At 31.1% G+C, this 70799-nt stretch overlaps 8 protein-coding genes across 16 annotated transcripts in view; 4 read left to right on the forward strand and 4 right to left on the reverse strand.

Moving 5' to 3' along the window:
• The first annotated feature begins 1927 nt into the window (after nt 1-1927).
• Nucleotides 1928-9169, forward strand: LOC137834814 (beclin-1-like protein). The gene is given in 11 exon segments (XM_068643016.1): nt 1928-2237; nt 2427-2764; nt 2857-3027; nt 4987-5111; nt 5288-5336; nt 5727-5885; nt 6781-6866; nt 7432-7503; nt 7945-8094; nt 8790-8955; nt 8957-9169. Coding segments are annotated over 11 exon segments (1557 nt in total). The 5' UTR covers nt 1928-2086; the 3' UTR covers nt 9047-9169.
• A 1961-nt stretch (nt 9170-11130) lies between these two features.
• Nucleotides 11131-19675, forward strand: LOC137834823 (uncharacterized). 4 transcript variants are annotated; one of them, XM_068643028.1, is made up of 9 exons: nt 11155-11335; nt 12126-12216; nt 12321-12439; nt 14596-14773; nt 15063-15140; nt 17268-17517; nt 17605-17701; nt 19097-19162; nt 19268-19675. In XM_068643028.1, the coding sequence occupies exons 4-9, from the start codon at nt 14626-14628 to the stop codon at nt 19460-19462; spliced, it is 834 nt and encodes a 277-aa protein (XP_068499129.1). In that variant the 5' UTR covers nt 11155-11335; nt 12126-12216; nt 12321-12439; nt 14596-14625; the 3' UTR covers nt 19463-19675. The 4 variants fall into 4 exon arrangements, with proteins under 4 accessions (XP_068499126.1, XP_068499129.1, XP_068499128.1 ...); XM_068643025.1 differs by lacking the exon at nt 12321-12439 and having other exon boundaries at nt 11131-11335; XM_068643027.1 differs by lacking the exon at nt 12321-12439 and having other exon boundaries at nt 14584-14773.
• A 2062-nt stretch (nt 19676-21737) lies between these two features.
• Nucleotides 21738-25144, forward strand: LOC137834815 (annexin-like protein RJ4). The gene is made up of 6 exons (XM_068643017.1): nt 21738-21989; nt 23009-23154; nt 23379-23597; nt 23685-23897; nt 24008-24097; nt 24689-25144. The coding sequence occupies exons 1-6, from the start codon at nt 21917-21919 to the stop codon at nt 24890-24892; spliced, it is 945 nt and encodes a 314-aa protein (XP_068499118.1). The 5' UTR covers nt 21738-21916; the 3' UTR covers nt 24893-25144.
• Nucleotides 25145-32234: 7090 nt separating this feature from the next.
• Nucleotides 32235-34642, forward strand: LOC137834816 (annexin-like protein RJ4). The gene is made up of 6 exons (XM_068643018.1): nt 32235-32370; nt 32571-32716; nt 32842-33060; nt 33360-33572; nt 33734-33823; nt 34234-34642. Exons 1-6 carry the CDS (start codon nt 32298-32300, stop codon nt 34435-34437), a joined length of 945 nt encoding a protein of 314 aa, XP_068499119.1. The 5' UTR covers nt 32235-32297; the 3' UTR covers nt 34438-34642.
• A 6148-nt stretch (nt 34643-40790) lies between these two features.
• Nucleotides 40791-47281, reverse strand: LOC137834817 (uncharacterized). Of its 2 annotated transcripts, none has more exons than XM_068643020.1 (8): nt 46828-47281; nt 45955-46014; nt 45548-45673; nt 45352-45428; nt 44539-44615; nt 41680-41812; nt 41381-41588; nt 40791-41274 (listed from the first exon to the last, which is right to left on the reverse strand). In XM_068643020.1, exons 1-7 carry the CDS (start codon nt 47240-47242, stop codon nt 41433-41435), a joined length of 1044 nt encoding a protein of 347 aa, XP_068499121.1. In that variant the 5' UTR covers nt 47243-47281; the 3' UTR covers nt 40791-41274; nt 41381-41432. The 2 variants fall into 2 exon arrangements, with proteins under 2 accessions (XP_068499121.1, XP_068499120.1); XM_068643019.1 differs by having other exon boundaries at nt 45548-45796; nt 46828-47280.
• A 1753-nt stretch (nt 47282-49034) lies between these two features.
• LOC137834824 (flavin-containing monooxygenase FMO GS-OX-like 2) lies at nt 49035-53343 on the reverse strand. Its single transcript, XM_068643030.1, has 7 exons — nt 52727-53343; nt 52152-52222; nt 51258-51407; nt 50956-51038; nt 50459-50594; nt 49917-50090; nt 49035-49372 (listed from the first exon to the last, which is right to left on the reverse strand). Exons 1-7 carry the CDS (start codon nt 53250-53252, stop codon nt 49199-49201), a joined length of 1314 nt encoding a protein of 437 aa, XP_068499131.1. The 5' UTR covers nt 53253-53343; the 3' UTR covers nt 49035-49198.
• Nucleotides 53344-56428: 3085 nt separating this feature from the next.
• On the reverse strand, nt 56429-60736 carry LOC137834818 (disease resistance protein RPV1-like). The gene is made up of 5 exons (XM_068643021.1): nt 60219-60736; nt 58991-60110; nt 58239-58493; nt 57348-58151; nt 56429-57057 (listed from the first exon to the last, which is right to left on the reverse strand). Exons 1-5 carry the CDS (start codon nt 60692-60694, stop codon nt 56536-56538), a joined length of 3177 nt encoding a protein of 1058 aa, XP_068499122.1. The 5' UTR covers nt 60695-60736; the 3' UTR covers nt 56429-56535.
• Nucleotides 60737-66504: 5768 nt separating this feature from the next.
• Nucleotides 66505-70799, reverse strand: part of LOC137834825 (CSC1-like protein At3g54510) — an 11787-nt gene continuing 7492 nt past the window's right edge. For 2 of the 5 annotated variants that reach the window (XM_068643031.1, XM_068643033.1), the window contains 6 exons: nt 70575-70769; nt 69453-69751; nt 68487-68766; nt 67860-68138; nt 67205-67438; nt 66505-66837 (listed from right to left, as the gene is read on the reverse strand). In XM_068643031.1, coding sequence (XP_068499132.1) covers nt 66688-66837; nt 67205-67438; nt 67860-68138; nt 68487-68766; nt 69453-69751; nt 70575-70769 — 1437 coding nt within the window. In that variant the 3' untranslated portion in view covers nt 66505-66687. Of the gene's footprint in view, nt 66838-67204; nt 67447-67859; nt 68139-68486; nt 68767-69452; nt 69752-70574; nt 70770-70799 lie in introns of all 5 variants that reach the window. The other 3 variants (XR_011084972.1, XM_068643032.1, XM_068643034.1) reach the window with 3 other exon arrangements.

Consider the following 70799-nt stretch of genomic DNA (forward strand, 5'->3'; position numbering starts at 1 on the left):
GAGGTTATGTATGTTGAGTGGAAGGTCGGGATATGGTGTGGGTAGATGCTTAAGCTATGATAGGAAGTCAAGCTAGTGTATACGATAGAATGAGAGGCATGAGTTTTATCTCAGAAAGAGGTGGTGGCTGCACAAGAGGGCATCTATGAAACCATAGAGATGAGAAAACAATGCCATCTTCACCTAAGGTTTCATCATCTACATGGATGACTTGTAGCATTTGTTCCTCCTCCAATGGTGTTTGTTGAACAATAGAAACTCAAGCAGAGTTAACAATTATTAATAAAACTTGTATCTTTTGACTCTGTTGCTATTTCCATACCAAATCCTGTATCAAAATCTTCACAATAAATGGTTAAGAATTTATTTATTTAAACACAAGTATTGCACACAAATTAATCACAACAAAAATAACAAGTGTAATAAATACTAAAATAAGTTAATTTAGGGATAAAAGTGGTTCCAACTCAATCAATGGTGGTTGGACAGTAATGGAAGCTTCACATGTGTACCCATTACACATCCTCAAATTTTTGAATAACGGTAAGTATGACACGCTAATAAATGTCACACTTTTATCAGCATATATTGTGCACCTAGTTAGATACAACAAATAAGCTCAAGTTGCATACTCCCATTTGTGGTGGACGATGCACTCCTCGTATACCTCACATAGTTAACTTAATCTGATGTGAACGCCATGATACTGTCTCAACTTTGTCACAACGTCATTGAACTCCACCCTAAGGAGCTCAATTAACAATAATGACGTTGATGTGAAATATAACATCACATACGAATAAAACCGCCTCATATGGGGAGATGCAACAATGTTGACACATTTTCAAAATGATGGTCGTCTCACAACAAGGAGATGGAAATTGTTGGTGTCACGGTGTCGCCTCTCAAGAAAGATTGATATGAGATCTTTATTAGCTGTCTCATAACTAATGTTGCATAGTGTCAACAACTCAATGTTAAGCACCACAACCTTAATTTGGGGATGATGGATTCCAAACTTACTTAGCTTGCGTCTGTGGGAGACCAACTTCAATTCCTTACATTCTCACCCTCTCACGGTCTACAAACCACGTGGTCAACCTAATTCAGTAGCAACGACGCATCAACAAGTCCCCTAACAAATCCTACTTGCTCATGATGTCCCATAGGAGCTAATGGCAACACATTAGCATAACAACAACCTATTTCCTATCGCTTCTAAAGACTTCAATCTTTGTCTAACTTTTGATTGCGATGATGATCACCTCTGGTCCTGATCATATGTCTATCAACAAAAAATATACAATCACTAATATTTTTTAAGTAATAAATACATTCCAAATTATGTATTATAGAATGTATTTTCAGATTTGTAAACACATTACTTAATGTACAAATACAAAATGTATTTATATTTTGTAGACTATTCATTTTGAAATGTGTTTTAGAATATGAAAATAGAGTTGCCATTAAACCACCATGGAATAAAAAGTCTAATAAATACTTACCTCTTCAATGGAAGTAGCGGTGCAAGATACTCATTCACATCAGTAGTCATTATAATTTGAAATATATTTTCAAATTACATAATTGTATAAATAATTGTATAATTTATAATACATTTTGAATTGTGTAATTCATTTATATTTTTATTGATTGAAATGTATTATAAATTATAATATGTTTTCGGATTTGGAAACTTAAAATACATTTTTGAATTTTGAATTATAAAATCAAATAAATTTATAGATTATACAATTTGAAATAACTACAACTCATGCATAATTGGATTTTTTTCTGGATCTATGGAGGTGTTGGAAGAAGATAGAGAGGTGCTAAAAGAAATACCCACCCGAGGTTTGGGGTTCTTGAACCCGTACTAAATTGTGGTGCGTGTAGGGATCAGCGTTCAGTTACCTGCTTCAACGGAATATTTTCTCTTTTTTCAGTTACCATGATTACTCTCTGTCACCTAAATCACCTCACCCAAGCACCATAATATCATTCCCCTTTTGTGTTTTCTTTTTTATCATATAACAATTCAAAAATCGTGGAATTGGGTTTCAGTGAAGGAACGAAAGTAACGATGAAGAAGGTCGATAACAAGGGTCGGGCTCGGACCTTCCCGGTGGATCCGAACGTCCCCCGATGGGTTTGCCAGAACTGCCGCAATCCTCTCTGCATCGTCGGCGTCGACTCTTACGCTGACAAATTCTTCAACGATCCTTCTCGCTCCGGTTCGTTAGGGTTTTATTAGCCTTTTGTTAATTTAATTGATTGCCACTTGTTCTTGATTTGGCTGATTTATTCGGTTGCTTATGTTAGTGATTTTGAAATAATTTGGTATCGGTATTGGTTTTGATTATTCGTAAGTGAATAGTTGTGCTGTGGTAATTTGGATTTTGATGAAGAGAGAATGAGTGTAGGGATGCAAGGGTCGTCCGTTCATGGTGCCAGCAGTGTGCTCAGTGCCACAAAAATGGACAATTCGTATGTTTTGCTTCCCAAGCAGAGACCTCAGGCTCAGGGAAGTGCTCATCGCCCACGTGGCGATGCTGCTGCTGCTGCTGCACAGCCTGGAAAGGCTATGGAGGAGTCGTTTGTGGTTGTGTACAAGTCTGAATCGGGGACGGATGGAGGCGGGGCACATTCGCCGGGCACGGGCGCTGATTCTGGTGGCCATTTGCCTACTCATAACTCTGGGTTTAATTCCACTATTACTGTCCTGACTCGAGCGTTTGAGATTGCCACGACGCAGGCGCAGGTTTGTTGACTGAAGCATGTAGATATGTAATGTATTTGATGGGTTTTTTGGTTATTGGGTCACAATTGGTGTGTTTTTGGGTATGGTTACAGGTTGAACAGCCTTTATGCCTTGATTGCATGAGGATTTTGTCAGATAAACTTGATAAAGAGGTTGAAGATGTGAACCGGGACATTGAAGCATACGAAGCCTGTCTTAAACGCTTGGAGTGTGAGCCTGCAGATGTCATCAGCGAGGCTGATTTTCTTAAGGAGAAACTGAAGGTGCTCATCTGGTTTACCATTTCTAATCTGTGTATTACGTAACTATTTATTTAACATTTAAACCATTAGTGTTACTATGGGGAAACATACGAGTATTCATAATATCTTTTGACTATTATCTGAATCTAGGGCCGGTTTGCATTTATTGCTATGTTAGTTTGTTCTGAGATAGAGGTATATGGGTAAGGAATAATAAACATAATATTAATGCATAGTAATTACATAGGCTATTGCAATATCCTATGCTGTTTTCCTTTTTTCCATACCTTCCAACTCCTGGTATGATTTTTTGTCTGCATCAGAGAAGTTGCCATTTTTTCTCTTTTCCACTTCTTGTGTCTGCTCCTTTTTCGCAGCAGTGCAGCATGAATTGGGGTTTTGGGACATATATAAAAATATGTTTATCAGAGAAATAGAAATATATTTATGAATATATTTCTAAAGCTATATGCACCAGTACAGTATTTTGTGCAAAAAACTTGACTATTACAAATTCTTTTGATGATCTAAAAGTTGTGAACTTGTGACCATAATGATGAATATGATGACATTTTAAATATTTTAAGAACTAATTTAATATAAATTAATTATTGAGAAACTGTTTTTCTGATAAAACTTTGGAAAGACTAATGTAATGAAATTTTAATCAAAACTATTTTAGTATCAAGATTTTTGAATGATTAATGCAATGATTTGTAACTTTTAAAGATTAACTTGAAAGTTTACTACAAAACTGTGTTGTATTTTCTTTTAAATAATTGAATTTTTTTAATAAATATATCAAAAAGTGGATTTAAGTCTAACTCAATTCTACAAAATCGGTTTGTAAGGTAAGAGTTGCATCTACTTATATACTATAATTTGACTATATTTCAAGTCGATATGAGATTTCTAACATACCTTCTGACATTGAGGACTATTTATCTTGAGCGTGAGACTGGACATTTCTGAGTGGTTCGATAGTAGGTAACATGATAGGCTTAACAAACTTTGCTAGGATAGACAACATTACACATTGCCTCTAACCTTGTCTTTCATGAGAGTTTGCCATAACATATTGATGTAAATTGTCATTTCATAAGAGAAAAAACTAGAGTTTGGAAATGTCATCACTAGATGTCAACTCTAGTGCACATACACACCAAGTCTCTGAGAGGACCAAAGATTAATCATAGTTGCAGTAAGCTGGACTCATACAACTTGTATGTTCTAGCTTGAGGAGGGGAGTGTTATAATTATAGAATAATGAGCAGATCCTATATAATCAAGAATGTCTAGATTATACATGTATTGTTAGGAATGTTTTTTATTTATTCCCATTCATATCTTTATTATTAGAAAACACCAAACCTCCTCTTTTTATTTTATTGATTCCTTTTTCTCAATATAAGTAAAGCATCCATGCTGTCTTTGAAAAAACAAAATGTTGAAGATCCCATATTGATTAGAGATATCATATGACTAAATTATAGTATATTAGTAGATGCAAACTTTTCCTTGCAAACCAGTTTTGTGAGGTTGAGATAAGATTAAAGTTCACTTTTTGAGAATTTTAAATATTTTGTTTTAAGAATTTGAAAATGTTTCTTGACTTTTAGAGACTTTAAGCACTTTTTTCCTTTACTTTTATTGCTGTCTACTTTATGTTTTGTTTAGATACTGAGTTTTTATTATTAATGATGACTAGTGCATGGCGTTTAAGATAATTTTCTCCTTTTGGCAATTAATATATTTATATATATATAGACACACACACATGTATGTATGTATGGTCACCCCTATCTGGTATCCAATTCTTGGAGGCAGCCACGCCGCTCAATTCGTGGGAGTATGGAGTTTTGATTGGAAATGTCTTTATCCTTAAAAATAGTTATTCGATTAAGATGATTTTCTTGATTGTACAATTAAACTTTCTTCCAAAGCCTAATCAGTGATTTTGTACTTGGTATACCATTCAAGATTGAGGAAGAAGAACGAAGACTTCAAGAAGCAATTGAAGAAACTAAGAGACAAAATGCTGAAGTAAATGCTGAACTGAAGGAACTAGAGTTAAAATCAAGCCGCTTTAAAGAATTGGAGGACAGGTTAATTTTTTTCTGTACCTTGACCGCTTGATATTTCCTGATAAAAAAAGCACCATAATCCCAAAATAAAATTTCAAAAAATGTGGATAAAATTTTGCTTTTCCTTATTTGGTTTATGTGGATGCTTGTGATGCTTGATGTCAATAATTGATTTTACTTGTTTAAATGTATAATAGGTATTGGCATGAGTTCAACAATTTTCAGTTTCAATTAATTTCTTATCAGGTTTGTCATTGTCTCACCCCTTTACATACTATCTTGTTGGGTAGAATTGTGCTTGCAAGTTTTTTGTTGTTCATGTCTTAAGCCAGTCTGGGCAAGTTCTAAAGGATCATTGTCAAATGACAAAAGTGGCTTAATCATTTTCAATTTGTAGCTCTACTTCTACTCTTATCTTATTGGTGAAATATGTCACTGATAGCATAGAGGAAATAATTTTAATAAAGGATCATCCTTTATGTATAAAATTTCCTTTTCGACCCTATATTTTGCTGCATGTCTTATATTATGTTCAATGTTAGTATAGGTTTCACTTATTTTGGTGAGTAAGAATTCTAACCATGTTTCAGAAAACTTTGCCTCCTTTTCTGAAAAAATATAACTTCCAATTATCAGGAGGAGAGAGATGCGATCTTGGCAAAGATTGAAGTTTCACAAGCTCATTTAGAGTTGTTGAAGCGAACAAATGTGCTCAATGATGCCTTCCCCATTTCTCATGATGGAGAGTTTGGAACAATTAACAACTTTCGACTTGGAAGACTCCCTAAAATTCCAGTAAGATGCTTAGCATGTTTTATTCCTGTCTTTTTAATGTTGTCTCCATCTGTTATTTAGCATAATATGCATGTTTGTTTCTCTATTGTAGCTGTTGCCTTTATTAAAGTTTAAAATAATTGATAAGCTACCATGAGATTTAAGCAAGATGGTGTATAAGTTACCATCTGAGTCTTTATTATTATTTCTAGTTTTTCTTTATTTTATGCCATGGTTTGCTGAGGTCCCTTCTTTTGCCAGTGGAATTATTATTTTATGTAGTTTTATTTGGAATAAGATTAAGCTTTAGGGGCAATTTGGTTATTGAACAATTTATATTTTTGCTTCAATACTCATATATTCACATTTATATGTATAATCTTAGGTGAAAACTTGTGATCTGAAGTCCTGCTGTTAGCATTCCATTCAAACTTGGGAATTGTAGTGCTAAAAGGAAACACTATAGCATGTGTTGACCATAAAATGAATGTAAAAACTCTCATGGCTCCTAGTAGTAGAAAATCTAGAGATGACTGCAAGTACATTATTGCTTTTTGAATCAAGAAATTTTAGGTCTAAGAAGTTGTAATGGATGTTGATAACTAGCTGCTTTTATTTAAAATTATTCTTTTGCTACAAAAAGGTTATATTTCTTTTGCCAATTGTGTCTTGAAGTGCTTTTGAACCAAACAACTAATATATGGTGTTAATTCTTTTAATTTTGGGGTGCATACAGTCATATTTTGCTTTGGAATGTTCCTTCATAAAATAATTGCAAGTGTGTCCTTTCCTCATTTGGTGATTTCAAGATGTTATAATTTTTTTATCCTAGAGGATTTATTAATTTTAAATCCTTTTTTCTTTCTACTTTGAAGTATTGGTTATGGTGTTTACTTTGCTATTATTGATTATGTAGGTTGAATGGGATGAGATAAATGCTGCCTGGGGCCAAGCTTGCCTTCTTCTACATACAATGTGCCAGTATTTCCGACCGAAGTTTCAGTATCCTTTGTCTTTAAGCATATTGGACAAGTGTAGTTACTATTGTAAATTTAGTATAATTCTCTTTTATGGCTCCATGTGTATTTGTGTGCATGTAGGGATGAATCTAGTTCAGAACTGGAATTTACATTACAGCTACTGAGGTCATCTGCTAATTACTGTTTTTTTTTTTCTTAAGTTCTTCTCAGTGATAATTGCCTGGGCAAAAACATCACAAGGGATGATTTTAATTTTAAGCAGACAAAGGCTGTTGTCTTCGTAGGCATATATGGTTAATATCTTGTATGGAATTCAAACCAAAATTTCTTAAGTGTTGTCTCTTCTTCTGAATTGAAACTACCATGCCATTATATTCTTGTTTGATTTTTGATTTATGATTACGCCTTTTCTTTATTGCCTCTTGTTATTGTCAGTTTTCATATAATTTAATGGAATGACTAGGAATATACCCTCTGTCCAATGACATCATATGTAATGTAACTATGATACACGTGGCAAACCTCCCAGTGGGAATAATATTTTTGTTGTTTTGCTGACTTTTAACTCCTAAACTTTTTACTTTTAGATATCGAATAAAGATAATTCCTATGGGTAGCTACCCTCGTATCACAGACACCAATAATAGTACCTATGAGCTGTAAGTATGTTTCATGGTTCTACATTTATTTTTATTTGTGTCTGGTTTTCTATTCTAATTGTAATATAGAATTTGATGCTGTCTGAAGTTGAGCCAAAATCATTAGTGTAATGTGTGATGTAAATCAGATCTATCAGCTGATTGATTGTTAGCGATTTCTAATTGTCTGTGGTTTAAGGTTTATTATTCTTTCTTCTGTTTATATGCATAAACATTAGGATAAACCTTGGAGCTACATTGGTGGTTGTACACTATTTAAGGTGTTGTCATTGCCTTGGCAGTTGACTTGGGTTCTGTATGCGTGCTGAGATTGTGGTTGGTGTTATGACTAATACTTGTATAAAAGTTGTAAACAAAACAATTTAGTAAACTTTCTGTGTTTAGATTTGTTCTTAAATTTCGCTACTGAATCAATATTAGTAGATGGTATGGTCTTTTCAGGTTTGGTCCTGTCAACTTGTTTTGGAGTACACGTTATGACAAAGCAATGACATTGTTTTTAGCTTGCCTCAAGGATTTTGCAGACTTTGCCAAGTCTAAGGATCAAGAGAATAACATACCACCTGAAAAATGTTTCAAACTGCCTTATAAGTAAGTAGTACAATATATTGTTTATGGCAGTGTGTTTTATCATTGGATGCTATATGAGAATTTGATACAGTGGAATTTTGCTTTGATGCCATCAAACTAAACAATTTTTTAGTTAAGCATATTATGTCATTTGGCTAATTGATGGAGGAGGGAGAGAGTAGAGAATAGGATGACCAGTATGTGTGGTTTTACCACCCCTGAGCTTGTCTAATAGAGTACTCTGACTTCAGGCTTGATTTAAGATCTTGATGAACATGTTGAGTCCTTAGTCATGGCTTAATGGAATTTATAATGCCTTTGAACTTAATACATGAGATTCACAGCTCTCCCATACCCTCATAGTGCAAACAAAGAAATAAAATTGAAGCCTGCCAAGTGTCCATTATTTGTTCTGAAGCACATGCAGGACTTTCTCACTCTCTCAAAACATCTAAATTAAAATGACTGTAGAATAGTGGGTGATGACGAGCCAAGCCTTACTATGCTCAGTTTGGAATCTGAGTTAGTGTTAACAGAGCAACAATTATGTCTTCATAAATTTTTTAGTGCAGTATGATGGATTTTGCTGACTTTATGTATATTTTTTTGTAATACAAATGCTAACAAACATATCAGTTGAAGATCATATACTTAACTTTACATGTGTTCCTGCATTAGTTTGATGATTGAGGATGACATTTTTGGGTAATTTGTAGGATTGAGAATGACAAAGTGGAAAACTACTCCATCACTCAAAGCTTCAATAAGCAGGAAAATTGGACAAAATCTCTCAAATACACGCTCTGCAATTTGAAATGGGCACTCTATTGGTTCGTAGGAAATACTAACTTCCAACCTCTTTCAGCAATGGTATCTTCGCATTAATGCTGAACTACAGGCTGTAGGGTCTGTTTACACCAAGAGTGCTATTCATCCTAAACTTGTACATAAACTTACATATCACATCATTTAGGCTACATTCAACTGTGTACATATACATGCATGATCCAATTTTGAAGTTTTTTTTTAGAAGTCATACATAAGAAAGTTTGTATCACAATCTTTCATTCAATACTATAAATCCCCATTTATTCAAGATTGTTGTGTGATCTTATATTTGCTCAATTATTAAGCTAATGTGTGTAGAATTCAAATTCAATCAATTAATTTATTTTTCAGATCAAACTGGGACAGTAAAATTTTAAATAAAATATTTATTTCAATTTATTTAGTTTTGACAAAGAAAGATTGAATAAAATATCTTAAAATGTAATTAACTTATTAAAATATTATAATTTTAAAAATATATACAATTTTATAATTTTATTATTTTTATGAAGAATTAATTAAAAAAATATGAATATAATATAATTTAAAAAATACACATAATTCTGTAAGAATAATAAAAAACATGTGAAACCATTTTTTTTAAAGGAAGTTATTTAATTATTTTTTTTATATAAAACTTTCATGTTCCACAGTTGACGTCTCTCTTTTATTTTATTTTAATTCTAATTTGATGGCTTATTTGTTTTTAGTTTGTTATCAAACTGAAATTGTTTTACTTTCTTTTGAAGCAAATAATTGAAACTGTGATGTGAATAAACGAAGAAGAATGTTTTTTTTAGTCAGAATATGTGGAATTTCCTCAAATAAAAAAGTTTTTTAATTACATATTTTATTAAACCAATAAATAATTATTTTTTATATTTGTTAGAAAGTAAATTTATGTAATTAAAAAATAAGATAAAAAACTAAATAGTGTTATTTAATTAAAATATGACGTTAAAATAAGTTACTAAATAGTAAATTTATTATATATAAATAAAATATATGTTTTATTATTTTAAATTTGATTTAAATACGGTTTTGATCCGTACAATATTCAATTTACTATAATAATTTTAAAAAAATCAATTTGATTCTAATTTTTTTTACAAATATATAATTTGATAATTTATGTTAAATTAATATATTTTTAAAAATATTTAAAATATTTTATAAATGTAATACTTAGGACTTTCAACAAACAAATCTAAAGAAACTCTACCTATAGACGCAGTGCAAATAGCAAATATAAATCTGATTAAAATGTATTATTTTTAAATGAAAAAAACAGGAGATAAGATAATACACAATCTTTTAAAAAGTATAATACATTCCCAAAACATTAATATTAGGAAAAAAAAAAGAGTCCTTGTTATAAAGTACAAGTGTGGAAAATGTAAAGCGATGACAATGTGACTTTTTGTTTATTGTACATATAATTAGATTATATGTGGGAGTGAAGACTCAAGTTATATTTTGTAAATGCTTTCTGTGTTCATTTTTTTATTCTTTTTTGAATATAACCAATTTTATTGGTTTGTATAATATTATAAGGGTTAATTATCATATTAATTGTTTCTGGTTTGAATTTTAAATATTGTGAGAATATTGTTCTTAATTGAGAACTAAAATGATATATTCCTTTTTAAATTACTTTTTTATTTTCACATACTGTACCGTGTATTGATTGTATTGATTACATATTTTTATTTTTGGTTTGTAAAAAAATACCCACAATAACCAATTTTATTATAACTAATCTTATTATATAAATATAGTATTATAAAACTAATAAAAAATAAAAAATAATTTAATATAACAAGAATTTACATATTTAATTTTGTAGTGTAATAAAAAAATACACTCTTAAATAAACATTAATTGTGTTAATTTTATTTAATATACAATTACCTTTTTGTTAACATGCAATCAAAATTTAGATTTAGGTTTATGTAAGTAGAGTTGGAAAATTGTATATTAATATTATTCTTTTTAATTACCACACCATTACTAGACTAAACCTATTTAATTAACTCAAGTTATGAATTCAAACAAAAATATTAATATTAATTTTTTATATTACAGTATAATTAAAATGTGATATTAATCCTAGTAAAACAACTATTTACTATAAAATATAATTTTTTATATATACTTGTAATTTTAATATAAATTTATAAACTATTTTTTATTTAATAACTATTAAAATAATTAAAATTTTAATTATACATAATACAGAGGTGCGTAAGTTCTAGACTTCGTAGTTTGTTCAGAGTCACGAGACTCTGCTCACACTAAATTGTTCCCCTAAACCACCTATGAAATTGTTCCGAATCCGAATCACATTCTGTTGGGATCGTTGTGCGTTAAGCTCTCGCTGTGATCATCAAGCTCGTCATGAACATATGTACCGATGTAAATGCATTTTGATATGGTAATCTTCTTCTAAGTGCTTGTTCACTTGATGCTGACTTTGAAATTTTTTGTTTATTTGAACTTGTTCTGTGAGGATACTCCAATTTTGTGAGTTTATATTGGTTTAGGGAATTAGGAACTTGAAGTTAGGCAGTAATATTTCAAATATTTGAATTTTTTAATGTGTGTTTGTTTCTCATTTTACAGCATTAGATGCCTCTGCTTGAATCCCTCCCAATGAATTGAAAGAAATATTGGACTTGTACTATTTGTTTATAGTAGGAAAATGTGGAAGAGGACAGAGTTCACTCACAATTGGTACAAGTGATTGATGAGGGTGTCCAGAACTAGGAACATCTGGTCATGCCTTAGCCTCTTCAGATTTTGATATTCATGGCTCAGTTTTGATTGTTGAATAATGTAGAGATATTAGTGGATTTGAAAATCGGAGGACCTGTTACGGCTTCAATTAGTTCATGCCATTAACCTATATGTTGTGTTTTTCTTTACTTTTATCATTCTTATTTTATGCTATTGTTATTAATTTATTTTTTCTACATTTTTCTGCAATCTGATGTCTATGATTGTTTTGGTTGAATTTTTTAGTCTTATCTCAGTTCTGCATTTATTTACTTGATTTGGTTGTGTTCTTTGTTTTCTTTTATAATTCTGTCTAACCAAGTATTGGCTTATGTCTTTTTTGTTGGCCTAAGATTTGGACTTTGGCATGATACCTTGTGTGTTCTTATTATACAATTCTCTTAAGCTGAGATATAAATATTTATGTAAATATCTGGTGTTTTGTGCAGAAGCTTAACAAGCAAGATGCTGATGACCTAATACATTGATTTAATCTCACCAATCCACAGTTTTTAATTTCAAATCCTGTGTTGTAAAATGGTAAGTTTCTTTCTTACAATTCTTTAATTGTTTGTCCAATAAGTAGAATGTATACTCAGCTTCAATGAGACAATGGAGGTGATTTGATTGAAATATCATGATAGGTATTGGGTCAACTAAAGCATATCAGTAGCAAATATAAAATAGGACTTGAGTCCATGTGTGCTGAGTTCGGAATCAACAAGTTTGGATAACATTCAGCTGCATTAAAGGGTTCAAGTTTGTATGTATTGACTCTATGTAAATTTGTATCTGAGTTTTGGTTATGGTTTGGGTAGAAGATACATGCATCTAGAGTAATGCAGAAAAAGCTGTGAGACAACAAATACAAATAAGAAAGAACAGCCGTATACGATAAATTTACAACATTTGTGACGTGTCTATGACAGATCAATTTATATAGGCAATACAATTTAGGGTTATTAGTCATATGTTTCTCAGTCATATTTATATAGGAAATCTGATTTGAGCCCTCTATTTCACTAGTCACCAGCTTCTTAATCTTCGAGTAAGTCACTGGTTTCCTGGTGGGGGTAGATATAGCTTGGGGATTGTTTGGAATTTGTATCCGAGGAGGCCATTGGAAGGCGTGCTCAATGACGGCTGTAGCTTGGCAGCTGATAGCATGGCCTTTGGTTATGCTTTTGACACATGGAATGGAAATCTTCCCAACTGCAATGTTTGTAGCATGCTCTGCAGTATTAGCCTTCACAGATTTACTGTTAAGTTTAACAACTGAGGATGGCTTTTCATCAACAAAATCAGATTGAAAATTCTTGGTTCTGGATGTTTTTTGGTGGTGGCTTGTAAAGTAAATGGTTATCTACAGGCAATATATGGGACGAGCCTGCAAATAATTCTTGCACCTGCCTCCAAGAAGTGTTTAGTTACTTCTCATATTGTGATGAGTGAAAACCGAGTTGCATATATTTAATAAAACAACCAGTGAAGAATCGAGTTTGGCAATTACCTTTATCAGTCCATGCAACTCAAACACTTGCATGACAAAAAAAATCTGTTGGCTGAATATAGCAATTGTATAAGGTCAAAGTAGGGATCAAAATATAAAAGACCATGCTTAAAAAAATAAATGGATGAAAAATGAACACATGAAGAATTAGTTCACTATATTCAATCTGCAGTGAAATTTGAGAATTGCAAGGCTGTATGTTTGGAAGATGAATCTTGTCCAAGTTTAAAAAGAATAGGAGAAGAAAGGCTGATGGGGAATTGAGTTTTGGAACTTTTTCTTCAAATATATGAGATAATGTGAATAATATTCGAAAAAGGGTAGTTGATGAAAGAAGTATGAAAATCCACAGGTGTTGTGCCCAAAAAATAAAATAAATTCATGTTAAAAGAAGAAGCACAGATCTCACCAACTTGTAGAAAGTTTGATGTCTGGCCTGATTGTTATAGTTGAACTTGTTACTAGATCATACATAATGGTTTAAGGAATAGTAAGCGGCAAATGCACTCAATATTTCTATTTTCAGTCCCAGGGATAGGGCTTACTCTGACGAATTCGTGATTAGGTCTTTAGTTTTGTCTATGTATGAGCTATTGTTTTTCAGGCTTTCCCTTCATGAAGAACTTTTAAGTTGTGTCCAGTTTGAATAGTTCAGTTCAGAATAAGTGGTGTACTTAGCCAAACAAACTCGGTGAATGAAGAGATTATTTTCAGAAAATCCTTAGCCAACAGAAGTGTTTCTTTCTTTGTCTTGGACATTATGTCTTCTTTCTCTTTCAGTCTCATCTACTATGATTCAAGTTTATTTTCGAATAACAAATCTGTCTGCCGGACAAGATAAATTTCCTAACATCTCAAAAGCCTTTGTTGTACAAAATTTTCCAGCTCTCATCCATTCCGAACTACCATTATGCTATGATTTGTCTCATTATAATTGTCGTAAAAGTTCTACCATTACTAACAGTTTTGAAATCTCCTTCTAGAGCTTAATCAAACTTTGATACTGTTCTTTTATGACCATATGGAAATGGGTTATGGGTGAAACTTGCTTAGTGTTTTGTTCCATTATAAACAGTGTGCCTTGCCTAATGGTTTTCACTTGAGCATTACCAGTAGATAGAAAGTAATGAAATCCCATGCCAAGTCCTGAATCTGCAATCCTTTAAAAAATTATTTTGCAATCTCATTTAGCATCCAACTACTGTGTAGCATTGAAAATTTCAAAGAATAAGTACATAAAGGATTAAGTTACAAATTAAATGGGGGACCAATCTATTTTTGCATCTTAAAATTGAGCCTATACAATTGCATAGAAACACACAGGGATTGCTTTTGAGGATTTTATTATTCTTTGATTATTATATTTGTTTTATATGAGGTACCATAAATGTTGTCAGTTTCATGTGCAGATCTTCGTATGTTATAAAATTTAGACTGAAATGGAGGCACTGAAATCATGTTATGGGGATGGATCTTCTGATTCAGATTCAGAATCTGCACCTTCAGCTCCAACCTCTTCTCCCTCAGCAGTATTCACACCCTTGCCACCACCTCCTATCTCTCTCCTTGACCCGTCAACATTTCTTGGTATTCTAGGTTTTAAGCTGATTTTATTTACTCGTTACTAGAAGGAAAAAAGAGAATGAAGCTTTTATCTAGTTGGATGGGTTTAGTATCCATTAGGAAATAATAAGAATCGCAAATTTTACCAACCTCAAAATCTTAGTTGATGTTACATTTTTTTTTCTGAATTCATAAACTCATTTTCTTATGTTGTAAGTTTCGTTGTAACCAAATTTGTTTCTTATTATGTGCTAGTATGCTTTGTTTCTTTTGTTGACAACTATTCATGGTTTGTATTGTAAATGTCCTTTAGATATGCAGATAGGTCAGACAAGAGTTAGGAGCTTCCCTCATGTTGATGGTAACTATGCCTTACATGTTTACATACCAAGTAAGTTAATTATGATCTGTAAAAGAGTTTGTCTTTGTAAACATACCATTATATGTTTTTAATGTGATGGTTTTGCTGTTGCAGTGATTTTTATTGAATTTAATCTGTATTCATTTGTCTATGCAAATTAGAATGCGTTACATTTAGATTACATTGCACTTAGGTTAGGCCTATTACTTACTTTCTAAGAGTAGCATATAACCTACTACTATCAAGATTATGAGAGTGAACAAAAACATCACATTCAAGAACTTGACAAGGTAGACATAACATTAAGGGAGAAGAGGGAACAAAATATAGTAGATACTCGATAAGATTAATGCTATTTAAAACATGAGTGGGTAACCTGTTGATTAGGTATGTGATAGTTAAAACCACTTCTCCCATTAGGTTTTGGGAATAAACATCTAAAGAAAGATGGCTTTAGCTACTTTTAGAAGATGACGATTCTTCTCTTTTGTGACCCTGTATTGTTGTGGAGTGTTTACACATTTTAGTTCATAAACTATAGTATTATGAGACAAAAGTTTGGAAAATTCACGATTCACATATTTTATACCATTATTAGGTCTAATTCTTTTAATGCTTTTTCCAAATTGATTTTGTACAAGACGAAAAAAATTAACGCATATTTGGAAGACCCTAGATTTACTTTTCAGAATGTATATCCATGTGACACTTATACAATCTCAATATAAGTAACAATCTATTATGCTCCACATATAGATTCTATAGCAGGTCCCCAAATATCAATGTGAATTATGTCAAATGGGATTTTTTTTTTACCACATATGGGATAGGATACATGAGGATCGATACTTTGATTGTTGACAAATATGACATTTAAAAGACTCAATAGACTCTTTAGTAAACAAATGAGGGAATAAGGATTTGATAGGGTTGAATGAGGGATGCTATTTCTTTCATGATGAAGCCATATTTAGGAAGTTGATCATGTTTCTTGCCGGCTTGTGAACATTACTTTGTATTAGAAAGTGAGTTTTAAGTTTAACTCATCCTCATAAAACCTGCTTGTAAGGTGAGAATTGCCCTATTTATATACTGTAAATTGGCCTTATCTCTAGAAGATGTGAGATCTCCAATACACCCCTTCATGTCGATGCATAAACATCTAATGTGTAAGACTATATATTTGTGGGTGGTCTGATAGGTCCAATAAACCTCACTAGGATAGACTCTCCTACCATATTAGAAAGTGAGTTTAAGCTTAACTCACTCTCACAAAACCGGCTTGTCAGGTGAGGATCACCTTTATTTATATATTGTAATTTGGTCTCATTTCTAGTCAATATGAGATCTTCAACATACCCTTCTCACGTCAAGACATGGAGATCTCGTGCGTGGAACTAGATATTTGTGGGGGTTCTGATAGTGGCCCAATAGTGGGTGATACCATAAGCCCAACAAATCTAGTTAGGATAGACTCTGATACCATATTAGGAAGTGAGTTTAAGCCTAACTCAACCTTACAAAACTAACTTCTAAGGTGAGGATTTGCCCTACTTATATAACCTTATCTCTAGTCGATGTGGAATCTCCAACACTTTGCTTTGATCTTGGACTCCAACATAAACAACTCACTTTGCTCCTTAGTAATTAAAATTATCTTCCTCGTGGTAAGATCCTCTATACACTAAGAAAAAAAGATGTTACTAAACAACTCAAATTTTTTGTAAGTGTTGTATAGATATAAAACTATTGGACAGTTGTGGGACATATAAACATCCTTTAGTATAATAGATGATTCTAAATTTATATACCTAGATCTGCATATGGGTACACTATCACCATTTGTATTTGTAAAGACTTGTTCTTTAGTTATTTTGACATAGAATTGAGGAGCATAGGAAATGGAGTCCTATGATCAATTGCTTCTAAATTAAGAATAGTATTGAATGTACTCTTACCTTTCATGGACAATGTATATAATCCAGAAGACTTAGTCATTGATTCAACCACTACATGCAAGGCTATTTATTATTTTTTTGTTCCCTTACCAGTACCTCGTTGATTTCTTCACATATTTTAAATAGATTTCTCCATGCTAGTAAATATGTTCAAAAGTTTTTCAAGATAAATTATACAAGGTACAGTTTTTGTTTACAGTTAACATTTCATCTCCAACGAAGAAAGAACTATCTGCTTTCTTGAAAAAAGTGTCATCTCGGGTACCAAATCTGAATGTTGTTGATGTTGATGTCCCATTAAACATCCTCTGCCAAAATGATGAGAAGCTAGAACAAGTTGCCTTAGGAAGAGAATTTCACATAAGTTTGGGAAGAACTGTTCCAATACGAGTGCACCAGATTGACTCAGTGATCTCAATGCTCAAACAAAAGCTTCACATTCAACGCCAGTCAGTTTTAGTTCTTCTATTTTTCACTTATGAAAATGGAACAGTTTTTTTTCCACCTGTTTTCTTTATTGTTTCCTTTTGAAGTAGGTATTGGATAGACTTTAACAAGTGGGAGGTTTTTGTTAATGATGATCACACACGCACCTTTCTCTCGGTAGAAGTTGTTCAAAGAGGGTTCATAGAGGTATGACTTGTGGCCTTTTCTTTTTTGCATGCCCCTGTTACTTGTGTTACTCTCAAATCATATCCAAGTTGGAATTATGTGTTGCACTTGTCGCTTAAATGAGTATTGATAGTGGCTTAATATTTGTATCTTGGTTTGTTTTCTATAAAGCTGCTGATTTAAAACATGTTAATGCTTTCTCTTGGTAACGAAAATCATGTTATTCGTAATACAACTGTGGGAAGTTTGGAAAATTGCTTTTGAAACTGAATTAAATCATAATGGTGATATGAAAAACTGAATTAAATAAAGATAGAAATGTGAATATGTGAATTTTCAAAACTCTCGTACATTCTTTTTGTCTTGCGTGGAAAGTTGCACGTAATTGGGAAAAGACTAGTGTTCTTACTGAAGATGGCTGGAATTGTCGAAGGTGGATGTCTGAGCTGTTTGGATGGGATGACGTTTCTCTGAAGGGTTGTCGAGCTTTGTAGATGAAAGACTAAGTAATGATTTACTTACAAAAGATTTTTTGACGCTCAAGTTTGTAAGAGCTTAGAGGAATTTAGCAATATTTAAGTGAACATATGAGATTGAGTTAGTACTCCCTGAATAATAAAGCTATAAAGCGATGACATGCTGGACGTTGGTTTCATTCCTCTATATGAGTTTTGAGAGAGCTTTAAGAGAAGATAGATCCATCTTGCGATGTGATGATGTTGATGCGATAGTTTGACTTTTGATGAGTAACATAAGAGTTGTGGTCTAAGAATAGTTTTACCTGAATTCCACAATGGGTGTCAAATGTTCTTACCGAATTGAGTTGGAATCGTCTGAGGTGGATGTCCAAATAGTTTGGATGAGATTACATCTCTATTGATGGGTTGCTGAGTTTTGACGATGAAGACCGAGTGGTGATCCACCTCTAGTATTATATGTTCTTCAATAACTCTCTTTTATTTTGTATTCTCTCTTACCTCAGATGCGATGATTAACCCTAAGGATGTAGTTATCTCAATGGACTTGAGGTTGAAACATTAGTGCCGTATGTGGGAATGGAAAAGTGGTTCCAAAGACGAACCCTCTTTTCCTTAACCCTCGACTGTGGGGCTTGTTCCGGTATGCCTAATAATCTCATATGACTTAGGAGTCGAGGTCAAGGACAATTTGAATACACTTTCCTATCTTAACCCTCTCAGACTGACAATCTCGAATGCAGTGATTGACCCTAATGATACTCTATCAATGCACTTGAGGTCAAAATAACTAGAAATGAAATGAGAACATCTAGAAAATAGGAGTTCATACGTGAAAAGACCACAAATTTCTCATTGTTTAATCTTTAGACCACTTCTTTCTCTCCATCTAGTTTATCAATTAACGTGAAATGTGTTTTTTCTTTCCAATTAATTGCAGATTACAAACCAAATAGAAGCAGTCAATACAATTTACAGACTTCATAATCTTCCTGAGTTTTACAAGGTCAGTAGTTCTTTTGAGTAATGCTGCCACCCTAACCACTGCATCACAACTACAGTCTCATCCCTGTTTCTCTTCTAGTATTTGAACTTGAACTACACTTTTCAGGATCCACGTCCGCACATATCCTTGGCATGGGCACTGGGTGACATTGGCCATTCACTGAAGAAAGCTATCGACGAGGAAATGAAGTGCACTGCGGGGAAATCTTTCAAGAGCATTTTTAGCTGTAAATTCAAAGGTGTTGAATGTAAGATTGGCAAGAAAGCATATGCAATATGCAAAATTCCTGATGGACAATAACTATACGTGCCCTTTGAAGAAAGAGCATGCGTTTCGATTTCCTTAAATATTTCCTAAAATGTTTGGTTTTCTTGGTTTGGTGGCAACCTGATCAGAAATAGATTACCAGGGAGATGTGTATGTGTAACTTCTTTATTTATTCCTTAGGAGTTGTAGACTGGACCAAATGCCTGTAGGAGTTGATCAAAGCTTTATAGAGATTACTTCGTGAAATATTATTATTATTACTAACATAAACACAGAAGTGAAAAGGAAAAAGTGCATAGTCAGAAAAGGAAAAAAAGACCATGAAAAAAAAACAATTGTGTGAACAATAGTTAGGTTTACACCCTACCCTATGGTTTCTTCCTACATCTCCATGGGATTTGGAAAAGAAGAAAATGACTATTAATAAATTTGTATATATAACTTAATTTTATCTCATGAGAAAATTATTAAATAAAAATTAAAAACAAAAAATAATTAATTATTATATTAATTAAATTAAATATTATTTTAAAAATTAAAATGATTATTAATATTTAAAATAGTTTATATTTTTAATAAATAATTTTTAAATCAGTATCTTTTAGAATCTAAACTTTATTTTTAACTAAAATTTGATAGAGATATAATTTAGAAATTACTTTATAAATTTTATTAATATTTTTATCATTGTATTATTTAAATTTGTTCTATTTGTTCTAAATTCTTTTTATTTCATTAATTTTTTTTAAAAAGACCAACGAAACGTTCACACTTTTTTCTTATCATATCACATATTTAGGATTTTATTTTATAACATTTTTTTATTTATAGTGACAAATTTACAATAAATAATGAAAATATGTTGTCGCAGGACCAATAAATTAATATTACGATATCATCAAGTTAAATTTCATCCTATATAATTTCATTAATATTGATTTATTAATGGTTTTATTGCTAATTGATCGCATTATTATGTATTAATAATGTCATTAAATAAAATAAAATAAATAATTATTGAACTACGTCTCTTAAATTTATCAATTTTAAAAATAGTTATCTTAGATAATATCAGCTGTGATTTGCGATTTAATTACAATTATTAAACTGTTGTAATAGAATTGTAGTCATATTAATTACAATTTCTCAAATGATTTAAAATATATTATACATAACTACTAATTACAAATATTATGTTTGGTACTTTTAATTGTACTTTTTTTCAAAATTATTATTTTTATTTAAATGTCATTTTTAAAATTTAGGATAACATTTTTTTTTTATTCTTTTTTATCAATTATGTCTTTAAGTTAATTTGGTTTGTGAATTGTACTCCTTAATGTTTCTATCGATAATATATAATTACTTAATATTACCGTTTTACATTGTTATATTTGTTTATGAACAAAGTTTATTAATATAATTGAAAAGATATCTTTAATTTAATCACTAGTAATTAATTTTTTTTTAAATTAATTTTTATTTTATAATTTTCTTGATATATTAAAGATAACTTAGTATTTATACTCTTATCATATTTTTATCTTTGTCATGTTCGTCTAAAATTAGAAATCATATTCTTCTTCTATCTTCATAGCTAATTACTTAATTCCATTGTTTTCAAAACCATCTTTATTTTATTTATAAATATAGTAGTTTTGGGTTGTAAAGTTTCTTAATTACAGTAAAAATTATAAAATCATGTAATTAATGTAATTTTTCATTAAAAACAACATATACTAAAAATAGAACAAGAAAATATTAATACTCTTTAATTAAACAATAACTATTAATTAAATCAAAAGAATTGTAATAACTACATCAAATTAAAATTTTCACCTCATAAAAAACCTCAGATTCATTAAAGATAAGAATACTTCTGTCAAATCACCTAATCTAACCCAATCTAAGTAGTACACTCTAAAATTTGGTACTTCAATTACCTTTAAAAATGTTGTTCCAACAAATTTAACAACAGTGAAACTTTTTAACCTTTCAAAATCCTTGTACATAAAATAAAAAAGTAATATACGTATTCAGTTTGAATATAAAATTAAGAACAGAAATAAAGGAAAAAAAAAAAAAAAGAAACGTTACACAGAAATGAAATGATGAAAGTAATACATTTGTGCCATTTGTTGTTCATGCAAACAGAAAGGACAAAAATCCACCTCAGAGTGTTTAAATTCATAATTGACCCTTCACACCGATTTTACTAGCGAACAATTCTCACCAGCTCCTTTTCCGTTTCTTTACATAACTTTATTTGCAATGCTTTTTTTCTTTCCTTTTCTTCATTTTGTTTCTTAACGCGTCAAAAGATGCTTATTGAACAGAGTGCATTGTAATGTAATTACAACATGCAAAAGCAATGTGAAGGCGATAACTTCAAGGGAACCATTTCTACTATAAATTGGAACAAATCTTCATTCTCACATCACACACACTTTCATAGTTTTTGAGAGAGTAAGTAAGAGCAATACTCCAATGGCCACTCTTGTTCTTCATCATCAAACTTCTCCTGCTGAAGATGCTGAAGTTCTTCATCAAGCTTTCAAAGGTTTGCCATAATCTTATACCATTTTATGTTCATCTTTCATCTTTCATCTTTCATGTTTCTAACTATTAATCAACATAAATTCATGTAATCATCAATCTCATTAGTTGATTAATTTTCTTTTGTTCATTGTTAAGGAACTTTTTTGTTGCTCATATCTTATTGTGATGGAAATATATAAAATTGAACTACTTTCTGACATTCTTGATATGCCAAGATCATTGTCTGATATCTACATTCCCATTAATATTTTTTATTGTTCTTATTTTCACTCATTTAACTTACCAGGGAGAAAATGAAGCACCAATAATACTTTTTTTTAGTTGGAGAAAATCAAAGATTTCTTAATTTTTAATTCAAATGTTTTAAAGTTATTTTTGTTTTTCTTTTCTACTCTCTGCTAAATGAAACACCTTGGAACAAGAATAAAACTGTGCACTAGTAGCTTGTTATTTCCAAGACACATTGGTATTATTGAACACTCTTTCAAAAATATAAGAAAAAATGATATTGCATTTCCAAGACACATTGGTATTATTGAACACTCTTTCAAAAATATAAGAAAAAACAACTTAGTGCTTATTATAAAATACCAATTATAGGAGTTGCGTGTCACTACAAATTCTTTAATTTTCTTCTGACAAGAGCTACAAATATACAATGTGAACAAAATCCTTTTGTTTGGCTTTGTTCCCGACAACAGTGAACTCAGTAAAGGCATAAAAAATTAACTTTTTGTTTATTAAGATTGTAAACATAGTTAAACTTCATCACCAAACATCTTAGTAGAGAAAATATATCTAACTATGGCTACTCTTGTTACTCCTGGGGACAATTGTCAAGGATGTTGAAGCACTCCAAAATGCTTTCAAAGGTTGTATTATTTCACTAATCACTTATTAAAAGCATTGCTTTATTCTTGTTTCTTGAAAATGTGTAGTCTGAACATGTAGATTTAATTGTGATAATTAATGAATATGATGATATGATACCTTAAAAATATATGACTTTGCATGGTTTAGGATGGGGTTCTGATGGCAAGGCCATTATAGCAATACTGGGTCACAGAAATGTTCATCAGAGACAGGAGATCAGAAGGGCTTATGAAGAGATTTACCAAGAGAATCTCATCAAACGTCTTGAGTCTGAGATCTCTGGTGATTTTGAGGTATCATCATAAGAACTCTATCTAATATGACTATAAACTATCTTATTATTGTTTATGAATAATTGATTTTTATACATTTGTTGGTTTGTTTATGTTTCTTTAGATTTTGATGGGTTGGTATATGAGAGTGTTTATGAGGGTGTTAGATGATATTTTTGAATTTTAGGTTAGTCGACAGTTTTTCTTCTGATGATACATTATAACGAGTTGTGTATATAAATCAGAGAGCTGTGTATCGGTGGATGTTGGAGGCTGCAGATCGTGATGCTGTTTTGATTAATGTAGCAATCAAGAATGGTCCTAAAGAGTACCATGTGATTGCAGAGATTTCCAGTGTTCTTTCAGCCAAAGAACTCTTGGCAGTGAGATCTGCTTATCATGATCGCTACAAACGTTCCATGGAAGAAGATGTAGCAGCTCACACCACTGGCCATCTTCGTCAGGCATGTCATATGCAATGAGTATTGTTCTTTTGAAGTGACTCAGTGAAATTTTGAATACTAATGGTTGAAGTTTATGATTTTGAGCAGCTTTTGGTTGGGTTGGTGAGTTCATATAGGTATGAGGGTGATGACATCCATGCAAAATTGGCACAAACTGAAGCTAATATTCTTCATGAATCAATTAAGGAGAAGAAAGCCAACCATGAAGAAGTTATCAGAATTCTTACCACCAGAAGCAAAACTCAACTTGTAGCAACCTTCAACCGCTACAGAGATGAGCATGGAATTTCCATCACTAAGGTACAAATGTATAATTGGAAGAAACTTCTCTTATTATATGTAATGATTATACAAATGATTAAATGTATAATTAAAAAGAGATATTTTAAATCTGGTTTTTTTCTCTGCAGAAATTGGTGGATCAGTCATCTGATGATTTTGTCAAGGTTTTGCACACAGTGATTCGCTGCATCAATGACCCCAGGAAATACTATGAGAAGGTCAGGTTCTCACTTCATGCAAGTCTCAAAAAACAACATTAAGAAAAAGACTAACAAATCAGTATTTTCTGCATTCATTGTATTATTTATACTTACAATTAACTTGTTTTCATATTTGTTTTATCATTGAATTCCTTATCTTCAAAACAGTTTACATGTTAAAAAACAATCTTTCTCAAACATTTTCAACTAAAAAAAAATGAAAGCTTCTGTTTTTTATTTATCAGAAAAAAACAAATCAATAAATATGAGATATTTCAGAGATATCACAACTCTTATACATTAAATCGTAATAACCCTCTACTCATTAACTAGAACTCCTAATCATTTTTAACAGACTAAATGTTCAAGACACCAATCAGAATAGAAAAACCACATCCCGTGTTTTAAACTAACCCAAGATCAAACCTTCTGTACTATACAAAAGATTTCAATATAATTCTTATTCATGTGCTTCTGTCTAACTTATTTTCAATTTCATATCAAACAGTGTACATATTTTCTCAAAATAACACTTCTATTAATGTTTTAATACGTTTTCAGAGAACTTAGAGAATGACTCATAATCCTAAAGTTTTCTATTATGTGTAGGTTTTGCGCAATGCAATGAAAAAATTTGGAACTGATGAGGATGGGTTGACTCGTGTGATTGTGACAAGGGCTGAGAAAGATTTGAAGGATATAAAGGAGATCTACTACAAAAGGAACAGTGTTCATCTTGAAGATGATGTCTCCAAGGAAATCTCAGGAGACTACAAGAGGTTCATCCTCACTCTCCTGGGGAACCAAGATTAGAGAACTTGCCCTAGGGAAATCAGTTTCTGCTTCTGTTCTTTCATCATTAGGTCAATTTCCAGTAATAGTTCTCTTATAAGAGTTCTCTCTCTAGTTTAAGTTTTGTGTCTTGTTTGAGGGCATATGTGCCTTTTCTGAGTTCATGTTGCTACTTGTCATCATGCTCTTGTTTGAGAGCATCTCTAGCTATGATGTTTCCTTTGAGTTATGTTGTTTGTTTCTTGCTTTAATAAAAACTTATTATCAAATTTATGAGTTTGAGTCCTTCATATTACAGGTAAAAAAGTTTTTAAACTATAAAGTAGAATGAATATTTTAAATAAGGAGGTTTATTTTATATAAAAGAATTAGATGCTTATTATAATTATTCTCTTAATGGAACAAATCTCATTCGAAGAGCTGTTTAAATAGTGAAAGAAATTTGGAGGAAGGAAAAGATCACAGATGTATGATTTTATGATTTTGGTGAGAAATTGTTCAAGGGATAAGACACAGAAACTTTTGCAATACAAGAAAAATTATACTTAGCCCATTTGCATTGTGTTTTACTAATTGAGACACCATTTAATTTAAAACTTGGTCCAACACTTTTGGTGAACTTATTTTGTAAATTCTTCTACTAATTGACCCAAAATATGCTCATTAACAACTAATGTATGACAAATTCTTATCAATTCGCACCATTTGATAAAAATATTTCTAAAAAGTACGAAAATGACCATAAATAAAATGTGGGTCCAACTAAAAAATATTTCTTTGAACTCCTTTTTTATAATGTATTTCAGGATTTAGATTTAGGGGTTAGGATTTGGATTTTCATAATATATTTATGAATTTTAGAAATTCTTTTTCAGAATATATTTCTAGATTTTGTATTTTGAATTATTTTTTTCTAAAATGCTTTTTAACATTCCAAATTTATTTTTTCAGAATGAAATTTTGATTTTCAAAATGGAAGGTAATTTTGGAAAATTTGAAAAACTAATAAGGTGCAGGTTGAAATTAGTATGGGGCAGGAAGAATTTACCTAATGTGTTACTGGTATTTTTTTTAATTATGTTATGAATGCATTTAATTAAAAATTATTTATTTGTACTATTCATAAGAAATTAACTTCACTTCATGAATTACTATAGAATAAAACATATTATACTATAATAATTATATTTATTATTCATATTTAGAGTAAAATATAGTGTTACAAGAATTGGTCGGCTTAGTTCTATATCAAGCCAAATGGCAAAAAAGAAAATGTAAAACATAAACCAGTAAAATTATTAAAAACAATGTTCTCAAAGTTCCTTTGTCTTTAAATTCTTAGACATAATTTTATAATTTTTAGAGGTTAATTTAGAGGTAACTCAAGATCAAGCCTTCAATTAGGTTAGAGAAAAGATTTTTGAATGATTCACCACTTTGTCATTACAAATGACCTTACTTTTATGGCTCTAAATCTCCCTTACCGCTGAGATCCACATACTCCCCAAAACTAAGTTGATAGATGCAGGTGCATTACAAATATTGAACTGAAAAAAGTGTGAAAAGGAATCAAGAAGAGCAACCAAGAACACCTGAACCACGAAAAGCACAGATTCCAAACTAACCAAGGAATTCTACAACCAAAAAACAGATGGTTAGTTGACTCCTATTTTAACCCACACAAACAACAAAGAATACTTTCAATCAGAATCTCACGCCTAACCAAAATAACTTTAATGGCAATCTTGTTTTTCAGCACTCTCCAAGCAATAACCTGGGTCGCAGGCAAAGCCTTAATATTCCAAAAAAAATTGTAGCAGCATGAGCAATCCCCTCCAAGGTCTTCCCTTAAGATATCGTAAGTAGAATTAACCAAAAACTCTAGAGACACTCCATCCCATGCACCATCTCTAAAAGTTGACAAACCTGGGCCTTCTCCCACTCAAATAGTCTCCTTTGGCAAACTAAATTCCACCTCCAAACATTATTGTCCCTAACTCCGCAAAGATCCAGCAAAATATCTTTGTTAACACAGAGGGAGAACAACCTCGGGAATTTACATTTCAAGGAAATGTTACCCACTCACCTGTCTTCCCAGAATTTTATATCCTTCACATTACCAACTTTCCACTTAATGCGATCTTCGAAGTTTCTACCCCACTCCATCATCCAAACCTCCTTCAAATCCCTCCACCAAAAAGAATAAGAGTTGTTTGTTTTGAGCCCTTTCAAATTTCTCCAGCCTCCATACTTAGAATCTAAAACCTCCTTCCATAAACCGCCCTTGAGAGAACCCAGTTGCCAAATCCACTTTCCCAGGAAGGCTACGTTGAAAAACTTAATATTAATAATTCCAAGACCGCCAAATTCACGTGACTTGCAAACCTTTTCCCAAGGTATTTGAAATGAGTTTTCATCACATCACAATTAAGAATAGCCGCAAAACTACAAATCATAAAATGGTCGACCCCCACCCCTCCAATACTACTCTTCAAAAAGTTCACCTTTAGACTAGAAGTCAGCTCAAAACAATTCAAAATAGCTTTAATGTTGAACATGCTTTGCAACAAAATAAAGTATCATCAGCGTACTGAAGCATATTAACCTTAACCTTCTCATCCCCAATCTCCACACTCTCCACCAAGTCTTTCTCAACTGCTTTCCTTAACACTCCTACTAAGTATTCAACTGCTATAAGAAACAAAAATATTGAAAAAAAATTGGAAAAAATATGAACATAATCGATTACCGTCTATCTTAAAAACACAACGTAATTGATTATCCCAAGGTTTCATAAGCATAATTGACTATGCCTTCAGTTAGAAATCAAACATAGTCTTATGCTATAGCATAATCGATTAAGCTCATATTTACCCACATCAAATAATTGATTATGCTCCCAAAAAACAACACATAATCGATTATGTATTCAACATAATCGATTATCAACTATTTTTAATAACATAATCCATTAAGTGTTATGTTATTTTTCAGTGTTAATCGATTAGGAAAGCTACAAAACTCACTGAATGCTAACCTGAGATCAAAGAAGTAATAACAAACTCACTCTCGTAGCACTCTGCTAACTCATGGAACTCTCCAAGCTTACTCAACCAATGCAAAAGTTTGTTTGAATGAAAAGTTTGTTTCAATGCATTCTTAAGTTTCCTAGAACCATGCTTTTATATAGCTCATGAATAAACAACATTATTTATGATCTATACTCTGAGGCATTGCATTTGTTGCATTCAACACGTTCATGGTGGTCAAAGAGATTCTCTGTGCCAAAGTCAGGAATCTTTGAAATGGAATACCGTGTTGTCGTGCATGGCATGCTCGTATACAGTGGTGTTCTTATCGTCGTGCATGGCATGACAATGGATGGAACTGCTGATATAAGATAAATTCACTTTCAAAAGAGTGAACAAAAGCAAGGGCAACATGGTGTTTATTTCGTCTGTGACATGACTTTGTCCTCACAAATCTCTCATTTCTCTTCAAGCTTGAGAATGACCCCTCCACTTTCTTTCCTCCCACTCCCTCACCCTCAAGTCTGCATTGAGCCAAACGGGGTTGACACCCTCTCATCCGTCTTCAACTACAGTATCACCTCTAAAACAAAACAATATGTAAGTGTTATCACCTTTTTAAAGTGTAAATGCATAATATAGTCATATAGAGAGCTCATAAACCTTTGTTTCCGAGTTTAAGCTATGTTATGTCTAAATATTCCATAATTTATTCTTGAATGCAAACATTGTAATCCTATTTATCCTTAATTTAAAAGTAACAACGAAAGATATTAATTTCTTACAAAAAAAAATTATTTATTTTCTTTATATAAATTAGAATTTTCTGTACTTATAAGAGAACTGTTTTTAATATTTTCTTCAAAGTCTCTAATAATCTTTTTATTATGCATTTCTTGATAATTATTTTTTCTTGGATTTCGTTCTTTATTTATTAAGTAAGCGTTAAAAAGATCTAAGCCTTTTAAAGATAGTCATATTCGAAATAATTAAAATATGGTGAGACCTAAATATTTTATACGTAAAAAAATTAAAATACATTTTATATCGTATAGAAGAGAAAACTAGATGAAAAAACTCTTGAAAGAAAAAATATCAGCTTTGACTGTTAACAAAGATAAATTTACAGTGAAAAAAAAATTTAATGTTTATCATTTTACCCTTTTATTTTTCCTAAAAATTTAATGTACAAGTCCTATAGAGTGGTTGGCAAATTAGGTCGGCTTGATACCTAAGATTTATCATCTAATATTCCAATATTTGGTGGAAGGATGTAACCAAAAAGAAGAAGACAACCATGTACAAAATTAAATTAAAATTCAGTGAAAATTCTTTTATATACTTCTTTTAATTTGTTGCCCTTTAAGTAAATATACTCGTATTTTTTTAGAGTATAGAATATATGTTTGTATTTTTAAAATATATTGATTTTGATATATTAAAATTTTAATATATTTTAAAATATTAAAATCAATATATTTTAAATAAAAACACTAAAAATTCAGAATATATTTAAATTCAACTTTATACAATCTAAATTCTAATTCTTTAATTTTCATAGCTAAAACAGGTCGATAATTTCGGTAAGAAAAGGAAAGGGGTTCTCTAGAATGTTACTCAAAATATTAATTTTATAAGTTATGTTTCTTAGTACACTGACACATCACGGGTATTCTTGATTTTTCCAAAGTTTTAATTTGTGAGATTAATTTATTTATTCACCTGGACAACTTACCTGGCAATTGAGAATACTTTTTAATAAATTTATTTTATAAAACATTAATTTTATGGATTAAATTTATTGACAACTATAAAATTTATAAGATAAAAGATGTATTTATTTTTAAATCAATGATGAAGTGATGTTACATTAATTTAGCCTAAAGTATTTTTTTATGTTTTAAAATTCAAATTCTCTACAAATTTGAAGTGATTCATGTTTCTATATTTACGAAATTTTAAAAGGATTTTAGTTCTTATAACATATTTAAGAAAAAATTTCTAAATTTTTATGTTTCTTTCTCGGTTAGTCAACTTCTGTCTTTAATCCTTTTTTGAATTAAAATATATTTGAAACAAGTACTCTGACGTCCAAGTCAGATGGATTCAAATTAAGCTATATTGTGAGTCAGAAGTTTATTATCTTACAAACTAAAGGTGTTCACCTATTTATAGTCTTTGTTTTGGACCTTTACTTAAAGGAAAGGTTAAGACAAGTTCAAGTAGGCTCATATCTTCTTAATCATGCTTTAAGAACATAATTAAATTATTTAGTTACTAATCATTTTGGTACAATTTTTACATATTTTCTTAATAGCTAACTACATACTCTAGTCAAAATACTCATGTTTCGTGAAGATTTCAATCTCTAATCGGTCACTTGGTAGTACACTAAGAATTTTGTAATCCTTGATGTAATTAAAGTTTTGTCAATTTTTTGCATATGGATAAAGTTGGTGAGCTAACTCAATGAAATTAATTAAATATTCCACCATATGCAATGCAAAAGAAAAATTAAAGTAGTGAAGACGTTAAAAAGGATCATTACCACTATAAACAATTACTTTTCTTAACTTCTTTATGCAATCCAAAAGAAGAATTAAAGTAGTGAAGACGTTAAAAAGGATCCTTACCACTATAAACAATTAGTTTTCTTAACTTCTTTCTCTCTTGCAAAAATTGTCCCATGAAGGGCTTGATGAGTTTCATAAGGCAACCAATTTACGCATTAGTTGTATAGTGAAAATTTATGTAATTTCTTTGTTTCTTTCTATTTATGCTCATCACACATCACTTTTCTTCATATATATTATAGGAGATGTTTGAGTTTGACCCTTAAGTAGAATAAGAGAGATTTTATATGACTTGGAGCATCATATGAAAAATATTTGTTATACAATCATTTTAACCTGAAGATCTATTACGTGTATTAATTTCTATCAAAAGATCGTATTTGATATGAGAAAGAGACAATCATATCATATCTGATATGAGAAAAAGATGTTCATGTGAGATCGTCTAACAAACACTCATGTGAATACACAACGAAATCGTCTAATAGATGATCGTTGATAGATAATCTATGAGACGTGTTTAATATAATCGTCTCATAATTCCATCAAAAGAATTTCAATTGAGGATTCTAAAAGGTTAAATTTTTATCTATGTATTTTATTATTGAAATTTTATTATATTTGTTTACCTTTTAAAATTTTAAATAATAATGTTGTCTATTTAATTGTATCCTTATTTAGTTAATTATTAAGTATTTTATATATATATATATATATATATAAATATAAATATACTTTTAATATTGGGAGGTTAAAAAATAATAGAAAAGAATATTAATTATCTTCTTAAATAAAGAAATAAATATAAAGAAATAGAAATAGTAAATATTTACTATCAGATGTAATACGTGCTACAGGTACTTAGAAACCATAATTTTTATTCAAAAAGTTATTTATATATTGATACTTTAAATATTCTAACCATGGTTTTCAATAAAAAGAAAAGTTATTTAACTAATACTTTTAAGATACCCTTTACATTACTTAAAAAATACCATTTTCGTAACCCAGCTATAAATAAAGTATTCCTTCGAAATTCAATTATAGCTAATAAGAAAAACAAATAATGGATTCAATAAATAAGTTTTAGCATTTATTTTATTTTATTTACTGATGTCAATAAAAATTTGACCATATCATTTTAAAAATACTTTCCAATTAATTGACATGTTATTTTCAACAGTTATTTTTTAGGTTCTAATGAGAAACACTTAAAAATATATTTAATTAGAATTAAATATATAACCTAACTTTTTTAGTTAGCATAACATGAGTTAATTTTTCTTTGTGACATCAAATAAAAATTAATTTAAAAATAATAATTAATTATTATATTAACTAAATTATAGATATTTTATAGACTAAACAAATTATTAGTTTTTAAATTGGTATCTAATTAGCTACCAAAGTTTTAACGACCAATTATTTATATTTTAAAATTGGTAGAAAAACTTTGGTAAGTAATTAGATATCAATTTAAAATTTATTTCTCAATAATAAAAACTAATTTAGAAATCAATAATTTTTTTAGTGTATAAAATGGTATCTAATTTAGTTAATATAAGAATTAATTATTTTTTGTTTTACAATTTATTTTTATTTAATAATTTTGTTTGTAGTGGACATTGTGAACACAGAAGCTATTATATATTCAGTTTTTGGTATATATATATATATATATATATATATATATATTTTGTATATATATGTATATGTATTTTGTATATATATGTATATGTATATATATGTACATACAATTAACTGGAACCTGTGTGTGTATATTTAACTAGCGAGAAGCATAGAGTAAAAATAAACAATTAAAGCATGGCTACATTGGTTGCTCCTCCCAACCATTCTCCTGTGGAAGATGCAGAAGCTCTCGGGAAAGCTGTCAAAGGTCACATACTAACATCATCCAACTTTTCATTTCCTTTTCAATAATTCATTGAATCACAAGTTTTCATATTCAAATCAAATTTCCAATAATTTGTTAGGAACTTAGAATAGTTGATGAGTATGTCAGATTTTTCAAAATTGTGATTCATACATAAAAAAAAAAGACTAAGATTAAACTAATGGATTCTGAAAACATTGCAGGTTGGGGAGCTGATGAAAAAGCCATTATATCAATACTAGGCCATAGAAATGGTGCACAGAGGACACAAATCAGAGAAGCATACCAGAATCTCTTCCAAGAGGATCTCATCAAACGCCTTGAGTCTGAGCTTTCTGGTGATCTTGAGGTACACAAAATTGGCACTCACAATTTCAGAAAAGATTTTATTAGTTGCTTATGTTGTGCATGATTATGCAGTCATGAATTAATAACTGTTTTATGGTGTTGTGTGGGATTTTATGTACCAAACAGAGAGCAATGTATCGTTGGATATTGGAACCTGCAGAACGTGAGGCTTTGTTGGCCAATTTAGCCCTTAAGAGGGATGAGAAATGCTACCAAGTGATTGTGGAAATTTCCTGTGTTCTTTCACCTCAAGAGCTTTTTGCTGTCAGAAGTGCCTACCACAACAGGTTCAAACGATCCATGGAGGAAGATGTTGCTGCTAATACCACTGGCCATCTTCGCCAGGCATGTCATACATAAATTGGACAAAACTTAGATTGAGTTTCTTAATCTTATTCTTCCATCTTAATTGAGTTTTACCACCATAATTTAGGTTGACTTTTAATGCAAAACTCTATGCTTAACTAAATGAAACTAGTATTAATTGGAAAGTTGCACCCAAAGTATTTAAGGAACTGGAAGTAGGTTTTGTCCTATTAAATTTTGTAATTTGTTTACACATTTGAAGAGAAAGAAGTCAACTAGTGAAAATGGTTGAGGGTATTTACTCTTGATCTAATTAGGGTTTGGTCCATTTTTTTCAGCTATTGGTAGGGTTGGTGAGCTCATTTAGGTATGGTGGCAGTGAGATTAATGCAAGATTGGCACAATCAGAAGCTGATGCACTTCATGAGGCTATCAAAAAGAAGAACGAAAGTAATGAAGAAATTATCAGGATCCTTACCACTAGGAGCAAGACCCAACTTGTGGCCACTTTCAACCGTTACAAGGATGATCATGGCATTGCCATTACAAAGGTACAACAAGGAAGACCCTCTTTCTTTGCTGTCATAATTCTCAACTGTTAAGATTTGATAAATACTTCGTTCCATTCTTGATGCTTCTCTAAAGCATTTTATGCAGAAATTTTTTTTGAAGAGCCATTAGTTTTCTTAGCTTTTTCCTTGTTCCCTTGCAGAAATTGTCCGATGAAGGGTCTGACGAGTTTCATATGGCAGCCAATTTAGCTATTAGTTGCATCAATGATCATAAGAAGTACTATGAAAAGGTGAGAATCTGATGCACTTTTTTATTCTTTCTGTTTTTTCTGTCTCTCTTATGATGTATCACCTATTTAGCACAAATAATAACACTGACTTGAAGATTGACTTGAAGATATTTCAAACACATGTAATTTCTAAAATGTAGGACATAGAGACAGATCTATATATTATATCATTGTGAATTACGCAATCAAGATTTATTTTATCATACAAATGTTGTCATGTATCAGAGTGTCTGATATGTGTGTTCATATGATACGGACACACCATTTAAGAAGATAGGCCATCACTTGTAATATATTATAGGAGAGGTAGTTTGAACCTTAATTAGAACATGAAAAATTGTATTTCTTTTGAATATTTCTTTGAACATGATATGAATACAAAGAATTGTTACTCTGAATCCATTATGCAGGTTCTGCGAAATGCCATGGGAAGTATTGGAACTGATGAGGAAGCACTGACACGTGTGATTGTGACAAGGGCTGAGAAGGACCTGAAGGAGATAAAAGATGTGTATTACAAGAGAAACAGTGTTCATCTTGAGCATGCTGTGGCCAAGGAAACTTCAGGAGACTACAAGAAGTTCCTTCTCACTCTCATGGGCAAAGAAGACTGATTCACTTATTTTAAGGATACAATACAACACACAGGCCTGAGTGATCTTCTTAATCAACTATGCAAGTTCTTCAATTATTATAATGGGTTGGTTTAAGCCATGATAGTGTTGTTTTGGAAAGCTTTGCAATCACCTTTTGGCAACATTCATCCTAATTTTATAATTTTTATGGTATTTATGGACTTTATTATTAATTATTTTTAAAGTATATTGATTAATTTCGATTAATGAGAAAATCTACTTCAAACCAATTAATTTGCTTTAAATTTTGTTAAACCAAAACAATTCAAATCAAATATTTATTGAATACAAAATTTGAAAATCTAATCCATAGGAACTAAATTATAATGATATAATTTCTTTTATTAACTTTTATGAAGAATTTTATGAGATAATCATATATTTTTTCTTTATTTTTTGTCACTATTTTATTTATGTAATTTAGTTATAATAAAATATGTGTAAGATAAGGTGATAAGTATACCATGTACACAACCAAGAAGGTTGACTATGACCCTTAGGAACACATTCTCTTGGATGCTACAAGAACTATTGCAGGTGACATCAATTGTCCTGTGGCAGAAGTTAGGTGGGTTAAGCTACAATCGAATCGTGACACTTCAACTATTACACTCTAGAGTAGAAAGAATCGTGTCCTGATTATTAGTTATAGCTTATGGCCTAGTGGTACGCACTCAAATCAACAATTGGTATAAGAGACAATGTAACGAGTTCAATTCTCAATGGAAAGATTAGTGCAAGTTGCACAATTGTCATATGGCATATTTCAGGTGGGCTGAGTCACAATCGAAGAGTTTGATTCTTAGTGGGACAGTTATTGGTGGGTAAATTGTTGCAAGTGATATCAATTGTCTTATGGTAGAGGCCAGATGAGCCAAGCCATATTCGAATTGTGGTGTTTGGATTGTTACACTCTTAATTAGAAAGATTTATACATTGATAATCAATTATAGTTTTTGGCCTAGTTGTAAGTGCTCGAACCCACAATAGAATAAGAGGTTATTGAACAAAACTCAATCATGCAAACATCACTTTCCCACAAGGAAACACAAAAAGGTTGAGGTAATGAGACAAGTCTTATCTACTCTAAATGGAAGTGTGAAAGTCCATTTTACACCGGCACGTAGGATTAGCTATTATGCAGGTTAATATCTAAACAATTATTTTAACATATGTCTCTTTTCAAACTACTTTTTTCATATAATGGACTTTCTTTTATATTTTTTTACATTTTTTCAATCTTTGATTTGTTTTCTTAAGGAACCTTCTTCAAGCTCTTCTTTATTTAAAGACTTTATTTTCAGGTTCCAATTGGGCTCCACTTAGTTCTTCTTTGCAACCATAAAGGGTTCCATTAATCACAATAATTACAATTATTCTTTTTATACCACTTTTGGCTTACAAAAATATAAAAAATCTCTCCAAACCATCTATTAATCTCTCATAAGATTAAACATTGAGTATACAACGTCTCTCTAGGCTCTTACTTGGAGACTTTGTCTAGTCTTGATATGCATCTAGTATTTTTCTCCAATCTTTAAAGACTTTGTCTACTCAATATATCCAAGCTTTTTACATTAAGTATAATTTCTATTTCACACCTAGGTAATCTTTTAGACACACCAAAACATATTATTATTTGTTATCATTAAAACATGAGTATCTTTGACATCACATACGGATTAATACTTGCGTCTTATCATAAAACCCATTTATGTCCTAACAAAAGATATAGTCAAGAGTGAATGTGTGTCCTTAAGCCAGAAGTAGTTGTGAGAATACTGCAATCAATTATTGATTAGTGAAACCTTTTACAACGTAAAGGAGAACTAGATATAGTCAAATGTTGGGGTTAACCAATATACAAATCTAAGTATTATAGCTCATTATTTATTGCACATGTACTAGTCTTCGGTTATCTTTTTATAAGATACTAGCGAAAACCTTCTTGAAACACTTTTAAACTATGACATGACCATCCAGAAATCGTTGTCTTACAAAATATTTGCAAAAATGTTTTAAGCTCTTTAGACCTTCCATTTTAGAGTTAACTTATTTATTTTCACATTACAGTTGAACGTTATTGTACTAAGATTTTATAGTTAAAATAAAAACTTTTAGACTATAAATTGAACGTAGACAATGTTCCTATCATGTGTGATGACTAGTACTATAAATCTCACTAAAAGTCCAATTCACTATTCAAGGACCAAAATATAAATCTCATGTTTTAAAGTTCATTTTCTTACCTAGGGTTAGGGAATAATTTTAATAAACTAGAAGAATCTTTTAATCATCTAAGTCTGTTTAGTCCATTAAAATTTTGTTGGATATTTCAGTCAATTTATTCTCCTTGTTTCAGCAGATTAATTCATGTTTTAATTGACTAAAACCCTCATTATTGGTTTTCCTTGGCTTTTGAGACAGTTAACTAACTAAAACCTCCTTTTAGTTTATTAAAAATTTTCAACTTTCACACACTTTGAAAATTTGTTCTATGATTTTAGAAGTTGAATAAAAGACTATAGTTGAATGGTCAAGTTAGGTCATTGGTATGCAAGATGGAAAAGTTTAAATTCAATGACCTACATTACATGAAAATCATGAAATAGAAACCTAGTTTTAGAAACCAAAATAATTAGTTACAATAGTAACTAAATTAGAGACCATTTTAGAAACTAAAAAAAATGGTTTCTAAATTAGTTTCTATTATTGTTAAATAGTTTCTAAATTTGGTCTCTAATTAATAATTGGTAGTTAAAACCTTGGTTGCTAATTAGATACCAATTTAGAAACTATTTAACAATAATAGAAATTAATTTAGAAACCAATTTTTTTCTTAGTTTCTAAAATGTTTTTTAATTTAGTTACTATTGCAACTAATTATTTTGGTCATTGCAACTAATTATTTTGGTATTTAGAAATTAGTTTCTATTTTATGATTTTCTTGTAGTGTGAGTATGTGCTTCTTGTTAATAGGGGAATTCTCCTCTCACCGTTTGAGGAACTCATGCTTAGTAGTATGGATGAGTTTACACAATCTTAGAGGAACCACCATGACTTCTATGTTACCAAGTTCACCAATATCGATAGTAGTGTGGATGAGTTTATACCATCTTAAAGGAACCACCCAAACTTAAATATTACCAAATTCACCAATATTAACAATTGATTGGAGTAAATTTAGGACCTGATTCTTGAGATGCACTTGACTTATGAGCATGAGGATTATATGTTTGCTTGTGTATGCTTATTAGTTGTTGTTTGTTGTTTAAATGTGTCAAATTATATTTGGTGTGATTTGATTTGGTTAATGTGTTTGATTGTTTTGTTAATCAATGTATTCATTGTCACTCTAATCATCAATGAAAATTATGTCTCTTTCTTCTCTTTTTTCCTCTTTTTAATTTTCTATTTGATGATTTTATGTTTCCAACTATTTAGATTTGATGATAGATGTATTGAAAAGTTGATCTTAGAAGTATATCCTAACTTGTAATTTTGACGTTTAATATGTTGTAACTGGGTTTTCATTCATTAATCCTTATTAATTTTAATATAAATCATTTTTAGAAGTATTAAGGACTCTCTATATTTTTTAATTAATTAAAAATTATTTCAATAAGCTAAAATGTCCTCAAATTTACTAGTTCTTCAAGCTAATCGTTTAGTTTGATTAAAACTTCCCTTTAGTGAACTAAAATCACTTAAACATTTTAAGAAGTGAAGTTGGTTCTGTGTTAACTAATTAAAACATACTTTTAATAAAATAAAATAACTAAAATTCAATCTTCAAGTGGTTTTAGCCGACTAAAGTATTGTTTTGGTCAACTTAAAAGTTGTACAACTTCATAAATCTTTGCTTTAGCCAATTAAAAGAATTTTTAGTTGGTTGAAATTGTCAAACCTACGAAATTAAGGTTCTTACTCTTTTAAATACAAGTTAAATTAGAAGTTATATAACTTGAAATTTGGAAAGAAACATTAAAAAACAAGAGCTTTGCATTCTAAAAAATATTTTATTGAAACTATTCATCAAGAATTATTAAATTAAGATTGTAGTTTGATATTTTTACTTTGAAAATCACTACTTCTTTTCTTTTCTTATATTAAATATACTTTTCATTTGTTTTCTTTTCATCTTTACATTTTTGTCACAAGATAACAACACGTAGATTTGTATTAAGAAAAATTGTTCTTATATTGAATACATAAGGACATTTCATAGTATATAAATGCGTATAAACTTGACTTGTAAACCGTTTTTATGAGGTTAATATAATATCAGAAATATAATATCAGAGTTATCTTAGAGTTACCTAAAACTTATCTTAACGACAATTTATTGGATTTATTTCATAATATATAAACTGCTATGAAGACACCCTTATGCAGCATCCTAATGAAGGACATGGTGGTACTAGTCAAGAAGTAAAGCATCCATACTTTTAAAAATAAAGCATCTGGAAGAATGAAATTCAGTTTATGACTTGCAGAAGTTCTAAAACTATAGTACAAGTTACAAACTACAAAAACAAAAACACAGCCAAAGAATTTTTTTACTTGACCTCTGATGTGTATCCTAAGATACTACATTAAAACTTACCAAAGGATAGGATAACTGCTTAAGCCTTAGAGTATATTAAAACTATATAATTTAAAACAAATCTTAATTGTTCTCAGTTTCACTCTTAGAGTACCTACAAATTTCCCCAACCCTCACCCCTTTTGTTTCTAATTGAGACAATGTCACAGGCAGTCCCTTCAAAGTGATTCTATCTGCATCACTGCACTCAGTTCTCCAATTAATAGTAGTTTAGGAGTGAATGAAGCAAATATTCCCCATGAAATAAGTAACTACTAACTAGAAAAACCGTCTTCTTCTTTACTAAGATGTCTGGGACAAATGGCAATTTGTAACCTCCAGAAGCATGGTCAGTATGCTCAAAATGAAAGCAATCAAACACAAGTACGTTGTTTATTGCAGAGAGAAAAAAAAACAAAAAAGAAGAGGGGGTGAAAAATTTGCCTTACATAATTTTAACTAGCTACAAAGCTCTCCGTACAGTATCATATGTCATCTACCCGCAAATCTCAGTAGAACAGATTTCATCTACTTGCAGCGAGAATAAAAGAAAAAGGAAAAAAACTTGGAGCTAAAAGTAGCCAGTTTTCTAAAAATGTCAAGTGCTGATCAACATGTTTTCTTGGCTGAGTTCACTCTGAAATGGTGACAAAATAACCTTTTTTGCATGTAGCACTGGGTCGCCAAGCCATGGTAGCATAAAGCAAGACAAAGCAAGGGATGACACCTAAACATAGAGCTACCTCAGGGGGCTCTGGTTGCATGTAAAGAGGGAACAAGGAAACTGATAAGAGAAGATGCAAGATAAATAGCACTGCTGCCAACGTTTTGTTATCTAAGAGACTCATTTCTTCTATGAGGAAAGCCAAAACCATAATGAAGAGAAAGACAGAACTCCTTTTAAGAGCTTAGTTGATAGTTGGTTGGCGTCTCAGCCTCTTCGATTTGAAGGTTTTACCACCAGTAGACGAAGTTGTTCTATTCTTCTCTCTCTAATGTACTCGTAATACATGTATTTCTATGGGGTTGCATTGACTTAAAAATATAATCAAAATAAAGTATATAAATGAAATACAAAGTCATTAGATTGAACTGAGTATAATATCATTTAATAATATAATATCAAAGTCATTAAAATATTGTCCTAATAAGATTTCTTACTTATTACTCTTTTGTTAAATATTTAATCCCACACTTTAAAGAAATGAGTTAGAAATCTCAGATAAACTATGTATTGATAGTGATAGTGAACCATGTACTGATGAAAAATTAAAGTGTTTTTACTTAACACAGGATAAAAAGTGCTTCTCTGCTACAAAGAAAAGGAGGGGGCATGTTACAATGTAATGTTATAGTGTGATTTTCTTTGGGTGAGATTTTAGGATGGCAGATTAAACCTAGAATCAGAGAAACTTGGGGAAGCCTTGAATCCAAAACCAACCCATCAGGCATACTAATTTAATTCACGTTATGAATAACTATTTTTAGATAGAAACCTTGAAACAATCTAAGATTGGGAGAAAAGAAAAAAAACTTGTGTATAGGCAGCGTATAATGCATTTATCATATTACACCCGACAGTATATTCCATGGGTAATGAAAATTGAAGGAAAACAATAAATAGCACATTATTATCTTTCATCATGCCATCGTCGTACACGTAAAATACCAAATTTATTATAGGCAATTTACGTACGATACTTTTCAGAAAGTGGTATACGGTGCTTTAATTCATACGACAGGTGCGTGAGTTCGAACCAGTAACTGTATTTTCAACAACCAGATAATAATACCTAGTTGGGACCAGGAGTTCCTCACTAAGGAACAGGAGGTAGATGGAAGAAAAATTACAAAAATTGAAACTGAGTTATCCAGAAAGCCACATTTCTAGAAATATTTAATACAACCTTTATTTACAAACCATTTTCTAAGACTCATGTGATTAATTTAGCACCGTAAAAAATACACAATCTTGTGTAACACTCGGAATTATTCTGGAGATAAGCTACCGTTCTCACGATGACTTTGTCTCAACTGGTATTAGTTAGTTAACAATGTCGAGTGCAAGTTGGAACCAGCCTCGGGAACAAAACGGTCACTTGTTGAAACAGAAATTATTCCTTTGATTGCTGTCTGTTTTGGTAGACAAGGCGTAACAGATGTGGACAATCTGCATAATATGCTACATACAGGAGTAAAAGCAGCTTCACGTCAGATCCATATTGAGAACCCTGCACCAGAGAAAATGAACACGATATTACTTGAAAGATTTAAAAAATAAATAGAAAGTGAGCATGATCTCTCATGATTCCTTATCCAAAAACCTACAGTGCTAACCTGTAAGCAACTTGGAAAAAGAAAATGTTTCTTATGTATATGCTTCTGATGCTCATATTTTACTGTACAGAGTCTCTTCGATACTCCTAATTACAACACTCATGCTGCCACCGCTTTCCAATGCTTTAATAGCAGCTCGGTGCGCAGCTCTATGCCACTTGAGCAAATTATATGATTGCAAAACTGACCATCTTGCTTGGTTGGACATCTGCTCAAATACAAGAATGTCAAAGTTTAAATATTAAAATCTCATAAAAAAATATAAACCACCAGACCAGATGTATCGGTTGTGGAAAGACCTCAGCTGTTGACAATGGAGGATCAAGAAGAAGACAGATGCCTCTAAATAGATTTTCATCATTTTCTCCACCCTCTGCCTCGCCGTATACAAGAGCTTCAGCTGCAATACCAGCAAAAAGTACCATGCAGTACCTAAACCATAAGTTAGTGGTTGGTTGCATTACATAAAGCATAAGGTTTACTTGAAAAGTTATAACTTGAAAAAAAAATGGGGATGGGGATGGGGACTCAAGTTTGTACATGCCTATTGAGACAGTAACCAGAATTGAAACAGGAATAGTGAATTAATACCTGAAGAACCTATAGCTATGAATAAAATTATTTAACTTCACTATTATAGTTATTGATGGAAATAAGATATCAGAATTCGAGGACAGTGGTGCCTCCTAGAATAAAGAAGAGAAGGAATCTCATTATATTCTGCCTAACAATTAAAAAAAGGATGAATACACATGGAAAGGAAGAGAAATAGGAATTCTGATATTAACCCTGATAGGGAGTCTAAAGATACAAGATACAACAAGGATATAAATATATAAATATAACAATAAAATAAAGACTAAACTACCCTTATATAATATTATTTACCATCCCCCTCAAACGCACGATGCATTAGCACAAAGCATCAAGTTTAATGAAGATGCTTAAGGGAGTGAATTTTGTAAATAAATCATCATTCTGCATAGCTAAAGAGATGAAAAACAATATAATGGTTCCATGTTGAAAATGATGACCTTAGTAAAAATGGAAATCAATTTCAGTATGTTGTTTTGTACACGTACGAACGAAAGACTGTTATGAGCAATTTGAATAACACTCTTATCCAATACATAGGAGTTGGTCCAGAAAGATAAACACTCATGTCAGAAAGAAGCCAATGCAACCAAATTATCTCAGCAATAGTAGAGAATGAGAAAAATATCTTGTTTCTTGCTCTTTCAAGAGATAAGAGTCTCCTAGAAAAATACAAAAACTTGTAGTAGACTTATGATTACTAAGGTCACCATCCCAATCAGCATCAAAATAAGCACACAACTCTAACAAAGATGATGAAAGAAAGAGGAGACTCTAAAATTGAGTACCATGAAGATATCTCAGAATGCGAATAACAACTCCCAATGCACAATTCACTGTAGTAGGAGAAACAAACTAACTCAACATGCAAAGCATAAGCAATATTAGGACAAGTAATGGTAAGACATATTATATTGCTAATAATAGTAGGATACATAGTGGAATCAAATAGAGGGATGACATCAGAAGAAGTATATTTTACATTGAGCTCAATAGGGATGTTAGATATGTAAGTATCAGAAAGACGAATTTGTGCTAGAATACTGACAATGTACTTAGATTGATAGAGAAGATAACCTCAAGGAGAATATATAAATTCAATCCCCAGGAAATAACGAAGAGGACCCAAATCATTCATTTCAAATTACTTTCCCAACTACAATTTTAACTCTACAATCTCATCTACATCATATTCGGTGATTATCATGTTGTCAACATATTGCAATAGAGAATAATATGGCTATGAGGAGTAGTCTTCAAAAATAAAGCAGAGTCACAATCACTAGAACAAAATCCAAGAGACACAATTGTAATTTGGGCCCATAACTCTCTTGCCCAATTTATATAGTTTTTTTCCTCTCTATGCTTAGGCACCCTACATTTTACTCTCTATTACATTCTTAGAGTATACGCTTAAGGATACTTCTCTTCTCTTTTCTAGGTTTGACATTTCTCTTTATTATTTTACTTTTTCCATGACTATGAGTGCGTAGTGTCATTATTTTGGAATTAAGGCTAAACTTGATGATAATTGAAGTTTAATTTATTTTTTCTACAACTTCTTTTGGTTTCTCCTCTTGATTTCACTTCTATTGATTTTCGTCTTTGTGAAGGGATGAACAATCATTTTCATCATCATAAATGCTTAGGAAATAACAAAGAAGTGAATCTAATCATTGGACCTAAAAGGGAGGGACTTAGGTCTTACATCACAAGAGTAGATCTGATCCTTTGAGGAATTAACGAATTAGAAAAGAACTTAATGAGTTTAATTGAACATAGCTACTATAAGAGTAGGGGTAAATTCAATTAGATACGTCTTCATTGTCCGAGGGGGCAACTAAATTACCTTGGGTTAATTCACCTTCAAACAAAAACAAAAGTGTAATAGGGTTAAGAGATTAAATCAATAAGAAGTTATGGTGTGAAACTCAACCCTAAAAGTTTTCTTACATCAATATTATCCAATTAATTTGCTTTCCTATTTCAATTCTTAATTTTCTCCTTGAGTTCTTTATTCACAATCAATGCTCAAATTCAATTAATTTCTTTTCCTTTAAATTGATATTAAATTGTGATAATTACAAAGCCAAAAACACAGTCCTTGTGGATTCGATATTATTACTTGACGACAATCGTGCACTTGTTGTGATATTCTTGTAAGAAAGTTGTTGTATTGTGATGCCACGAAATGTGAAGACCTAGGTATTGGAGTAGGACATAAAAAGGCTGAAGGAATGGAATTTATTTAGAGGGGAAATGAGGTGAGGGGATGATGATCTAAATTAGCCATGTGGTTTAAATTTGTTGGAATTAGTAGTAAAACCCCTATTGGAACTTGCCGCAATTAATTTTCACATTTACGTACATAGTTATTCTTGTACCTAATATACACCATGACTGTACTTAAGAACTAGAATCATACTTGTAAACACAAAATTTGCCAGTGCTATAGATACTAGATCAGCGGAGTAACTTATTCAAGCTACTCAGAAATTTCATCCTCATAATGTCTAAAACTTTCTAATGTACCACTAAAACTAAAGCTATAATGTTATACACACCTATCAAAAGTTGTACCATCAAGTCGGCCTTCAGCAAGGTTATTGGCAACTTTTTCATCCCAAAATTGAGTCCCTGCCTAAAAAAAACAAGGATTTACTACTAGTAAAATGACGGTGAACAATTAAAGAAAAACTTAAAGATTCAGGATTTCTTATTTGCTATAATACAAGTAAACAATGAAGCATATTATGCAAAAAAATATTCAAGTATAAAATCAAGACTTGTACTTGAAAGTATACAAGTGTAAACAAATACAAATAATTCAAAATCAAAGACACTGCAACTTGATCACTAAACTCCGATGAATTAACCAATCTTTCAATGTAGTCAATTTTCAAAAATCAACATAAGATAATGAATAAATATCCAATCATATTTAAAACACAAATAATTGTACACTGGAATGAAGGATTAAAGGAAAAATAAACTGTCTTCCTCATATTTTTTGTGAGAATAAGTATTATTACCACCATTTTTATTTCATCTAGCACTAAAATTAAAATCAGGGCCATTAGTAGACCAATAAACAGACTTTCTTCAAAAGTATCAATCTTGCATCATATAAAGTGCTAACTCGGTGTTCTATTAAATTTTAAAGTACAATGAAGGTAGTTAAGGTTTTTTTCACCAAACTGACGAAGGACAAATAATGCAGAATGAGAAACCGAAAAAAGATAATGAATCAATAATAATACCAAGTATCTTGTTCGAAATACAAATACAAGAATAGTCAAATAGAAATAATATATTAGGAGACTACCAATACCATCAAAACCAATAGTGTCATATCATGAATAAAGAACAAAAAATACCTGTCCTTGAATGCCCATTTGCATTGCAACTATAGGGTCTAAAATCACTCCCCGAATTGGGCAACCCATTAGGTAAGCTGAAATTTCATTATGATGGACCTTGTAAGATGGGTAACCAATTAATCAAACATAATCCAAATTGTATAACCCCCGCATGTGACCTTTAAAATCCATCAAAATAAACAGCACTAGTTACCTGTTAATAGATGCCCAGCTTCATGAACAAGAATTCGGCGCCTAAATGGTGGCCAGTAACTTGAGATTTGAGCTAAACAAGTACCACCCAGAAATATAGCATCTGCGGCGGCTAGACCCAATATCACTGCAAGGTTGGGCCTGAGGTCAATTCCTTGCGTTATAAGAAAGGAGACCCCACCAAGAAATGCGGTCAAAACAATGCTTGAACCATCTGAAAGACCCCACTTCTTGGGAGCAAGTTTAGTCACTGCCCAGAAGGAAGGAAAAGTTATAAAGTTCAACCATTTTTCAGCAGCATAGAATTGTATAAAATGTTACCCATTACAGCATAGCATAACTTAAACAGGCACTTTTAGCAATTTATAGCTAAGGGGAAAATATTTTGTCAAAAATTCATATTTGTACCTTCCAAACCAGTTGAGTAGCTCAAGACATCTGGTGTCACTTTCCTCGTTCCCTCCAAAACTATACAAGATAGACACCAAAAAAAGGGGGAGAGAAGATAAAGGAAAAATAATACCAGTTAGTGAGTGCATGGAAAGCCTTAAATAGAATGATTATAGAAAATTGTTAGAATCTAGTAAATATAGTAATAGTGAATCTTAGGATTAATTAGTCTTAGAGAAAATACCATTTAGTGTGCTCATATAATTGATTATGTTCCTACCATAATCGATTATGTGAGTTTTCTTGCCAAAAATTCACCTATTTCAGTGGGGCATAATGGATTATGCACGCATGCTAAAAGTATGAAACAGAATTCCACGCCATATCATCTGTTCTTTATTCCTACCACGTGTAAATTAACACAATATGAAAACAAGGACAGGATGATCATTGCCTAAATAAACCAATTACCATCTGTTTTTTATTCTATCAAATTAACCACATACACTTACAAATTTCCTACTCAAGTCTCTCCTCTTTTCACTCTCTTTCCCTCAATTCAAACAACCTCATTTTCTACTATAATTCTCTTACTTCCTTTTTTTCTTTTCAACTCACTCACTTCCTACCACACAATCCATACAAAGTCTTATTCTCTATACTAGAAAACATTCCTTTTTACTCCCTGTATATATCATCTTTTAACCTCAGTCCTTACCCTAGAGACTAAAATAGATTAAAAACACGTGTACAGATACTAAAATACATGTGTAGTGACTCAGGGAAAGTTTCTATAAACATAGTAACTACATAAATAATTGAACAGAAGCAATATTATCGTATAGCACTATTATTTCTCTTATCTCGGAGAAGAAGAGGATGAAAACTCACCAATGTTTCTGCATTTACCAAAATTGGGCAAGAAACCCCTATCTTTGAGGAACTTGTAAGCGTTAGCGACAAGCTTCATGTCATCAGCGTTCAAGCAGGTGTCTAGAACCTCCCAATCCCTCTGCGGTCCGAACCGTTCCGACTCGAGGAACCGTAGCCGAGTCAACTCGGTTGGAAGAGAAACGCCATCGAGGAGCTGCTCCTCTTGGCGTTCCGTTTCGAGGGACTTGAGGAACCTCAGGGCTCCGGCGAGATCCTTCCGCTTCACCGCGTCCTCATACTCCCGCCATTCTCTGACGGCTCTGCGTAGAGGAGTAGCGGCAGGGACAGTGCGGGAAAATCCGAGGGAGAATGGTTTGGGGAGGAGAAAGTGAGGGAAAATTTGGAGGTTAGGGAAGAAGTTCGAAACGGCCATCAAAACAGAAAAGATGGTACTAGTGAAAATTATCCTCACAACGGAATCATATGCTTATGAAAAAAAATATATAATAATTTTGGATTAAACATGATTTTCCTCCATTAATATAATACAAAATTAATTTTCAAATTTAAAATTATCCAAATACACATATTATAAAAATAATTGAAATAGATCCATGAAATCATTGTTAAGTTTATTAGTTTTTCCAAGATTAGTTGTTGTTTTGATGGTAAAGTAGTGAAATGTGAAATTAAATTAATTTTACATACATAAATATTTATCTTAATCATTTTTATACTACAATGAAGGTTTAAAGATTGAATTACCAAATTAAAAGACGTATGAGTATGAATTTTGATCTAATTTTTTCATTTTTTTTTATTTTTTTTTTAATAATATTTTTCTATGTGACGGTAGATGATTGTTATTATCTGATGTGTTCGTCTACATAGATGTCAAGTTGTATAGTGATAACTAACATGAAAGTTTTTATATAAAAAAAAATTACCAAATTAAAAAACAATTTTTTCTTCTTTTATTAAATAAATGTACATAAATTCAAAATAATTAATTTACATCATCTTTTTACATTGACTTGTTTAAGGTTAAAGGTCATCTTTACTAATTTTTTATAACTAATTTAAAAAATATAGAAAAGAAAAAAAACTTGTTTATAGATTAATTTATAAAAATTGTATTATATTAGTGTCTTCAGGAATTTAACTTTAATTTATATAAACTAATTTTAGTTAATAAAAAGTTTTTTTTTTCTTTTTATACATAAAGCCTTGAATAATAGTTACTTATAGTGGTTCACAAGTACACCATAGTTAAATTTTGTAACAATGTGCAATTAAAAACATTTAAAAAGTGATAAAAAAAATTATGAAATAGTTGGAAGCATACAGAGTAATTTAATCTTTAATTTAATTCTGAATTTTACTAAGTCATCTGTTTTGTAATATAATATGATAATAAGATATTATAGGTGTCTATATAAAACATTTTAAACCATTTACATATACACCTTTACCATTTACTTATTCTTAAAAAAAAATTATATGTTATTACTTATTCCAATTTTAAAGATTTAATATTATTAATTTAAACTACTACATAAAGACTTAAAAGTGTAATAATTAATTATCTCTATAAAATTGAAATAAGTAATAAACATATAATCTTCTTTAAGAATAATAAGAAAATATTTTAAAATATAAAGAGTGATAATGAAAGAAAATTATAAAAATCTAAAATCTAGTTAAAGTAATTTATAAGATAAAAGTTCCTAAAATAAAGCACTTACTAAACACTTTTTTTTTTGTATCTGTCAAATTAGCTTATAATGAAGAAAAAAATCCTTACAAACACTAAAAGATCTACAAAATAACTACTGACCAATAATACTCTTTGTATTTTTCTAAATTCATTTTTATATATTACCATTTTTAAATAACAATTTTATAAATAATAATCTTCTGAAATAATAAAGAATTGTGCCACTCAATTTATTAAAAAAAGATATTCCATAGTCCTTATTTTTTTACCTATTATATTAATTACATTATCATATCTACACTAAAACCTTTTTGCAACATTTTTATTTCTGAACTAATTTGAAAAAAAAAGCTTCAGTAACTTTATCCTTATTTTTACCTTTCATTTTGTTCCTCTTCCTTTTGTTCATTTTCTTCTCCAATTAAATTCCTTTTCGTTTTGGTATCTAAATTTCAAGGTTTGCTATCAGAAACTCCACGAGATAATCAGGCAAAAAGAATCACTGATCTAAGTACCAATAAAACTCGTTTTGTTCCTCAGAAAACATCATTTATCATCTTATTTTTACAGTGTTCAATATGTGATTTAACACCAAACTTCTGGTAATCTAAGTTCAGATAGGAAATGACTTAGATGCTTCTGTAAGGGAATTACTAGATTATTTCATTTTGTCTAAAGAGATGCATTTTTAATGATTGCATTCCAGTGAGCATCATCCCATTCATCTCTGTAATTTTCTAGCATGCCGAGTAAGAAAGGTTTGATGCTCTCTAAATACATTTCCTCTCTCCAGTGCTCTATAGGAGGCAAACCTGCTTCAGCAGCTAACCAATTGCAGTAGCCAATCTAAAAGAAAAATTTGCAAATGTGTAAAAATAATCAGAAACTTAATGTTTGGCACCTCAATTATTAAAAACACAAAAGGTAGCAAAATTTTTGAAAAAACAACACTATTTAGTATGAAGGACTTTTTATGAAAGAGTAATTTTTTTACCAATGAAGAGTGGGGTGCAAATGAGTGAAGAGAAAAAAAGATAACTACAGTATGGTCAAGAAAGAAAAATTATATATTGTGTTTCACATAAACTATTTTACTGTTTAGAATTTTCCAATATGAAAACCTTGGAGGAGTTCTACCAAAGAAGTTATGTGATATTTTAGAACTGAACAAGATTCAATAGTCAAAGTAACAACAAAAAATCAATGTTCATGAAACATTTAGAGTATTTGAAGACCAATTTATGACAAAAGTGGAGCTACAGATAAATCATATCAGACTACATGGATTCCTTTTCAAAACTGCCAAAACAAACACACGCATGTGTATGCTGAAAGATCTACAGCATTCATCCCACAAATGTTGCTGGAAAAGATCAAGAGAGAGAAGTACCTCTTTAAAATGCACGTAATGAGTCATGTGTTTGGGAAATCCATCTTTTTCCATTTGCTGATAGTATTCCTCCACATCAGCCAACATCTCCTTTTCAGTTGGTAACAGTACTTTACCAGATAAAACACGTGCTACCCACTTGCATTGCAACTCCGTCATTTGGAAGATGATGTCCTGATCACAGTAAATTACATACATTTCAACATACAAGCAAAATATAGTTTTGGCAAATTTTCCAACATAGCATTTTTTTATGATGACAAAAATCCAGCTACACATAAACTTTGAACTTTACACTGAACTTATACTTTTGAGAGACTGGTGCTGATTATACATCTAGTTCTAAAAATCTAGGAGAGAGAGGAGAAAGAAGACTGGGAAATAGGATAACTGATGTGATGAAGAGAGATACAGAAAAAATGAGTTGTAGAAAAAGAATGTTGTAAAACTATGTCATATGCACTCTTGTTTTCAACATGGGAAGAATTGTTTTCACAGTGGAGTAATGATATTACAAGAAGAGAAAAGTAGAAGCCAATTACCCTTTCAGGTATACCAATGAAAGAGAGCCAAGGAGCCAATGCAGGAGGGAAGACATGCTTGTATAATGGGCCAACACGATTGTCCTCAATGGTCACCATTCCATTTGTTTCAAGAAATGGATAGTGATGCTTGTATCTGTCAAAATTCTCACATTTAGTCGGTAGATAAGTTGCCAAGATATAGTAAGCCACCAACATCAGAAAATAGGTCTTCTTGGCTCTGTTTTTCTTTTTCGAACTATTTTCAAATCGGTTTGAAGATCAAAAGTTTGTAAAAGAAGTTTAAAACGAAGTCATGGCTATAAGATCAAATCTCTATTTCAAAATAGGTCGTTAATGAAGTAGTGTTATCACAGTCTTCTATTGTTTCTGAAATAATAAACTTAACATTTATAGTATTATTATTTTCTTTCTCTTGAAACACCTTTCTAGTTCAATTTTTTTTACAATAAGACCAAAAAACACCTATCATATTATAAAATATATTATATGCATACCCAGTGCAGTAGAGTATGACATCTGCATACACAGAGGATCCATCGTCAAAAGCAACCAACCTATCTTCAGATACACATTTTACCTGTACAGACATAATTGATATGAAACTTACTTCACAGGATGTCTACATATTACGATAGTTATAATGAAGCAAAAAAAATCCCTCATGAACACCAAATGAATTAGGAGATACCAAATATTTCATTCCTCATCTCATGTCCTGAGAGCAGAAAAATATAAATAAGATTTTATCTGATTAAAAGGCAACTATAGAAGTTATACAGGTAACTCTTAAGCATACCATTTTATGCTGCCACATGTTATCATGATTTGCTAACTTCATAACCTTTACATCTGGACTTCTAGTTGCTATATGAACCTCCTTAGCTTCTTTTGCAATTTCTCTTGAGATGTCAAAGGCACTAGATGCAAATCCAATGACAACCACGATCTGTTAATGGGGAAATATCAGTATTTACTAATTTTAATCAAAACTATTAGTCATATATTTCATATCCAATTCAATTTCATATACAAAACTATGATATTACTTTAATTATTAAGCTCAGAAATAAAATATCAATTGAAATCAATACATGCAATAAATAATAAAAAAAAAACAGAAGATACCAAATCAACAAATTAGAGCTCACTGTCTTACAAAATGGCTTAGGCTTAGCTCAATCCTACTAAACCAATCTCTAAGGTGAAGATTGTCTTGATTTATGTGCTGCATTTTGACACTAGCTCTAGTAGATGTGAGACTTAGTTTTTCCCAGTACACCCCCTTGCGTCTAGCGGTATTGGGTTTGGTACATGCATAACATAGTGAGTGGCCATTTTAATGAATCTAAGATACACTTTGATACTGTCTTACAAAATGATTTAGACCTAATTCAGCCATACAAAATAAACTTATAAAATGAGGATTCTCTCACTTATATATTGAGTTTTTCCCAAGAAATTGTGTCATCTAAATTGAGAAAGAAAGCGACACATAGTGCTTTGCCTACAAGTAAAAAATGCTTGAACAACACTCACTAATAAATATGAAGCAGCTATCCCTTTGGTTATTATTGTTTGATACTACTAAAAAAATAAGATTTAGAAGATAATTATGGTCCACTAGGGATCTAGTCTAGGATACTACTACTTTGAGATAGAGAAAATTCTTGTTTAACATAGTTTACAGCACCTGATCCCGAAAAGGTTCTGGCACACGGTAATTGTGACTATGAATTTGGCTTCCTGGCCACTTTTCAATCCCTGAAACACAAGCCACAACAATGAGAAACCTTTGGAAAGAAAATTGTTTTAACATTTAAATGGTGTGTCCGTCGTATCAGATACAAACACTCATTGAAGGATGCGTATAAGTGAAGTGTCTAATTAAAAAAATATTTGTTGAATTTTTAGATGCTAACGTGGTTGTAACACAATTTAAAAAAAAATTATTAATTTTTTAAAAACTCAAACTTATTATTGTATAAAAGTTTATTATAATTATAAAAATAAGGAACAAATCATTTTAAACCATTACAAACATCTTTCTATTAAAAAATATTGATTCATGCACATAAATCTTTATTGTCAATTTATATAATTCATAACTATATATTCGTGTTCCATATTCGATATTTTAGAAATTATACATATTTAGAGATTATATGTATTTTTACATAATTAGCATTTCTCCACAAGAGGATTGTGACTTGTGCTTGTGCTGAGCGATCACATGTTCACTTAAGTATGCAATTATTCTCTACTCACCAGGAATAGTTGGCACCCTTGGTTCAGTGAAGTGACCAGAGCAAACAACAACAGCTTCAAAAATCTCCCGACTCAAAACCGATTCACAAGTCCTAGACTCAACCACCCACGAGTCACTCCTACCCGCAACTCGCTCTACCCGAACCACCTCGCACCCGAACCGGGTCAACCCGCGAAGCTCGAACTCGTCCGCGAACCTGTTCAGAAACCACAGCACCTCCTCGTGACCCGGAAAAGTCCTGGAGTCCCCATCCGGACGGGCCGGAAATGGGTAGTCGAGAAAGCCCATAAGCTGCCTCGGCAGGTTGGTGCGGAGGGAGTGGTAGAGGCTCGTGTGCACCACTTCCCGGTTCGGATCCGAGCCGACAGGATCGGAGTCGATACGCGGGTCGTAGCGCCACGTGCCTCCGAGGTGGTGGCTTTTCTCGAACACGACGACGTCGAGGCCTTCGCGGCGGAGCTCTCGGGCGGCGGCGAGGCCGGCGACGCCAGCACCGATGACGGCGACTCTGAGAGGGTGGGGCATTGGGATTGGGAAGGGTGAGTCATGATGAGTGATGTGATTGGAACACTTATTCTTCACTTTTGGTTTGAATTGGAAAAAGCGTGACGAAAGAAAGTTGAAAGTAACTTCTCATCTTAACCTGTGTTTAACCATTGTCATGCAGAGTGAAAAACAACGGAAATGAGAGTTTGAATCTGTGAAGCAATGTAAAAATAAATAATAATATTACTATTTATAAATAATAAATTTATTTTATTTATTATTTTGATCGGGTTAAATGTGTTTTTAATTTTTTAGAACGAAATTACTTCTAATTTTTTATCTAAACTTTAGACTATGAACTTGTAATATGAAAATAAATGAGTCATTGCCATTTTAATGAGCATTAACTTTTTTTCTATTGTGAGAAATGAAGTTTTACTGTGAAATATATTATAAGTCAATTGTAAACATAAAATTTCAGAAATTAAATCCAATTCTATATATAATCACATCACACATTTTTTATCTAAACATTTTTTTTTTACTTGGAAATAATTTTTGAAATAGAAATTTAGAAAAAGTCCTTAAAATTAGAGAAAAAAAAATTAGAGAAAAAAATCAATCAATTTTAATATTTAATATTTTTAATAACATTCATAAAAAAATATTTAATGAAATAAATATTTGATAAATATGAATTCAGATTTAAAATCTAAAAAAATAAATTAGAAATTGCATCACATTTTAACTATTATGATTTAGCTTTATCAATAATACTATGTAATGGAGTTTTACTTAATATTATAGCATTCCCATCAATTATAAGTCATTGTCCAAGTTAGCATAAAAGTTCAAAAATTAAATCCAATTCTATGAATAATCGCATTACACATTTTTTTTACCTAAACAAATATTTTTTTTTTTAACTTGGAAAGAATTTTTAAAATAGAAATTTAGAAAAAATTCTTAAAATTAGACAAAAACAAATTAGACAGACAAAAATGCAATCAATTTTAATATTTAATATTTTTAATAACATTCATCAAAATATTTAACTATTATGATTTAACTTTATTAATAATATTTTGTAATGAAATGAAAGAAAATTGTGGAATATTTGACTAAAACACTATATAGCTCTCCCTTCTTGAAATCTTGAAATCTCACCCTCCATCTCAAAATTTCAAACTCCACCAACTTTTCAATCCCTTCTTTTTGTCACTCCAAATTCCCACCAAACTATAACAAAGTCACATCCCTATTTAGTAGAACTTCATTCTCACTTTACCTATCATGTAAGTGTTAAACTTCCAAATACAACAAATATAGGCCAACTTCACAAGGGTTAACTCTGATTAAATATGATTACTCTAAATTGCAAATCAATACATAAATATATTTGAATTAAATTATAATTTTAAACAATTTAAAGTCATAGGAAACTCAATATCAATCTAAAAGAAGAATGACACTAACACATATAATTCAAAATTCAAGTGAATAGATGTAATTAATCAACTTCCCTTGATGGAAGACTGCAAACCAAAAGATCAACTACTAGAGTTATGGCTAGAAGAATACAATAATAGTGGGACTCAGGTGAGCTCAGCAAAACCAAATTCTTATCATCTTGGTCTAGGATTTATTTTGTATAAATGTATAGAATATGTTTTTCTTAGGCTCTTAATTGCTAAATAAATTGGGTCTAGTTTGGCTAAGTAGAATAGAATTTTGGACTTGTATTTGAGCATATAGTAGATGAAAGTTAGAATTATGAGTTCTTCTTCTAATCAAAGTTTCAATTGGGTTTAAATTGGTCTAAGAGAAATCCTAAATTGATCATGAGATAAGGGAAAACACGTCTTACGGTTTTGGGAACATGGTTGTCACGTCTTGGCAAGAGGGATGCATGTCTTTCTTTGGCGCCCAAGTTTGAAAAAAATGCATGTCTTTAGTAATTTTCAACTTGATACCACCAAAATTGAGTCATACCAACTTGTTCTTAGACTTTCTTTAAGATAGTCTACTAAATAGATAATACTAGTATAAAAATATACTCTTAATATATTTGGAACACCATTATTTACAATATATTTATAAAACTAAAAAATATTTCTATAACTATCTCAGTCCAAATCAAAAAAATTGGCAAATTTATTAAAATTGTACAATTTTATAAATTTTTTATCTAAACGAACAATTTTTAAATATGGATAAATTATGAGCAGCACTGAAGAAATGACATTTATAAATATGAATTTGAGTTAAAAGGTTAAAAAATATATTTTAAAGCACAATTTATTTAATATATTTATTTTTGTTTGAAGTCATGTTTCAAAGTATAACTTTTATTGTTTTTTAAATTTTACTTGAAAGTACCAATCTGCTTTTTTCCCCATTATAATCAGGTTTAATCAAAAGTTTTTTTAATTTTCTTAAATTACATTCTATTAATATGATTAGTTTAATTAATTAATTAAATTATCTAAAAAACATTTAAAAATACAAAAATGTGTTTATTAAATAAATCAATTGTTTTTAACCTAATAAAGTTAAAAGAAAACAAAAAAATTAAAAACTAATAATATAAAAAATTATATGATATGATAACCTGTTAAACTAATTTTTAAAGTTAAATTAGTTCAAATTCAATTATTTCCTAGATGGAAAACTATTTTTTGTTGTTACTAATTATAAAAGTTAAAGCAAAAGGCTTCCAAAAAAATAAAATAAAAAAAAATCCGTTCTCGATTAAAAATAAAACAAAATTCAAATAGTTTCTTAGTCCTTTTATCTGTTTATCTTTTCCATTTAGTTTATATTATTTATGAAGGTTTTAATTTAGTTAAAAAATAATCACTGTGATTTCTTCTCTTAAATTAATATTAACGGCACTTGAAAAGAACTCAGAGGCAATACCGTTGGGTTGAACTGATGTGGTTGTGGACGAATCATCGTGAAGCTTGTTAATGCCTCAAACCACATATTCAACCTGTTATTGCAAAATCGTACCATTTTTTTCCCAAAATTCAAGGGAAGATGAAGGTTAAGTACCATGTAAACAACACCTACTCAACTTGTTTCGTACGTCAAAATAGTTCTACATCACGACAATTTATATACTCTTTTCTTTTCCAATATAATCCGAAACGTTTTTTAAAGATATAATCGTGAAACACTTATCTTCAAAACATACCATACTTCAAATACCGTGATTAAACATAATAATGTTATCTTTTGAATTTAAATCGGAACAGAAAAACTCGAATATATCTATTCAGTCAATTCCACACAGAGAGATCCAAATTACCCTTTTGGCGTTTCATGGAATCCAAAACTTCCTTTTCCTTGTACTATTTTCTTGTAGCTTTATAGGTTTTGTGAATGAAATGTCCTCCATTTTACTTTCTTGCCTATATACGTGAATTCCATAGCATTTCACAATACCCATTGTTCTTGTTGGCCCATGCTCATCCATTACACAACCATTCCTTTCCATTTCAATCTCCACACTATTCCAATCACTCTTCACAAATGTTCCAACCAGATCTTTATGATTAACAACTGCAGTTAGATCAAATAGCCACACATGATCTGTCTCAATTGGCCAATTGTAGCAACTTTGAGACAGTATGCTTTTGTAGCCGTTGATCATTATCCTTAATCCAACTCCAAAATGCTGCAGTGGAGTTTCCAACATTCCAAAAGAAACACACACACAAATGCTTGGGAATCTCCCACGCCCCCAAAAGGTTATGGATCTTTCACTGCTAAAGTAATCAAACCATTCTGGAATCCTTGAACCTGGAAGAATTACAGTTTTTTCCCCAGTTGCATGGAATGCCTGAACACACACAAAAAACAAGCACAATTTTTTTGTAAGAGCAAAGCATTCACATAACAACATATAAAGATTATGTTTGAATAAACTTCACTATAAACAGTTTTAGGAGAAGAAAATAAGAAAGATTATATCAGTTTTCTCATAAACTAGTTTGTTTGTAAGAGTTCTCTTGTATTAGTTTCTCTAAAAAATGATTTTTTGGTCATGAAAAAGTTTCTTTTCCTAGAAATGCTAATGGAATAATTTAACTAACAGAAGAAAATTCAAGCAGGAAACATCAAAGAAACTACCTGGTTCAATAGTACACTTGATGACTGGGATGTCAATGATGTGCAGTTCAATGCATCTATATGTTCTAACTTAGGAGGTATCACTAAAATGTCTTGAAGCTGCTTGCAATTGCTTAGTAGAATAGTCTTCAAATGAACACATTCCTTAATGCATGCTGGAAGAACTGTAAAATTATTGTAAGATATGTCCAAATATACCACACTTGCAAAACCACTGAGACATGCAACAAGGTGTTCAGTTGTTAAGTTGCAAGAGCTCAGATACAGATAAACATAGTTTGAAGATGCTGTTAATTTCTGTTGTGCATGATTTTCACACTCAACAGAAATATCAAACCTTCTACATGAGTCAGCTTGAATTTCTGTAAGTCTTGGAAGTGTAAAAATGCTACTGGGTAGCTTATCAAGCCTAGCACATTCCATTAGATTTAAAGATTCAAGTCCTCTAAGATTTCCAATAGAAAATGGTAGTTCCTCTATTGCAGTTTGCAACATGTTGAGATAATGCAAATTTTCTATCTCACACAATATTTCTGGAAACCTTACAAGTCTCGAGCACTCAGAGAAAGAGAGATCTCTTAGAGAGGCCAACTTGAATGTTAATGGAATTATTTCTAGACCAGTGCATCTAGTTGCAGTTAGCACTTCAAGATTACCAAGAAATCCAACAGAATCATGAATCTTGATCAAGTTTATGCAATTATCTAGATGCAATATCCTCAAGTCAGAGATTCCTGAAATGTCAGGTACTTGTGTCAAAAATTCACAGTCAGTGAAATCCAATTTAGTCAGACACTCCATATTCTGCAAGCAAAATAGTACAACAATTAGGCAATATACTTGAAACTAATATTTAAGGTCAGAGGAACAATTTGCAGCATCTATACATACCTTGAAATTGTTCAAAATGAGACAATCAGAAGGCAAGTTGAGAAAATCAAGTGGTAAACAGTCTGAAGGATATCCACTCCATAACAAGACTCTCAAGCTATTTGAGAGATATTGGGGGACTCCAGAATATACGGCATCCTTAATAATTAATATTCTCAGGTTTTTCATATCTTTGAAGGCTTTATCACTCAACTTCAGTACCTCATTTCCTTGTGGCAAGTCAACCAACATCATAACTTCAATTTGATCCGTTCCCTTTCATATCAAAAACAAGTTAAATTCAACACTACATACCAAATTTCAAAGAGATTCAATCAAGTATATTAAGTATATACATATACATCAAGTCAAGTATACATATATATATAAACTCAAATTATAAAGGTATTAAGAAGTGGACTTTAAAGCTTAATTCAACTTCATAAAACCGGCTTATGAGGTGAAATTTGCACTCATTTATATACTATGAAATGTTCTAATCTTTAGTCGATGTGAGATTTCCAACACATTCCCCTTGCGCCGAGAGTGACAGCTCGTGCGTGCGTGGGACAACATATTTTGGATGATCACCTCATAAGCCAGTTTTATGGGGTTGATTTAGGCTTAAAGTCCACTTCTTAATAAAAGGAAATGTCATACATAGTATGCTAACATAACAAAAGTTAAATTGGAGGTAAGAAAAAGGTTTCTTTCTCATATCTTATCTGCAATTCCAAAAAAGAATAAAATCAGTGAATATAGCTCTCTCCAACCTGATTTTCATTTAAAACTTGAAGAACATCTTGAGGGCACCATAATCTACTTCGTTCTCCTGGATGCAGGGGTGATTCCTGTTGCACTATTTTCATGGCCATGTCTTTGATATTGTCATGCATCATCAAGCTTCCACCGGGAGTGATAGATAGGAGAGATCTATCAGTTAGTCTGGTAATACTATATTTTGGATCGAAACCACAAGCTGACAGTATTTCCTCAACATATGATAAGGGCTCTCCACTGAAGAAACATGCAATGTCAAGGAAAATTCTCTTCTCACATTCATTCAAACTATCATAACTCACTTTATGTATACTTTGAATTTCTCCTCCATCTACATATCTTTCTACCGCAATCTTCAATTCCTCAATTGATGTTTCTGACAAATTACAATCAACAGCCTTCATTTTTTCTAGCAAATGAGAACCTATATACTTCAAAGCCAATGGAAGGCCCTTGGAACAGTCAACTGCATGTTTCCAAACCCCATAGTAATAATCAGGTACAGGTCCCACGGTTACCTTGGAACATAGAAGTTGAATTGCTTCATAATTATCTAATTTTGGTACATCATATACATTCTCAACTCCATGAGCAGCTAGAACATCTTTACACCTGCTAGTTATGACAATTCTACTTCCCAAACCAAACCAATTGCATTCTCCTGCCAAATTCTCCAATTGCTCCACCTTGTCCACATTATCAAGTATCAGAAGAACCCTTTTGCCTTGCAACTTCCTAATAAGGATTGGAATTCCTTGGTTCTCATTAACCACCTTGGTGCTGTCACCAGCTATATCAGAAATAATTGCCTCTTGCAGATATGCTAACCCATATTTTGCTGAATTTCCTCTCACATCATTGAGAAAACATGAACCTTCAAATTGTTGGCTGATGTAGTTATACAAAACTTGAGCTAGAGTGGTTTTGCCTATTCCACCAACTCCACATATTCCCATCATGCGAACAGCAGGATCAGAGATTTGCAAACGGAATTCTATTTGGGGTATACGAAACTCCACTCCAACAAGCATCTTATCAACAGTTAAAAGCTTTCCTTTTGATATGCCCACCTTGTCAACAATCTCTGTGATAAGTTCATACTCATATCCATATCTGTTTCATTACAAAAAAAATGATGATATTCAAATTAGATCCATCATTTCAAGTTTCATTTATTACAGTAATCTCAATAAAAAATGGATAAGAGAGGTATAGTTGTACCCTTCTTTATGATGCCACCCTACAAGATTTGCAGCTTCATGCAGAGCCAGCCTCCAATTTTTCACCTTTTCTTTTGTATACCTCATTTTGTTTTCATGGTTAGCCAACTGTTCACCATAACTTCCACTCTGGTGTCGTATCTCTGATGGATCCACGTTGTAAAATATTGGATAAACTCTGAGTTTCTTGGTTTTCTTACAATCAAGGATTTTGAGAAGTTCTTCGAGGCAACATGTTGAGGATGCATAGTCTTTTGAGAACACAACTATGGCCATCCTAGACTCTTCAATGGCTTTGAAAATTGTAGCTGAAATTTGCTCTCCTCTCTCAAGCTCCTCATGATCCATGAATGTTCTGATCCCCCTTTGACGTAAAGCATTGTAGAGATGACCAGTGAAACCAAAGCGGGTATCCTCGCCTCTAAAACTGAGGAAAACATCATAAGTCCACTTTCCCATGGAAGAAGGTTGCTCCATTTCCTTTCACAAACGTATGTTTTGCTACTGTCTTTGTCAATTCAGTGGTCAACCCTCAACTTAGAAAGAGAATCTCTCAGGCTTTAAAGGGTTAGATGCTAGTCTAGTAATCTAACATACAAACTGACAATCGACATGGACAGAAACACGGACAGAGAGATACATATAATTTTTAAAATGTAGGAAATGGGACATAAATCTATATATTATATAATTATGAATTATATAAATTGACAATAAAGATTTATATGCACAAGTATGTTTCAGATTTTTTTAACCAGAAAGATATTTTTCATAGCTGGTTCAAAAAGATTTGTTCCTTATTTTTATACTCATAATAAAAACTTATGCAATAAGTTTGAGTTTTTAGAAAATTAATATATTTTTCCCTTTTAGAATCGTGTTAGAATTGTCAGAAATCCAACAAATATTTTTTAAATTGACACTTCACTGATACGTGTCATACTAGTGTTAGTATTCGATATGTATGTCCGACAATGACACAACGTCATTTAAGAGGAGTGTCCGAGTCTCATAACTAGTGATACTTTATTTCTCTTTCCTTCTTATTGCTCTTTGTCTCTTCAGATAAGGTTGTTGCAAACTCCCTTACAACAATGAGAAAGCATGAACTGATAAAAAAAAAGTGTATAATAGATACAAATACACAATTGGCGCGTTAATTTATTGGTATCCCCTTTAATTCAAAGCAATAGCCAAGATTTAACTATTTTAAATATATCTTGCACTGGATTGAATACTCCACTAATAAAGAAAAACATGAAATCCACTAAAAGACTTTTCAAAACTTAGTCATGGAAATGTCTAAATGAAAAATTGTCTCATATATTTACAATTTTGAAAAAAAAATGACAATCTTAGTTAGGGTTAAGATCACAGAGGTGTGAAACTCTTGATATTTGTGTCAGAAATGTGACTAAGTCCTTAGAGATGTGGAAGTCTCAAAATTATAACTAAATGCATTGTCTACATAGATGCAACTAAATTTATAGAAGTGTGGCCTTGATGTCGATGTTAACATCAAAGTTTTGCCAAATGTGGTTGATGACATAGTGATGTGGAAAACTTGATGAGGTATCAGCTACAAGAATGTAATTGAACAAACAAAGATATGTTGAACAAGCTTTGATGTACATATTTGCATCAAAGTTTTATAGATAGGAATGTAACTAAACCCTAGAGGGAAAGACTTATGTAAATATGTATATTAAAGGTTCTCATATGGTGTGGGTTTAGAGGTTTTAAACTTCATCTTAGTATAACTTTGTTTAAAATTAGGAAATTTAGTAAACACGTAAAGCTTCTAATCAAAATAAAAACCAATTTAATATAATTAACATAACTTTAAATATTATACTTAAACTCTACAAATATCATATGAGCATAAAGGGTTATGGGTTAGAAGTTAATGAATTGTAATTGGTTTATAATGCAAATAATTTTTTAATATAAACAATTTAATTTGATGAGCTATGGAATTTTATGAGATCTTTAATATATAATGAGAAAGTAAACTAACTATATCTTAAAATGTATATTATGACATTTGGTTTGCAATAATGGATTGATTTGAGTTGTAAATGTAATTAATGAGTATAGTTGAATTTATTTAAATAAGATTCTTGTGATTGGTTGGATATTATGTTTGATAAAGTATAAGAATGAGATGTTATGAATTATATGATCTTGTTTGGACATTGAAATTATTAAAACTATTATATTTCGATATGGAAAAGATTGAATGATTTGTCATAAGTTTGATTGGTGTGATGTATGGAATTTGGGTCTAAGTTTAACTATATGTATGAATTAGATTGATTTGGATGATAATTAGGTTGGTTGAGACAAGTCACATACTTTAGAATGATATGTTGAAATTTAGAATGATATGTTGAAAAGTATGTGGTTTTAAAGTATTAAGGGTAAGAAACTATATATTATTAAAAGAATACACCTTGATTTAATGAGGGTATAAATCACATAAATTAAGATGTCAAAAGAGTGAAAAGATGAGAGAGATTCTTGCACATTTTTATAGTTATTTGTAGAATGAACTTATGGAGATAAGTTAGTAGTCCAAAAGAACTTAGAATTAGTCACATGATGGTCTCTAATAGAACATATTTAATAAGTTTTATGAAAGACATTAATGTGTTATTATGATACAATTGAAAATGAGATTTCTAACCTAATAATACTTTGAAATGAATTAGATAAACTTAATTTGATTTGATTATAGGTTGAGAATATATATTTATTTATGTGTTACATTTGATATTATTTTTGGTGGGCTCAGTCTTGTATAGTTTTTATATTATTTTTTGTTGTCCTCATAATTGATACATAAGTAAATGATGTACACATTTAAAATATTATTACTATTTTTTTATGTTCAACTTTCCTTTGAAACTTAGAATCTATTAGAAAGTTATGAAAATCAGGCCATCGAAGTAAGGGTTGAATTCTGTATAAAAAAAATTCAATTTTTTCGCAAAGTTGTGTCTAACAAAGTAATGACAAATGCAAGTTTTACAGATGATTTGTCATTTAAAAGATTACATGGTTTTGCTCACTAGATAGAGAAAAATGTCTTTCGACGAATATAAGGTTTGAACACTCTAATAGTTTGCTAAATGAACATGAAAGATTTTAGCAACATTTTTGCAACTCTTGATCACTTGTTATCTCTCTTCAACATTTTTGCAAATCCCCTTCTACCCATTTAGAAAAAAATCTCTATCTTCAAGCCTGATTTGTTTGTTCATGCATGAACATAAAGATACATTGAATATGCTTCATGCAACATATGCTTATCTCTTCTTAAATAATATGTTGATAACTGACATTACTTTACATGCCTTAGTTAAAGAGCTTTCACCCAAATTGAAGTAAAGCATATGATTATACGCGATATATAACCTTTCCATAGTTGATATAAGGTGCGTTAGAATGTGTGTTGGCGTAAAAAAACGTTAGTACATTCTTCAAGAGATATTTGATATTAACATGTACTTTGAGAGATCTCCACGATAGACGTGAAGATGCAAACATTCTCGACAATACAAAATAAACTCAATTTTTTTGTTAAGTGTGTTAGTGTAGAAAGTGCTTGCGTATCGTTTAATAAAGACTTTACTTTGATGAAGTGAAAAAATACATGTGTTCTATTATATATTAGATGAAACATTTTTCGTTTCACATAATTTTTTCAAACTAAACATATTGATGTTTACACATTGTTATTTAACAATACTTAAAAAACTTATATAACTAATTTTTGTAAGTTCATGTAAACATATTGTTTAGATTGTTAATTCAACCACCTTAATTAAATTCTTATGTAGAGTATATATTATAAAACCTAAAAGTTAATGCAAACAATACATTTAAATAACTATGCATTTTGGATGGTCTTAATAACTTTAAAAAAATCTTAAAAAGAAAACCAAAATCAACGCCCTCTTCCATATTTTATTAACCAATCTTAATTTTAATTTAATATACATTTATCTCAATTATTTAAATAGTAAATAAATACGCAACAATTTTAAATACTTAATTGTTTCTTCAAAAGAAAATGTAAATAAAAGATTGGAAATTTTAAATAAATATACATTATTTTGTAATTAAGCGGCTTTATAGTAGGAAAAATAGTACTAATAATTTAAATAAAATATAGTAATTTTAAAATAACATTTCCAAATATATAAGGAAATATAAAATATTATATTTCAAACAATAAATCAATACTGATTATTTTAAAACTTTCATAAATAAATTCATACTATTATTTTATAGTATAAAATTAAGTGGGTCGGTTCCATAATAGAAAGCACCGTTTACTATTTCAGAATCAATGGAAAAAAAAAAGTTCCACTTTAATAATATAAATAATTGTATTATAAATAAACTAATTGAGATAGGTGCATAAAAGTTTTGGTTGAATCTTAACAAGTCAATTAAGAAGTACCAAAATCGCGTCATGTTATTAATTTAGGTTTTGGAAGGAAAGAAATTGATTTAACTTTTGAATATATAAAATTTTATAATTCTTTTTTATCAGTAATAATAAATAAATAAATAGAACTATTTCAAAACTAATTCAACTCTTATACATGTCAAAATACCGTAATATATATCTCCAAAATACTCATTTCCAAACGAGGAAAAAAGCCACCATCTAACATAAAACAAACCAGAAACAACCATAACATCTAAAAAGAATAACAAGATAACCCAACAAATAAACTAAAAAACTCCTAAAAAATAAACTAAACAACGATCACTCAACCCAAAAAAAACAACCAAAAGAAAACAATAATCGAACCACCAACAAATTTTATAATTCTTTATGGAAAAGTTGGTAGAAATATATCCTTCATCATTAGAAAAAAAATCCATGAACTATAAGTAACTCTCAAAGCTAATGGTGCACCTTCCTTCAAAGCTTTTGGCTTTTTCCAAACTGACGAATCACCATTCTCCCAAACACGTCATATGTCCACTAGCTTATGGAAAAACGAAGCACTCATTCTCTTTTATATTTTTTAGTTAATGTAAGCTAATTATAATATTTTTTTAATGAGAACTGTGTATGAATTTTTAGAAAAAATATTTTTCTGTTATTTTCTTAAGTTTAAATTTTATATATTTTCTTATAATTATATCTAATTGATAGAAACCAAGGAACCCTTTCTTAATCATATTGCTTTAGTTCATATTTTAAATTTATTTTTTAAAAATTAAAATGATAGAAATTAATTAATTAAATTATATTTTATCTAAACTCCGTTTTAACAGCTTGCTAAGTTAATATATAATCTCCATTTGCAGAAAGCTTTGGTACAGTAATTTGAGTGTCCTAATTGTAGTGAAAGTGAAGGTGGCAATTACTATGATCTTTCGATCAAGAATCGGTGCTAAATACGTGTTTATGATTTTTATTTTCTGTTCAAAATAACATTTTTATTTGAGTTAGTTATCTCGAAGAAGTATCCAATATAATTTTTTTTTAAGAAATGAATATATTCTTAAATAGAGTTGAGATTGAGAGATTACCTTTCTTACCGGTTGGTCGGTTTACCTCTACTCCTTCTCCTTTCAAAACAATTTCACAACTCTCCCTTCCGAATTTTCATTCTTGTTTTTGTAAACTCCAAATTCAGATGGTGTCTGAAAAAGACATACAACTCCAACCCTCAAGTGCAAGATGGACTTGGAAAGTAGGAAGTTGGTTTCTAATAAAAGTGAGTTTAAAAGGAGCAAACAGGGGAAGCCAAAATCCAAAAAGGAGCGAATGAAAGATGCTGCATTGAAGTGATTAATTCTGTGACAAGTGCTACAATCGTGCCACTGCAAGCTGGGTAGAAGGAATGTCAATGAGGTGGTGGAGATAACCAATATTTTGGTGTATTTTGATGGTTTTGTAGCTGCAGTTTGCAGTGCTTATAGAATTCCAATACGAGCACGGTGCTAGCTGGAATAGGATGTCTAGCTTATGCAGCAAACATTATCTATCTATTGCTTTTGGGGTGTTTGTTCATCTCTTTATTCTTGGAGATTCTTAATGTGATTTGGTTTATGTAAAAGGGTTGGGATACCCCTTTTTGTATCCCTTTTAATTTAATTTCATTCTTTACTGATAAAAAAAAACAACTCTGACCCTCAAGTAAAATCTCGCTACATAATTTCTTTATTGGATCATAATTAAGAGCGTATTAGCGTATCAGTTAATATTTAATCATAATTCGGTTTTATTAATCTCCCGGAAAATTCTAAAAAGTCTCACAAAAGAAAAACCCTTGTTTTTATAAATTAAAATATGACAAACAAGTATAATAGTTAAAAATTTCCTACAAATTTCCCTCAGATTCCTTTGAATTGGCCATGTCCTTTCTTTTGCATTTCCTCTTGTTCCTTAACTGTGGTTTTTTCTACCGAAAATAAATAAAACATAAATACAAAATGAAATATCATGAAGAAATTAATGGTGTGGAGCTGGATTCTGATGCCATGAAATTCACAGGTCGTAATCCTGGTGGACTATAGGCATTCATTGCATTCTTACAATGTAGCTCCAATAGTCCACACTTCTCATCAAGTTCATCACTTTCACCAGCATCCTAAACGAACATTAAACACAGTTTCAGCAAGATATAGCAAAACAATATTCATTATACGTGTGTATATATAGGAACACATGCACATCATAATCATTCATGCAACCAAAGACTTCAAACTCATTAAGACTTTATTATATCATAAGGGTGCTCCTAACTAGTGTCCTTGACAAAATAGGTTAAGAAATAAAAAGTAGAAAGTTTTTTTCTCGAAGTCAAATGCATTAGAAACCACAGTGAGATGCATAATAACAACTTTTTAATACTTTTTTTGGCTTAGTTTCATTCTCTTAACCATGTCTTAAGTTACTGGTTAGCATTTGTCTTATATAGCCTTGTGGTCATTAATAATTGTGAGTAGTAAGTTTACCAGGAGAGAATAATGGTGGAAGGAAGGGAGAAAACGCATCTTGCAGTACTCATTGAACATCAATGTGAACATGATTAATGGAATGGTTGATATAGAAGCAGCTGGTTTCAACTTCAGTCCAAATAAACCAATCATGGTTATCTGCATCAGAATGATTGCAAGGAGAATGTAGTGATGAATGTACGGCCAATATTGTCCACATGTTTCGTAAGTAGTTTCATACACATCTTGAATCTGCAAAGCTAAGTTTTGCACTTCTTAAGACAACATTCATAGAAGACCAAATGGAAAATGCCACAATATGTTTGTGTGTGTGAATTGGATATTTGCCCATGCAAGAGGGTGCCTTTTCAGCATCAAAAAGGAAACATGACTGAAAAATCTAACTTATAATGATGATATTTCTGGAGTACAGAATAATAATCCTGTACAAGAATCAAGTATCAGCCGTTGCATATATATAGCATTTATTGCCAACTTGCATGATACCATCTAACTCTAATTTTAGATGAGTTATTTTTAAACTCAACAATTTTACACTAACACTGGATCACATAGTAAAGCATCTTTAACAGAACAAGTCTTTTTAGTGTAACTATGAATTTGTATTGTAAAACACATGAAATGAGTGTTTGCTGATACTGACAAAACTCACCTGGTTGACAAAGACAACATAGCCCAGACAGAAGTAGACGATAAGAAACGGCAGCAACAATGGTGCCACTACTGCATACACTATGCCGATTAGAACTGAGAGAGAGACTAAAGGGATTATTCTAAAGTAAGGAAATGAATAAAGGTAAGGACTTCTCTCTCTTTGAGAGCCATAAACACAAGACTTCAAAAGTTCCCAAATTAGCATGCCAGGCTGGAGAAGCTCCAAAGAAAACCCAGAGAGACCATCTGTCAAGATGTATGTCACAAAGAAATCTGCCTAGAATGAATACAGAAGAAGTCAAACTCATTAGAGGACTATCCAAATGTAATCAAATTAGTTGGAAGATAAAATAATAGCTTATAGTATGTGAAGTTTAAAAAAAAATTTAGTCTCTCAAATATGAAAAGATAACTAGAAGGCAGGAACTAACGTGAATTTTTGAAATTTGGGAAACCAAAATTGGATTCACCCCAAGTCTAAGATGTTGAAAACATGATTAAGCTTAAAATAGTTCTTGAAAATGTGCATCAGTCATTGATTCAGAACTATTATGAGGGGAAGAAATAAAGTTAAGACTTAAAGTAGACAGAATATTCCAGTAGCAACAGAAATGAAGTATCATACTTGGGCAGAGACAGCTCCAGCAAGATGACTTGGAATGTTTTTGGGTTGAGTTATAAATTCTCCAATTAAATCAAGAAGTGATCCTGATAACACACTCCAGAAGAACACATTTCCAACCAGAAAGTAGAAAACCATGTTGCAGGCTTTGATCTCCTCCTTACTTCTTGCAATACATCCAGCTATTTTAGCCATAGCAAACATTGTAAAAGGCACAATATATATAAATGCTTTGAGTACAACACTTGGAAGAAAACCAGTCACTACGGAGCTTAGTCCTGGTCTGATGAATGAACAATATGCTCTCTGTCAGAAAAAAGATAAGAAACAAATACTCTATTTTCTACATTAGGAACTAATCAATAAATTACAAAGTATATGATATGAAACTTAAACAGAAACTTAAACAAAGAGATGTTCGCTTGCATAAAAATTATTTTGTCAAAATTCTTTCTTCTTTTCTATAATGAAAAAAAACCTCGCAACCTCTCTATCATATAGACCAAATTAATTTACTTTTCTACTAATTGATTGCGTAGTTACAGGAAAATTTTCCTTAAAGATTTTGGAAGTGTTCGCTTAGAGTAACGCTACAAAACTGGGAAACTTTACAAGATCCAGCCATAATATGTCATAGTTCATATGGATGGTTGTCAGATAAATCATTAGAGAGTTAGTAGAAGAAGAAAGAAATCCTATGCATAATAGGGTGTAAGGAAAAGGAGGCCTTTCTGCAGTTTGGTGTTGGCCAACTGTGGAAGTGGAAGTGAAGAAGGCCTTGATCTTTAAATGTATAAGGGTTGGCCCTGAAGTATCTTTCCTTTATTCAATTTATTCATTGAGCAAAAAAAAAAAAAAAAGATGTAAGGAAAAGTTTTGATTGAAACATGAGAATGTGTTCATTGAATATTAAGCAAATGTTTTATTTTATTGATTATCAGAAGGGAAAGAACTAGCTATGATTCTCACATGAACTGCACAGCCATGGCTGGAGGAAACCATTTCTTCAGTTTCTCATATTTGGCTATTCCTTGAACAGCAGTAACTGGTATGGCAAAGAAAACTGTAAGCAGAGATGCTGCAATGACAACGCCTAGTCCATAGAGTGGAACTACTCTGTAGGATACTCTCATATTCCTCCATGAAACATCCCTTGGTTCTGGAGCAAGTTCAGTGATCCAAAGAAGTGGATGTGAATGCTGTTGTAAATGAGCAGCTGCTGCAGCACCCGAACGGGACTTGAATGTTACAAAAGCAACAGGCAACTCCTGATGTATGAGACAATTCAAGATACTTTGTTTTCAGCTTTTGCAATCCGAATGAATACAATCTTCACATATAACTTTTACTTTCATTTTCAAAGAAGAAAATAGGAAAACACAACTGCACAAGTAATGTTCTCATAATGATATGAGTATGGAATGTTAGCCAAAATCTACCCTGCATATGTCTCAAGAATTAGGATCATAATATTTCTAGATATGTACTGAGGGTACTTCTTTCCATTTTCAACCTATGAATGCATCAGCTACCTTGATTTAAATTTGGCTACCATATCTTAGTTTCCTATTTCCGGAATGCTTTCCTAAAAGAACAAAAAAGCAATGCTTTACTACATAATATATTTTGTTGTCCTACACGCTTCCAAACTTCAATAGTAATACTTTAAAAAGGACAAATACATTAATTTTTCTAAAAACTCAAACTTATTGTATAAAATTTTATTGTAATTATAAAATAAGGAACAGATCATTTTGAACCAGCCATGGAAAACATCTTTTTGCACACAAAAAAACTTAGACATACTTGTGCACATAAATCTTTATTGTCAATTTATATAATTCATAATTATATAATATATAGATTTGTGTCCACGTACATTTTGGAGATTATATGTGTCTAAGTGTTTGTGGTAATTCACTAATCTCTCTTTGATATTTGATTTGTAACAAAAGCTTTCCTTTTAATCCTTAATACATCTGATGTTTTCCATAAAAAAAACAAACAGTTTTATAGTACTTCCAGAATCAGAGAAGACAAAACCCGCAAGGACAACGAGATGGACATGTTTCTATAGGATAAAGCTGCTACCTTTTTCTGGAGCATGTCTTTGCTTCGTAACTGATGAATCTTGTGACTAAGTGCTTGAAGCTTTTCCTCGAGCAAAGCAGCTTTTGAAGTCTCTTGATGTAATAAACCCAAGAGTGGTAACCTACTCTTACTATTGTTGTCCATACAACTCTCTCTCGTGTCCTCTATTTTTTTGGAAAGGGACTTTGCTTGGCTCTACATGTAACAATATCTGTTAGAGAATCC

This window comes from Phaseolus vulgaris, chromosome 5, assembly GCF_000499845.2.
Source record: "Phaseolus vulgaris cultivar G19833 chromosome 5, P. vulgaris v2.0, whole genome shotgun sequence".
NCBI lineage: Eukaryota > Viridiplantae > Streptophyta > Magnoliopsida > Fabales > Fabaceae > Phaseolus > Phaseolus vulgaris.

Excerpts from the sequence above, each read along its gene's own strand:
- LOC137834824 (XM_068643030.1), bottom strand. The coding sequence starts at position 53,252 with ATGCCCCACCCTCTCAGAGTCGCCGTCATCGGTGCTGGCGTCGCCGGC. Across the intron at positions 52,223-52,726 it reads AAGGGTGCCAACTATTCCTG|GGATTGAAAAGTGGCCAGGA; the intron begins GTGAGTAGAGAA and ends CTTGTGTTTCAG. Across the intron at positions 50,595-50,955 it reads GTCATACTCTACTGCACTGG|ATACAAGCATCACTATCCAT; the intron begins GTATGCATATAA and ends GAATTTTGACAG.
- LOC137834817 (XM_068643019.1), bottom strand. The coding sequence starts at position 47,242 with ATGGCCGTTTCGAACTTCTTCCCTAACCTCCAAATTTTCCCTCACTTT. Across the intron at positions 41,813-44,538 it reads GATGGTACAACTTTTGATAG|GTACTGCATGGTACTTTTTG; the intron begins GTGTGTATAACA and ends CTTATGGTTTAG. Across the intron at positions 41,589-41,679 it reads CTCCATTGTCAACAGCTGAG|ATGTCCAACCAAGCAAGATG; the intron begins GTCTTTCCACAA and ends GTATTTGAGCAG.
- LOC137834815 (XM_068643017.1), top strand. The coding sequence starts at position 21,917 with ATGGCCACTCTTGTTCTTCATCATCAAACTTCTCCTGCTGAAGATGCT. Across the intron at positions 23,898-24,007 it reads ATGGAATTTCCATCACTAAG|AAATTGGTGGATCAGTCATC; the intron begins GTACAAATGTAT and ends TTTTCTCTGCAG. Across the intron at positions 24,098-24,688 it reads CCAGGAAATACTATGAGAAG|GTTTTGCGCAATGCAATGAA; the intron begins GTCAGGTTCTCA and ends TATTATGTGTAG.
- LOC137834816 (XM_068643018.1), top strand. The coding sequence starts at position 32,298 with ATGGCTACATTGGTTGCTCCTCCCAACCATTCTCCTGTGGAAGATGCA. Across the intron at positions 33,573-33,733 it reads ATGGCATTGCCATTACAAAG|AAATTGTCCGATGAAGGGTC; the intron begins GTACAACAAGGA and ends GTTCCCTTGCAG. Across the intron at positions 33,824-34,233 it reads ATAAGAAGTACTATGAAAAG|GTTCTGCGAAATGCCATGGG; the intron begins GTGAGAATCTGA and ends TCCATTATGCAG.
- LOC137834823 (XM_068643025.1), top strand. The coding sequence starts at position 14,626 with ATGGAGGCACTGAAATCATGTTATGGGGATGGATCTTCTGATTCAGAT. Across the intron at positions 14,774-15,062 it reads TGACCCGTCAACATTTCTTG|ATATGCAGATAGGTCAGACA; the intron begins GTATTCTAGGTT and ends AATGTCCTTTAG. Across the intron at positions 15,141-17,267 it reads CTTACATGTTTACATACCAA|TTAACATTTCATCTCCAACG; the intron begins GTAAGTTAATTA and ends TTTTGTTTACAG.
- LOC137834818 (XM_068643021.1), bottom strand. The coding sequence starts at position 60,694 with ATGGAGCAACCTTCTTCCATGGGAAAGTGGACTTATGATGTTTTCCTC. Across the intron at positions 60,111-60,218 it reads GGGTGGCATCATAAAGAAGG|ATATGGATATGAGTATGAAC; the intron begins GTACAACTATAC and ends GTAATGAAACAG. Across the intron at positions 58,494-58,990 it reads AAGTTTTAAATGAAAATCAG|GGAACGGATCAAATTGAAGT; the intron begins GTTGGAGAGAGC and ends TTGATATGAAAG.